This window comes from Nicotiana tabacum, chromosome 3 (assembly GCF_000715075.1).
Source record: "Nicotiana tabacum cultivar K326 chromosome 3, ASM71507v2, whole genome shotgun sequence".
In the NCBI taxonomy this organism is placed as follows: domain Eukaryota; kingdom Viridiplantae; phylum Streptophyta; class Magnoliopsida; order Solanales; family Solanaceae; genus Nicotiana; species Nicotiana tabacum.
In genome coordinates, this window is record NC_134082.1 from 62,425,251 (window position 1) to 62,497,339 (window position 72,089).

Genomic DNA, 72,089 nt, shown 5'->3' on the forward strand with positions numbered 1-72,089 from the left:
GCTACACTTGTTTATATCCAACGCTCTTAGATAACATGCCTATAGGATACAACAATGCAATACCTTTGCTTATCTAGATACCATGATTATAGGGTCTTAACTAATTAATCAATTGCTTCATGCTGCTTTTGTACTACTTCACTTAGATAGCATGCCTATAGGAATAAAGTGTGATAAAATCAACTTAATTGTCAATTGTTAGAACTCCTGCCTATAGGATGTTGTTGTGTATAAGAACTATTTATGAGATCAATGTTGTTAATATTAGACTCTCAAAGTTGTCACTACCTAATCACGCAACTGTTAGGAACCATGCCCATAGGACGTTAATGTCTTCTTGAGGTGCACGCTAATAAAATCAGCATTAGTAATCTGGTCACTCGTATCGCTTTATTACCTCACTAACAGTTAGAAATCATGCATATAGGACTTGTAGTGTTTTAACCTGCCTGTGTGTTGCTTATATAATACTAGAAATCAAAATCACATAGAAATCCTGCCTATAGGACTTAACGATTAACATCATGTGTTGTATAATCTAAAAATCTGTGACTGATCGCGTGCTTTTGTGCTTATATGTGGAGGCTAACTTGAGTATTTCATTGTTATTATGTGTAGTCCTACCTGTTTTGAATGTCGCCTAGTTTTTATCATTTTGAGCACCCTAAGAAAAGTCTAGAACCACCCAAATAGAGGTCCAAAGCCTTCTGGACCATAGGTATGGGACGGGTAGTGCACGCATGGGGTACGACCAAAATTGAATTAGAACGCTTTTAGGTAAACAACTTCAACATAGTAATTGGGTAATATGAGATGATAGTCTGTGCCTGCTGAATAATATAAGCAACACCTACCTAAAGGAAGTTGCAAAGTATTATTTATGTTGCATGGGGTGATCCTTTAGGCTAAAAAACTTAGGACCCTTTTTTTTTATATACTTGATATTCACACTTACTCGTTTAATATAGACTAATGTAGTTGTATCCTTTTAGTCATACTAAGATTTGTACCGATTCTCATATGCTATAATAAGACTTTTCAACTTCTAACCTCTCTTTACTTATTCGATCACTTAGCATAATTACATAATCCACATAGTTTAAAGTTTGGGGTGGACCCATATTTGTGGACCTCGGAGAGTGCCTAACACCTTCTCTTCGAGGTAATTATAGCCTTTACCCAATATTTGGTGGCGTTGACTAGTCAAATAGAGTTATCCACAAATAGGTGCCCGAACGCACCTTAAAATTCGTTAGGTAGTGACTCTTCTCTTTTAATACTCCATTTAAAAGAGTTGTCATACGTCAAAACCCGATTTCGCGAGAAAACGGGATGCGACATCGGTGATAGTTTAAACCCGGTAGGGGCCTTCCCACGTTTGACCCAGCTTTCCAGCATTGATCTCCCAAGTGTTCTGAGTCACTTTCCTCAAAACCAAATCTACCACTTTAAAGTAGCGAATATTGGCCCTCCAGTTATAGTATCTTTCCATCCTTTGTTTTTGAGGCACCATTCTCAGGTGTGCCAAGTCCATGCATTCATCAAGTAGCTCCAGTTTGACCAGTAATGCCTCATTATTTGCTTCTTCATCCGTCCGAAAGTACCATTAGGTTGGTTCTGATTCTTCTACCGGGATTAGGGCTTCTGCACCATATACGAGAGAGAAAGGTATCTCTCCCATGCTTGATTTTTCTATCATCTGGTATGCCTACAGCACGTCTGGTAACTTTTTGGGCCATTTGACCTTGGCTGCTTCCAACCTCTTTTTGATGTTTTGAATAATCACCTTATTGGTTGATTATGCCTGCCCATTTGCACTCGGATGGTATAGTGAAAATGTAATTATTTTAATTTTCAGGTATTCAAGAAATTTTATGACTTTGGAGCCTATGAATTATGGTCCGTTGTCACAGGCAATCTCCTTCCTTATTCCGAACCGAAAAATTATGTTTTCCTGCAAGAAATCGACCATTTCGCGTTCACCGATCTTTTGGTAAGGACATTCTTCAACCTATTTAGTGAAGTAATGAGTTAAAATTAAAAGAAATCTTACATTTTCGGGACCCAGTGGCAGCGGGTCAACTATATCTATCCCCCATTTCATGAATGACCATGGCGACGATACTGAATGCAAGAGTTCTGTTGGTTGGTGCACCAACTATGCATGGCGCTGGCACTTGTTGCATTTTTGAATGAATGTATTTGCGTCTTTTTCCATCCGGGTCCAGTAGTATCCTGGCCTAACAAATTTTATCACCAACTAATCTACGCCGGAGTGGTTCCCATAAATCCCTTCATGTACTTCTCTCATTACGTAGTCTGCCTCCGAGGCTCCTAAACATCGGGCTAATGGGCCTTTGAATGATCTTCTAAATAACTGTCCACCCAAGAGGCTGTAGCGAGCCGCTTTGGTTCGCAGTTCTCGTGATGCCTTTGGGTCTTCGGGCAGTTTTTCGTGCTAAAGGTAATCGATGAGCTCGTTTCTCTAGTCCCAGACTAGGTTGGTTGTATTTACTTCGCAATAGCCGTCCATGTCCAATACCGAATGCATGAGCGTAACGAAGTACCAGAGTCCGCCCCTTTTATTCCATGGACGACCGCAAATTGGCCAATGCGTCTGCTTCTACATTTTCTCCCTCGGGATGTGTGTGATCGACCACTCCTTAAATCATGAGAGCAATGCTTGAACTTTAATCACATATTGTTGAATGCATTCCTTCTTTATGTCAAAGATTCCATATACTTGAGTTACTGCTAGGTTGGAATCACATTTGATTTCGATGACCTCGGAGCCAAGCCCCCAGGCTAGTTCAAGTCCTATAATAAAAGCCTCATACTCGGCTTCATTGTTAGTCCACGGAATATTCTTTATGGCCTGCCTTAAGGTTTGCCCCGAAGGCTTGATCAGGACCACTCTGAGCCCATACCTTTTCACATTGGAAGCTCCTTCCGTGAATAGGTTTCAAACTCCCGATGTTATTTCTCACACCATCATCGCTTCTTTTGCGGCCAAAGGCAGTAACCTGGGACTGAAAACGGCCACAAAATCAGCCAAAACTTGTGATTTGATTGCAGTCCTCGGCTTATATTCATATCAAACTCACTGATTTCAACTGCCCATTTGGCCAACCGACACGACAACTCGAATTTGTGAAGGATATTCAAAGGTTGTCACAATGGCTATCACGTGAAACTGAAAATAAGGCGTAAGCTTTCAAGATGAGACTACAAGAACTACGACCAGTTTTTTGAGGTGTGGATAACGAGTTTCCGCTCCTGACAAAATTTTGCTAACATAATAGACAGGAGATTGTATACCTTCGTCCTCCTGGATTAGAACGACACTTACCTTTACCTCCAAGACTGCTAAGTATATCAACAACTGTTCGCCTTCCCCCAGTTTTGATAGTAGCGGAGGGCTTGATAGATAATGTTGCAAGTCTTTCAAGGCCTGTTAGCATTCTGGAGTCCATTCGGAGTTGTTCTTCATCTTTAGAACTGAGAATAAGTGATGATATTTTTCCGGAGATCGAGAAATAAACCTGCTTATAGCAGCCAATCTCCCGGTTAACCTTTAGACTTCTTCATGCTTGTCAGCTGGTTTGGGATGTCCTCGATGGCTTTGATCTTATCGGGATTTACCTCGATTCCCCTTTGTGAAACCAAGAAACCCAAGAACTTACCGGAGCTAACCTCGAACGCATATTTTTCGGGATTGAGTTTTATGTTATGCTTCCTCAATATATCAAATGTTTCCTGGAGCTGTTTTAAATGGTCATGTGCATTCAAAGACTTGATCAACATGTCATCTATGTAAACCTCCATTGTTTTACCTATTGGTTTTTCGAAAATCTTGTTCATGAGCCTCTGGTAAGTGGCTCCGGCATTTTATGCCCGAAGGGCACCACATTATAACAATATGTGCCAAAGTTCGCTATGAATGAAGTCTTTCCCTGATCCTCCGGGTTCATCTTAATTTGATTGTACCCGGAATAGACATCGAGGAAACTCATCAACTCGTGCCCGGCCATTGCATCAATCATTTGATCAATGTTTGGCAATGGAAACAAGTCTTTCGAGCATGCCTTATTCAAGTTTTTGTAATCTACGCACATTCAAATTTGTTTCTTTTTTGGAACTACAACTACGTTAGCTAGCCAGTTGATATACTTTACCTCTCGCATCGAACCAATGTCAAGTAATTGAGTTACCTCTTTCTTAACAAACCTATTTATGACCTCGGCTATTGGGCGTTTCTTTGCCTCACCGGAGGAATTCTTGGGTCCATGCTTAGCTTATGCATGTCCACCTCTAGCAGGATACATGTCATATCCGCGTTCTACCATGCAAAACAATCAACGTTAATTTTATAGAAATCAATAAACCCTGACCTGAGCTCGAAATTGATTCTTGTTCCTAAGTGAAATTTTCCCTCCAGGAATTCCTCGAACAAAGCTACTTGTTCGAGCTCTTTCGCCGTGGATTTGGTTGCATCCGTCTCTTTCGGTACCTGAAAGTATCTTGGTACCTGGTGGGATTCTGACGTCCCCTCATCTTTATCATCTTCGCTCGACTCAAGAGTAGGCGTCGGTTCCTATAATTACTATTTGTTGGGTTCCTTCCCTTTACTGCTGGAAACTGATATTGCGTTCATTTCTCTTGCTACCGGTTGATCTTCTCTTATTTGCTTAATCCCCTCTAGAGTCGGGAATTTTAGTACTTAATGATAAGTTGATGGTACAACCTTCTTCTCATGCAATTGTGGTTTACTGAGAATTATGTTGTAGCCCTTGTCACCGTCCACTACTCCAACTAAAGTGGTTTTCATGACCCCTTCGGTGTTCGTGGGCAGCACGATCTCCCCTCGAGTTGTCACACTTGCCAGATTGAACCCAGCGATGAGCTTTGTCGCTGGAATGATACTTCTGACTAATTTGGCTTATTCTAGCACTCTCCATTAAATGATATTGGCCGAACATCCTAGGTCAACCAAAACACGTTTAATCTTAAAATCTATAACATTAAGGGAAATTACTAGGGCATCATTGTGCGGAAGGAGAAGTCCATTGGCGTCTTCTTCCGTGAAGGTGATGTCATCTTCAGTGACTTCCCGGAGTCTTTTGCTATGAGTCACTGATACCTTTGTCTTCTTGGCTGCCAAGAAATTTACACCATTAATATCATTCCCCTCGAAAATCATGTTGATTGTTAGTCGATGGGGCTCCTTGAGATGGTTATTCTTCAATAGTGTTGCCACCTCCTCACAAAGATGCCGGCAGTCCCCAATTCGGTGGTCATGAGTCCCATGATATTCGCCTACAAGTTAGGTTCCCTCTGGCTGAGATCAAATCTGATCGACTTTGAGAATCGTGCCAATTTGATATTCCTTATGGCTGATACCAACTCCACGATGCTAACGTTGAAATTATATTCTAATAGCCTAGGATAAGCGGAATCCCGGGAATCCAATACCTTTTTGTCCTGCAACGACCTATTGTTCCGGCTACAGTCAGTTCTTCTATCGGGGGCGAACCTATCCATGAACCAGAACCCTTTACTATCGTGTCCTTTGGTCTCTCGTACATTAAGAATCGGCCCTTAGAAGATCGTCGGTCTGTCTGAAAATCATCTTTGAATTTATCCCTATTCATGTCTCGATCCCAACCCTTGGTTGATATCGGGAAACCGAGTTGATCATCTTCTATTTTTATCCTTGATTCATAACGGTTATAGACGTCTACCCATGTCGTTGCTTGAAATCCGAGCAGGCTTTCTTTCAACTTTCGGGAGGCATCAAAGCTCCTTAGGTTCAAACCCTTAGTGAATGTCTCAACTGCCTATTCATCTGGCACGGCCAGTAACAACATCCTTTCCTTCTGGAACCTAATCACGAACTCATATAGAAATTCAAACTTTCCTTGCAAAATTCTGAATATGTCCGCCTTCCGGGCCTGGACCTTCTTGGCCCCGACATGGGCCTTGATGAAAGAATCTGCGAGCATTTCAAGAGAATCAATTGAATATTTGAGTAAAAGCAAATGCCATGTCAAGGTCCCTCTCGTGAGGGTTTCTCCGAATTTCTTTAGCAGAATTGACTCAATCTCATGTTGGGCCTAGTCATTTCCTTTTACTGTCATTGTATAAGTTGTGACGTGCTCCTGAGGGTCAGAAGTCCTATCGTACTTCAGTATGTCCGACATTTTGGACCATTTCAGAATCAATTCCGGTGATGTGCTCGGTTTAAACGGCAATTAGGTTTACTTCTTCCACTCTGGGCCCTTTAACACTGGTGGTGCGCCTGGAATTTGGTCCATTCGAGTGTGGAACTCTTTCGCGTTCTAATTCATCCGCTCATTAATTTCTCTCATGAATCTCATGAGTTCGGTTTTGAAAGGATCATTGTTGTTGTCGTGACCAGATCCACTACCTATCCCCCCGGCTCCGTCGAAGCCGACCTCACCCCTCGGAGTGTTGTTATCAACTCTTTGAGCCGCTTGATTTGTGGGAACACCGGTAAGAGATGGTCATCTTCCGTTTGCGTTGTTGGAAGTGCGTGATAATGCCTGCTTCAATTTCGGCATGACCTGGTACTGCCTTGAAACAGGGCCCATGATGGCTTTTTGTTGCTCCCTCAAGATCCTTACCGTTTCCGCAACATGCTCGTCCTCAGCGTCATCGGGAGTCATTTCCCTCACATGTCGGGGATATTGTCCCCCATGGGACGGAGTTGCTATGTCCCCCTCATTGGGGGTGTCACTGATTGAATCTTTATGTTGAGACACATTTTCGTGTGCCTCAACGTTGTGCGCGATGTTCACGTTGTTAGCTGCCATTTTTTTAGATTTTTGATATGAAACAAAAAATCAAACAAGTTAGTGATAGATGCAAGTATCAACTCAATTATGCAACTGCCTAAGCCCCACGGTGGGCGCCAAACTGTTTACCCGTAAAATGATACAGTTGAATTTGTTACGTGATTTATAGACAAGCGAACTGATTTGATCCAAAATGATAAACAAATTAAACTAAAGATAAGATTCAGCGTAAAAATCAAAGGAAATAGCAAGTCTGGCTCCGGGAGCAATGTTTCCAAGGACAACGGTATGAGCAATATTAGACAGAAAGTAAAGTTGTATTATTTAGCTTGAGAATAAAATATAGCATAAGTTTTGCTAGAGATTTCGTGTGTTACAAAGGTTGTTGAAATCCCTTTTTATAGCTATATCTAGAGAACAAGATCTTAGGATCAGGCCCCTCTCAAATAACAATAATGTGGGTCATCGATGAATATGTAATAGCAGGCCATGAATGCCAAAATTCTCTGCAACGGCGGCATATTTAATACTGAGGAATATTGTTCATTAAATTGCTTCCATTGACTATGTTCCCTTCGGGATCTACCTGATACCAACTTAAGATATTGTCCTCGGTCTTGGTTTTCATTCCCTTTATCTTCCGTCTGCTTCCATTTTCATGTAGCATGTAATCATTCGAGCATTTAATATAAACCAATTTTACCCCGTATATTTATATAGAAGATCATTTCTAATGTTACCAGGCTGAGTTTCTGTAGAACCGGTGCCTTCTATACCAAATGTTGAACACGTCTATCAGTTTGCCTTTCACGCCTTCATTTTCCGTAGAAACAAGATGCATGGTTCTCTGCTTTTAGCCAATTAACTGATCACTTTTGAGATTACCAGAAAATGCACGTCTTTCTCTCTTTGAGTGCATTTCTTCTCGTTATGCCCTAATGTACCATAGCAGAAACCCAACTAAGGTAAATTTTTGTACTTTAACCTTATCCATTTTGTTTCAAATCCTAATTTAATCGACTTCCCAGTTCCCACGAGATAATGGCTTGTTGATGTTCATCACCCTAAAACACAAACTGAAAGAAATTGGTCTCGAGTTTGTTGACCTTAAAACTAGCTATACGAATTTACCCAAAACCAAGGCCATCGTAATTTTCATACCTACAAAGTTAACCTTTTTATTGGAGATTACCTTACCCAAAAAGAATTTAACATTTCTTGACATCTTGAGTATCTATCTCCACAACGGTTTTTTCTTCGTCAGTCAAAATGAAATTTCACACTGTAGCTGTAGGGCAGTAATCTTTTACAGGAGACGTTTGTTCAAAAAAAAAAAAATTAGATGGATGATAAAGACAATCTGGATTAAACTAGCAGTTGCCTAAGGAACATGCGGCAGCTTTAATGAGAGCGTTGATGAACTAGCTTCAAAATGGCAGTTCAAAAATGTTTAACTTTCCTATGGAAAAGGAAAAAACTAAGACCAAAGAGAAACATCATAACAATTAACAGGTAATTGGTCGCTAGTTGATAAAGGGATGTTCACGATAGAGAATTTGTCTAAAATGTTGAAATAAGCGTCACCAAATGTAACATCGACAGCTGCAGTGTGATGATTGAGATTTCTCTACCCTCAATTAGAGGGTGTTCTGTGTTCTAAGTACTTTGAAAAAATTCAAAAATAATCAGATTTACAAGTGGTCATTCAAAAATAGCCACAATTTCAAAAGTAATCGAAATTTAGCCACTTTTCATGTAAAGATAAATCTGAAGAAAATACTATCTAAAATTCGGAAAACTACTCCAGTATAATATACTAGAATTCCCTGGAGTTTCAGTATAATATACTAGAGTTCCAGTATATTATACCGGTCCACAGTGGCGTACGCAGGATTTTTCATAAGTGGTGTCACTATTTCTAGTAAAAGGGTCGTAACAGTCAAAAAATATTTTGCAGACCAAGGGAGTTCAAACCCAAGACCTCTCACATAATACTTGAAGCTAACACACTACACTACTAAGATGTTTTGTTGCAAGTGGTATCACTTTTAATAGTTTTATCTTGTATTTCTGTTTTACTTATTATTTTTATATATATAAATAGTAAAAAATTTCGACGAAGCGGTGTCCTGTGACACCGCTTGCCACCATATAAATACGCCCCTGCCGGTCCAGCATAATATACTGGAGATTGGAGCACCGGTGCTCAGATCTCCAGTATATTATACTGACACTTTCCGCGTGTTGGAGCTCCAGCATACTATGCTGAAAGTTCATACACAGGTGCACTAATCTCCAGTATATTATGCTGGAACTTTTCGTGTTGCAGCAAAATAGTGGCTATATTTCAATGACTTTGTAAACGCTAGCTATTTTTGAATGACCAGTCCGAAAACTGGCTAGCTCGTGCTATTTTTACTGAAAAACTTCTTCACTGGGTGTTCAGGCCCTCAGAATGAAAAACTTATTAGTGGAGAGATCTTAATCCCGTCAGTGGATCTATCTGGCGCTAATCCGAATTAATAATAGACTATGAATACTCCTTAAATAAGTTTATTAAATACCAATATTTTAAATATTAAAGTTCAATATTTGCGTAAGCATATATAAATTAAGTCTATATAAGTAACTGGAAATACTCCTTAAAAAAGTTTTTCTAAATAGGCGCTTGGACATAAAAATTATAATTTTTGAGAAAAAGTAGTATTCGAAGTTAAGTTGAAAAATTATTTTTGGAATTTGAATTTATGCTTTGGCATACATTTCACATGAAAAGATATTGCTTTTTGTGTGTGGGGAAAAAATTCTGAAAAATTTGAAAAAGTGGTTTTTTTTAAAACTCATTTTCGAAAAATCTCCAATAACTTACAAAATTTCATGGACAAACACGTTTTTGAAAAAAAAATCAGAAAAAAAAAAAGAAAAAATAAATGTATGGACAAACGGGTCTTAAAGTTTAGTATTTGACAAATTATTATTGCAAATACCGAATTTTAACATTTTAAATGGAAATATTATTTGTGAAAGTTAAAGATTTGTTAGGGAAGATTGAAGATTTTATAAGCTCAAGTTAAAATACACCCTCATATCACAAATTTAACTTAAATTTGCCTAAAAATATAGTAATAAAAACTTGTTTTGGAACTTTATTTCCATTTTTACGCAATTTCTTTTTCAACCAACAACAAAAAAAAAAATCAGTTTTTACAAAAAAATATGATTTGATCAGAAAAGGAGTTAAAAAAAAAATTGCCAAAAGTTTTAGGGGTAACTTTTTAAGAGGGAAAAGTGCCGCGCAAGTTTGAGTATTCAACATCAGAATTCCTCGTCCTGTAATATAGGGTTTTGACTATATTTAGCTTCAAAACAATTTACTCATCTGGAGCTGAAAAACCAGCCAGAAGAATCGTTGAGCCTCGTAGCTGATCACGGTTCGTCATTCACTCTTTATAATTGCGAGATCACCAACTGTTTCTGCTTAATCCATAATTTTACACTTGTTTATTATTAAATGATCAACTTGCTTATTTTTTAATAATTATATCGGGTAATATACTATGCACCAAAGTTTAGCAGATAAAAAGACATGTTTCTGTATTGACGCCATAACCCTGCCCAAGGGCGGTCCAAGGGTCAAGTCACTAAAGCTAGAAAAATAGACTTCAATTTAAAATATAAATAAATTTTTTATAAGGTCCAGTTTAAAAATTGGCTTTAGGCCACCAATCTTCTTTAGCCACCTCTGCTTGGGTATGATGACTTTTAACTTGGATTGATCTTTTATAGAATAAGTTTTTTTTGTTTGCATTATCAAACACCAAACAAGCCGGAACACTGTCATTCTCTTCGATGTTGGTTTATGTTCTCTGCGTTTTAATCATTTTTGTTGAGTTACCCTTTTGATTATCACAAATATCTTCTTTCAGTTCCCATGTGAAACTCTTATTTACTATTTATTTTCGTAATGTCTTTTATTTCTTACGTTTTGCTATTGTCTCCTAGTAATATATAGTATATGAGTCATTTCTTGATCGGTATCTTATTCTTTCATTGTTCTCAATTTTCACTGGGTTATTTGCAAAATCAGTACACACATCATTTCTGGATAAGGTAAATAGGAATAGTATGATTCGAAGGCACAATAGAAAATAGTAATGCTTCAAAAAACAGAATATTTAGCATAGTTCTTAAACGACATGTGTTTTTTTTTCTTGTTGAAAAAGGAGTTGAAGATGCATATATTGCTATAGTTTTAATAGCAGTCCGTAGTGCTTTTAAATTGCTTTAATTATTCCTATTTTCCCTATCCAATGTAAAGGATAAGATGCAAATAATATGTTTTGCATATATTAGGGGAATTGAGCCGTGTAAACCCTTGAATTTTGCATACTATAAATTATGCATAATTTAGATGGGTCCTCTGAGATTACTGCATATATACAATCTTTTACTATGACTGTCCTTTTATGCTGTGCCTGGTTTGACTGGTTGAGAGATCAAATTATGAGCTGCTATTATTTCAGAGTTAGGAATTTAACAATGTTTGAACTAAAGCTCTAGTTCATAGTACAAAAAGGTAAAGTAGTTTGTAGGGAAATGCAACTTCGACATAAGAGTGATCCAAGTAGAAAGTTCATATTCGTATGAATTCCTTGGATAAAACAATCAATCAATCAATCAGCTATATGAATCTTCTAAATCAAATTTATTCTATGCTCTTGAATTTCATGCATTACTAACTTTTGAGAACAGTATTTCTGTCAACCTTATTACTGTAAGAATAAAGAATTTCTAGTGATTTTAAACATATCAAGCTACTCTCTGATGCCTTCCTAATCTCTTTTCTTCAACAAGAGATCAGACCGTACCTAAGAGAGAACGGTGCTCCTACTTCAAATTGTTCCCTGTAGTACAATCAATTTTCTTATAACTAGCTGCTTCTGTATCCTTTCTCTAATTCCTGAAATTTGCAACTAATTTATGTATAATTTAGATGGGTCAAGATTCAGCTGAAGATGTATGGTCAATGCCAAATTGGCCTCCACATGTAGAAAAAATATTTGTTGATTCATTGATTGAAGAAATGAAATACCAACTGGATGTGATCCCAACTAGTTTCAATGATCACACATGGAATAAAGTTGTCAGTGACTTCAATCAATGCAGTGGTTTGAATTTTGATAAGGCAGAGTTGAAGAAACATCTGTCTGTTTTGCGAAAACATTATCGGATTGTGAAACCACTTTACAAACATGGTGGATTTGGTTGGGATAATCGGAGAAAGATGGTTGACGTTGATGATCGCGTGTGGGCCGAGTACATTGAGGTTTGATTTTCAGTTCCATTTTATCACTTTCATCCAATATTTTATCAGTTTTGACAAGAGGGGTTGCTCTGATGGTAAGTAACATCCACTTCCAACCAAGAGGTTGTGAGTTCGAGTCACCCAAGAGCAAGGTGGGGAGTTCTTGGAGGGAAGGATGCCGAGGGTCTATTTGGAAACAGCCTCTCTACCCCAGGGTAGGGGTAAGGTCTGCGTACACACTACCCTCCCCAGACCCCACTAGTGGGATTATAATGGGTTGTTGTTGTTGTTTTGTAATGAAATAATCTTTTGTAGGTACATCCTGAGATAATACCATATAGAAAATATGGGTGCCCTATATGTGAGGAGTTGTGTCATATTTTTACCAAACCAAAAGCTACTGGGGAATTTGCTGTTTCTTCTACTGGATACAAGATCCACAACAACAATCCTGGATTAACAGAAACGAGCCACTCTAGTGGGCAAAACAAACGCAAGTCGTCTACAGATCAGCCACCAAAATCAGGTGACAATAAGAGAAATAGTGTTGGTCCTGACAATTCAAAACAAGTCAACACTTCTGATGATGATGAACCATATTCAACAGCTAATTCTGTTGTGGCTCTAAATAACACACCAGGAGTTAATCAGAGTCTATATAAAGCTGCTGTGGACTTGTTCGAAAATCCAACCTGGAGGAAAACTTTTGTGACAATGAAAATGGAGAAAAGGTTGGGCTGGCTGAAGGCCATGATTCCTAGAAAAACATGACTTTAACAGGAACTGGGCAGTGAAAACGAGGATATCAGGTGTTTGAGTCGGTTGAACGCTTTGTACCTTATTGTGGCGGGCATTATAAGTTGCATGATGTTTGGTCCTTTTAGTTTTTTCTAGAAGAAACGGAAAAGAGTTTTAGTTCTATGATCTGACAATAATATATTAGTCAAAGACATTAATTGTATGCCTATGTATTTCTGTGCATTACTAATCCAGCATTATTTATATTTGAATTTCTGCATTGGAGTTATTTATAATCAACTTGTGATGCCCGTGCGTGGATTTGTGGTTGTTTGGATGATCCTACAAGGATTTGGAATGTGAACGAAGACAACAATCTGTATTACTCAAAGGCATTCCTGATGTTATGTGTGTGTGTTTTGAGTTTTAAAAATGATAAAGAGGAGCCTGGAGCTGTATATATCTTGAGAAATTAAGTTCAAAACTTGCGTGCAACAACTTTGAAGATAGTGAAATTAAGGAGCTGAAGCAACAACTTTTGTGATTTGTAGACAAGGTACGTAGTAAGGAGCTGAAGCAACTGTTAGATTATTAAATCGCAGCCATAGAAGAGACGAAGACCCAATCATACAGATATAATATCATAATCTTGAGTTAGAGTCTAAGGAAGCGTACCGTTAAACTCCATGGATTCAGCAGCGATAACAAACGGCGATTAAGCCTGAGACCAACTTCACGATTCACTAGCTACGCGCTCTCACAGCCTGACACCAACTTCACGATCCACTAGCTACGCGCTCTCACAGCCTGGAGAACTTGACTGTTACCACGTATTCAAGAGGCGAATACGCTAGGGTTTTTCTAAATAGCTAGGAAAGGGGGGTTGGCCTCTATTTATAAAGAGTGTCTACCCATCACAGGCCAATAGTTATTGGGCCTCACTTATCCACACACAATTTTTAATATTAGGCCTTTTATTTATCCATCACTTAGGCCACATCACTATCCTTTAAGGCTATAACCAATTAACGTAAGTCCAAATTTCAATAGCAAGAACGTAACTTTGCTAGGTAACTTTGAAGATCGTGAAATTAAAGAGCGCAAACTGCTGCATTAAGAAGCTGAGTACGTTGAGCCTACTATGTACTTACTGGATGTGTTTGCATTTCCTACACTCTCATGCAACTTGTGGATTTGATTCTCCAATTGACAAAACCATCCTAAAATTCATATCCCATTCTATGCTACCCGGTCAACATAATGGCACTGCTCGCTCTATTTTGCTTCTAGAATGGCTCTAAAAACGTTGGATTCCCACTGCAACAACAACTATCCAATAAAATCCCACATAGTGGGGTCTGGGGGTAATATGTACGCAGACCTTACTCCTGCCCTGATCGGGATAGAGAGGCTGTTTCTGATAGACCCTCGGCTCGATAAGACGAAAACAGAGTTAAAAAAAACAAGAGGAGAGAATTCATTAGTAAATCCAGTAGAAATCGAAATAGTAACAGAAACATAAAAATCGAAAGATGAATAACATGCAGTAACAGTAACCATAATCTAAGGCCCGGGTCTAAGACAAACAACAAGAATAGTGTGGGACCAATATAAACTGCAAGCCATCTAAGACCAACCCTAATCCAACCCCGCCTCACCCCCGGAATGAAGTAAGGAAAGCTTTACTACCCCTATCCTACAACCCTAATGTTTGACCTCCAGACCTTCCTATCAAGGGTCATGTCCTCGGAAATGTGCAATCGTGTCATGTCTTGCCTGATCACCTCTCCCCAATACTTCTTAGGTCTCCCTCTACCTCTTCTCGAACCCACCACGGCCAACCGCTCACACCTCCTTACCGGTGCCTCGAGGCTTCTCCTCTGCATGTGCCCGAACCATCTGAGTCTCGCTTCCCGCATCTTGTCATCCACAGGAGCGACGCCCACCTTCTTTCGAATATCTTCATTCCTAATCTTGTCTATCCTAGTGTGTCCGCACATCTACCTTAGCATCCGCATCTCTGCTACTCTTATCCTCTGGATATGGGAGTTCTTAACCGGACAACACTCTGCCCCATACAACATGGCCGGTCTAACTACAGAGTGAGCAGTATTTGTGCCTCTTTTTGGATTCCCACTGCAAAAAGATAAAATAAAATAAAAAGAGTGAGCAGTCAGGGCATGTAAAGCATTTGTGCTACGATTTATACCGGTATTAAATTTATGCCTCCCCTAAGGGATCGTTTGGTATGAGGTATAAGAAGGTATATGGGTGGTATAAAAATTTAATACCACTTTAATACTCTGTTTGGTTGGGATACGATTTATACCGGTATAAGTTATGTCGGTATAACTTATAATGGGATAAGTTATGCTGGGATTAGTTATGTTGGGATTATTGTTTATTCATTGTTTGGTATGTTGTATTAAGAATGACAATTGCATAATTTCTAAGAAGAAGGTATAAGTTATGTCAGTACTAATTATCCCATCTTCTATAAGGTATAAGTTATCCCAGTGTTAAAATTAACACCGGGATAACTTTTACCTGGTTTGCTAACCAAACAAAATATTAAGGTGGTATTAAATTTGTATACCACCCTTGTACCTTCTTATACCTCATACCAAACGACCCCTAAATGTGCATGTTGCACCTGATAATAGGCTAAAGTGTATAGTTTTGCCTACGTTCAGGCTCTAACTTAAGGATACTTTACTGTTGTAAGTGTGTAAATAATGCAAAAATTAGCTTTAATGGTGACTTTTATGTTTCATAGGAGTGCAATAATCAAATGAGGACTTATGATGGTGATCCGGGCAAAAATTGGAGTTAGTGGACAAAAAAAGGGAACAAACCTCGTTGGCAGTGGAAAACCCCACTAGCGCGGGCATTAGCGCGGCCTTAGCGCGCCCGCGCTAGTTCAGCAGTCCAAAACAGAATTAAATCCCACTAGCGCGGGCAGTAGCGCGGCACTAGCGCGCCCGTGCTAGTCCAGATGCGGAAGCCATGTTTTAAAAAGGGCAATTTCGAAAGTCCAAGCAAATCCACATAAACTATAAAAGGTTTAACATGTCCAATAGAGAAGGGGGTTCGAGTTTTTGGCGAAGAGGCAACTTGGAAAACGATTTTTTTATCTCCTTATGTTATTCTTCTATCAATGACTATGAAATCTTTGGTAGTTTTTATCGTTGTTATGAGTAGCTAAATACTTTAATCTAAGGTTTTGGTGAAACCCGTTGGGGATGACTTGGTTGTTATATTAATATACTTTTGAATTGGCTGTTAATCTCTATTTGTTCATCTACGTTTTGATTGTGGTTAATTAAAAGGGCCATCAATTATTCGTCCCTATTTAGTATGTATCTGCTTGAGAAAGAGTGCATATTTAGGTAGTTGTTTGAACAACATCACTCCCGGAGTATAGACGAGAGTCATAACCGAGGGTTTAGAGGTTGGATTAGAGATAACGATACCTCGGGTGCAATCTAAGTGAACTGTAATGCGAATCTAGCTAGCGTAGCTTGAGAGGGTGCGTCTGGTAAACTATCATAAATGCTTGAGAAAGATTTATGATAGTTGGAGAGTTCGTGATTGATAGAGACAACTAAATCGCAGTTATAAGACATATACAACCAGGGGAATCAACAACGGGGGAAACCATTACCTTAGACCTTATTCCAATTGTTTACATATCAAGCATAGTTAATTTTCAGCTGTTAATTATTTTCAGTTTTTAGTTGTTAGAAATACTATCACTTGTTAATCACAAAGTTGGGGAAATTGATTCTGTGAATTTAGTAAGTCCGACAAAAGTAATTGATAGGTTAATTCCCTGTGGTTCGACTCTGGGTAAAATTACTCATATTATATTTGCAACGTTCACGTGTCTTTTTATAAGGCATAGTTGGGCGATATCAAATTTTGGCGTCGTTGCCGGGGAATTAACGGTGTTGTCAATTACAATTGAAAGAAGTAAAAAAAAATTTAGTGTAGTCAGTTTTCTCTATACCCAATCTTTTCATTGAAATTCTAACGTTTGAACTCTTGTGGAATTCAGGTGTATGCCTAGAAATTCTTTGAGGACTGGAGAACTGCTAGAAGGACTCTCAGACCCCGAGAAAATATTCAGGGCATTGAACCGCGCCAACAAGAGAAACCAACAATCCCAACAACAACACCAGCTCGAATTTTACATGGGTGACGCAGAAAACGTCATTGGAAACGTTGGGGATCCGCCGGCAAACCCCAACGTTAGAGTAGTGGCACCTTTTGTACCTGAAGCTGCACTTTATGACTGAGCATAGCCCACAGCTGACAACCTGGCAACTGTCATAGTTGTGCCCGCAATTCAAGCGGAGACATTCCAGATCACCAACAACATGCTGCATCTACTGCAGAATAAGGGACTATTCTCCGGGTCATACATTGAGGACCCTCAACAACATTTGAAAAATTTCCTGTCAATCTGTGTGACTCAAAGGCAGCCAAATGTGACCCCAGAAGCTATCAAGCTATTGTTGTTCCCGTTCTCTGTGACTGGGGAAGCTCAGACCTGGCTGAATTCTCTCCCAATCAATTCCATTGTCACCTGGGAGGAATTAGTAAAGCAGTTCCTGAATAAGTTCTACCCGCCCAACAAGACTGCAAGGCAGATTGATGAAATATTGCAATACAAGCAGCAGCCGACTGAACCTTGCAAGAAACATGGGAGAGATTTAAAGGGATGCTGGTGAAGTGTCCTCATCATGGCATTCCAGACCAGATGCTCGGCCAGAGATTCTACATGGGGTTAGCTGACAATCTAAAGGCAAATGTGGATGCTTCAGCTGGAGGTGCATTTTTGAGTAATACATTCATCGAGTGCAAAGTCCTTCTTGATAAGATGTCACAAAATTCGGGGTGGATGACTAGAGGTACAACATTGGCACCCATAGTGCATTCAGTTCCTCTTGACCCAAATAATTCGCATGCAGAGAACATGGCCACACTCATGACCCAGATGAGCATATTGACAAAGAAGATTGATGAGATGGGTACAAAACAGGTACACATTGTTGATACAACAAATGGAGGACTGTGTACACCTTGTATTAATCAGTATTATATGTGTTAATGGAGCGGAGAAGGTGAAAATCAAGGGACAAGAGAAGATATGAATTATGTCAACAACTTTGGGGGTCAGAGACAATGAGGACAGCAGTGGAGACCGCCACAAAATCAGCAGTACAGGCCAAACATGCAACAGCCTAGGGGTATGCACCCTCAAGGCCAATTAGTGCCAGTACCATATCAGAAACTATAGGGCTATCCTCAGCAAAATCAACAGCAATTAATATATCAACCACCTCCTCAGCAGCAAGATAACAACATGATGGAAATCAGGGGTATGCTTCAGTAACTCATTGGGACAAATAATAAAGTGCAGGAAAAGTTGGCAGTGCATGATTCAGCTATAAAGAACATTGAAACGCAGCTGAGACAACTGTCTATGGCTTTAAACAACCGCCCTCAGGGAACCTTGCATGCAGACACAAACATAAACCCCAAGGAGCAAAACCCGAATCAGCTGATAGCAGTAAGTCTCAGGAATGGGAGATATTTAGACAGAAAGCAGGAGATTATACAAGCCAGTAAGGAGAGCACGCCATTCACTCCAGTTCCATTAGAGGTAGAGGAACCAACAGAACGTACTAAAATGGTGGTTGAACAGAGTCATGAGAAAAAAGGCAAAGATAAGATGAATGAGCAAGCTGCAGAACAGGTGGCACCTCTTGTGCTAGAAAATTCCAACAGAGAGAAGCTAGCAAGCAGTCGCACAAAAGGGTGATACCTGCACCCTTCCCTCAGAGACTGGTAAGACAAAAGAAGTCAGACCAATACAAGAAATTCATGGAGATGTTGCATCAAATTTAGTTAAATATTCCTTTGATGGATGCCTTGAGGGAGATGCCCGGTTATGCAAAGATGATGAAGGATCTAATGTCACGGAAGTTTGATTTTCAGGATATTTCCACTGTGACTCTAACACAAACCTGTAGCGCAGTAGTGACGAGACCGATGGCTCAAAAGATGTCTGATCCAGGTAGCTTCACTATTCCATGCACAACTGGGAGTTATGCCTTTGCAAAGGCATTATGTGATTTGGGAGCCAGCATAAATCTGATGTCGCTGGCTATGTACACCAAACTGGGCATTGATAGAGCTAGGCCGACTTCGATGCTGCTACAGCTGGCTGACCACACGGTGAAAAGGCCAACTGGTATTCTTGATGATGTGTTGGTGCAAGTGGGGAAGTTCGTGTTCCCTGCAGACTTTGTTATTCTGGATTGTCAGGTAGATGAAGAGATACCTCTCATTTTGGGTAGACCATTTTTGGCCACTGGAAGAGCATTGATCGACTGTGAGACTGGGGAATTAAAAATAAGACTGAACGATGAATAAGTCATATTCAATGTTCAGCAATCTATGAGGAGACCCAGCGAATATGCTAATTACTCTCTAATGGAGGCAGTAGATGTGATCCTGCAAGAAGATGATGTGACCCTGACTGTTAAAGATCCATTAGAGGCATGTCTGACAAATTTAGAAGAGATGGATGGTGAAGGGTTAGCTGAATGGGTCATGGCACTTGAGGGCCGAGGATTCTGGACAAGGGAACCTCAGTTCGAGTCCCTTGAGTTAGAAAAAGTGCTACACCTCCAGCAAAGCCATCAATAGAGGAACCACCCAAGCTGGAGTTGAAGCCACTTCTAGATCACCTCAGGTATGTTTTCTTAGGCCCTGATTCTACTTTGCCTATTATTATATCATCCGATTTGCTAGATGTGCAAGTAGAACAGCTCTTACGGGTACTGCAGGAAAGTAAGACTGCCATTGGCTAGACTATGGCAGATATTAAGGGTATCAACCCAGCCTTTTGTATGCATAAGATTCTCTTGGAAGAAGGCCACAAACCTTCCAGAGAACATCAGCGAAGGCTGAACCCGAACATGAAAGAGGTAGTAAAGAAGGAAGTGATCAAATGGTTAGATGCGAGAATCATCTTCCCCATCTCTGATAGCAATTGGGTCAGCCATGTCCAATGTGTGCCGAAAAAGGGGGGAATGACTGTTGTGCATCATGAGAACAATGAGTTGATCTCAACTCGTACAGTTACGGGATGGAGGATTTGGATGGACTACCAAAAATTGAACACAGCCACCCGGAAGGACCACTTCCCCTTGCCTTTTATTGACCAAATGTTGGATAGGTTGGCTGGCCGATCGCACTTCTATTTCTTAGATGGATATTCGGGGTACAATCAAATATCAATAGCCCCCGAAGATAGACAGAAAACATCCTTCACTTATCCGTATGGCATTTTCGCCTTTCGAAGAATGCCTTTTGGGCTTTGCAATGCACCGACGACATTTCAACGGTGCATGTTAGCCATTTTCATAGATATGGTGGAGGATATTATGGAGGTCATCATGGATGATTTCTCCATGGTAGGAGATTCATTCGAAGACTGTCTTCACAATTTAAAAATAGTGCTTAAAAGATGTGTGAAGACAAATTTAGTGCTAAACTGGGAGAAGTGCCATTTTATGGTACAGGAAGGGATAGTCCTGGGACATCGAGTGTCCAGTAAAGGAATTGAAGTCGACCATGCTAAGGTTGACGTGATTGAAAAGTTACCACCGCCCACTTCAGTCAAGGCGGTGAGAAGTTTCCTGGGACACGCCGGGTTCTACCGGCGATTCATAAAAGATTTTTCCAAAATTGCTAACCCATTATGCAAACTCCTTGAAAAGGATCAGCCCTTTGTGTTTTCTAATGATTGGAAGTTGGCATTTGAGGAACTAAAGAAGAGGTTGGTGACTGCACCCATCATTATTGCACCCAACTGGGAGCAACCATTTGAGCTCATGTGTGACGCAGGTGACTATGCCATAGGAGCAGTCTTGGGGCAGCGAAAGGATAAGCTGATGCACCCAATTTACTATGCAAACAGAATGCTAAGTGGTGCACAACTCAATTACACTGTGACAGAGAAGGAGATGTTGGCGGTGGTGTTTTCTTTTGACAAGTTCAGATCATATTTGATTGGCTCCAAGGTAATTGTATACACTGACCATACAGCTCTCAGGTACTTGATTGAGAAGAAGGAGTCTAAGCCACGCCTGTTTCGTTGGGTGCTGCTGTTGCAAGAATTTGACCTCAAAATTCATGATTGTAAGGGCACAGAAAATCAAGTCGCTGATCATCTATCACGACTTGAGGGAGCTAAAAAAGCAGTCGAGGTCGAAGAGATTCTGGAAACCTTTCCAGACGAGCAGCTGCTCATAACTAGTCTTGAGGAAGCACCATGGTATGCAGACTTTGCAAATTACCTGGCATGTGGTATACTTTCCTATGACCTTTCACCTGTCCAAAAGAAAAAGTTTTATCGTGATTGCCGCATGTATTATTGGTACGAGCCTTATTTGTTTAGACTATGTTTTGATAATATGATTCGGAGGTGTGTCCCCGAGATAGAACAATCTTCTCTTTTGCAGGCTTGTCACGCATCAACATATGGAGGACATTTTGGAGGGGTCAGGACAGCTGCAAAAGTGCTAGAGGCCGGATTCTTTTGGCCAACAGTGTTTAGAGATGCACACCTATGGGTGAAGGGTTGTGATGAATGTCAGCGAACCGGGAACATTTCCCGTTGCCATGAGATGCCCATGAACCCGATTCAAGAGGTTGAGGTGTTTGATGTTTAAGGGATTGACTTCATGGGTCCCTTCGTCAGCTCATTTGGCAATAAGTACATACTTATTGTTGTGGATTACGTGTCTAAATGGGTAGAAGCTACAGCGTTGCCCACTAATAATGTAAGAGTGGTGGTAGGATTTTTGAAAATGAACATATTCACCCGATTTAGGACACCAAGAGCGATCATCAGTGATGGAGGCACTCACTTCTGTAACAGAGCCTTCGAGAAATTGCTTGCAAAGTATGATGTACGCCACAAGGTGGCTACCCCTTATCATCCGCAAACTAGTGGGCAGGTTAAAGTGTCCAACAGAGAGATAAAAAGTGTACTAACCAAGACTGTGAACGCCACAAGAACTGATTGGGCGAAGAAGCTTGATGATGCACTTTGGGCCTATAGGACTGCATTCAAAACACCAATAGGTATGTCACCATACAAGTTGGTATTTGGGAAGGCTTGTCACCTGCCTGTGGAGCTAGAACATCGAGCTTGGTGGGCAGTAAAGCAATTGAATATGGACCCCGATGCAGCTGGAGAAAATCGACTAACATAGTTGCATGAGTTGGAGGAATTTAGATATCAAGCCTTTGAAAGCATGAGGCTCTATAAGGAAAGAATGAAGAGGCTGCATGACAAGCACATTGTGGACAGAAATTTCAAACCCGGTGACAAGGTATTATTGTATAATTCAAGGTTGAGATTGTTTCCGGGTAAGTTAAAGTCCCGATGGTCAGGACCATTCAGAGTGGTGCAAATGTTCACAAGTGGAGCTGTAGAGATCGAATCAGAAGATGGGACAAACAAGTTCACAGTAAATGGGCAAAGGTTGAAACATTACTTTGGAATAGTTGAAGAAAAAGGGGATACTGTGGTGATCAATTTGAAAGAACCCCAGTATGAGAATGAGGAGTGATAATCAAATACTTGCGTCGTGCCGCGACGTTAAATCAGGCGCTGCGTGGGAGGTAACCTACGAATGTGTTGTTAAGTGTAGTATGTAACTTCATGTAAAAAATGCCTCAAATTTAACCAACTAGCGCGGCCGCGCTAAGACAGCGCCGCAACCCGTGCTAGTTGGGTTTCACACTGCCTCAGCATTAACCAACACTGCCTCAACATTAACCAACTAGTGCGGCCGCGCTAAGCCAGCGCGCAGCCCGCGCTAGTTGGGTTTCAAACTACCTCGCGTCATTGAACTAGCGCGGCCGCGCTAAGCCAGCACGCTAGTCCAGGTAAGTTCCGCCTAATTTTTTTATTTTATTTTATTTTATTTTTTATTTCTTTAACCCTTTTAACTTACCACATACCCTCCCCGCCCCTCTTAATTCCCCCAATCTCCCCTCCTCTCACACGATAACCTAACAGCTACACCCTCCCTTCTTCTTCTTCATCATCTATTCCTCCACTCCCCCTCCTCCATACCCAACCATTTACAGCATCACTTTCCCTCTCTTCCTCATTCCCTCCACTTTTGCTCTCATTCCCTCTACTGGTATGTAATTCTCCCTTTAATTTTGTTGTAGTTCTCTAATTTCGTTTTGTTTTAGTTCTCTTATTTCTTTTTACTTTGTATAGTAGAATGTAGTCTTATTCTAGGTAGAAACATATGTTAGTAGTTAGGTTGGGCTGAAAATTGAAATTGTGGATGTGTGGTGTGTTTATTGGGTTATTGTGGTGGTGTTCCTTGCGTTGAAGGGATAGTTGGGGCTTACAATTAACCATTGGCCACCATGTGTTTGTTAAAATGCCTCTTTGGAGGAAGTATTGTGACCATTTCATGGTGAAGTCTGAGTAGCCACATTTTGGTCACCCGATTGAATAGAACTGACGTTGGCCTATTTGCAGGTACCATGGCTCCTCGTAAATGCCAAGCAACAGGTTCCTCCTCCAACCACCCGGCTACAGCCAACACTGGGGGAAGGCCTTGAAAGTAGGTTGATACAAGGCCCTTCAATAGTCAAAAGTTCGTGTCCGCCAAGGTGCAGGACAGGTTTAACAAAAAAGAGGCCAAAACAATTGTGCCGAAAACAGGCCATGGATCCTAATGCACTTGGGACTACGTGTCCCAATATACCATTCGAGTTAAGGCGGCGGCACCTGGACATATTCTTTGAGGAGCCTATCATTGCAAATGCCATGTTTGTTAGAGAATTCTATGCAAACCTCCCGGAACATGATGACTACACGGTCACAGTGCACAAGAGACCGGTCAATGCTTCTTTGGAGACTATCCGGACTCTATACAGGCTTCCTCCACTAGATCAGGGGTACGTGGATGTATACCAATCATATAGTGGCAAACATACTTCCTGGTCCACATTCACTGACACCATCTGTCAACCGGGAGCCACTCTACAGTGGTACAAATGTGGAAATAAATTCCACTCCTCGGCCCTCAAGTTTGAGGCCAAACGCTGGTTGTACTTTACCAATAGCAGACTCCTACCCTCCAAGAATCTGTCAGAAGTGAACATCCCTCGAGGGTGCCTAATTTGGTGCTTCATGAATAATGCCCCATTTGACGTGGCCAGAGTCATACACGATGAAATGTTCCAGCAGGTCCGGGTTCAACGCTACGGGTTATACTACCCGTCTCTTGTCACCCGGTTGTGCCTTCAAGCTAATGTGCTGAGAAACCTTGCTTTAGATGGCCGAGTTCCTGTGGTAAATCCTTTCACGGCTGAGAGGGTCACCACAGGCAAGGAAGTGGTAGCAGCTGAGGAATTTATTGGACATGATTCTGAAGATGGTGATGACGTAGAGGAGGAGGAACAACAACAGGTAGCCGATGATGTGGAGATAGTAGGTGATGAGCAACCCGCTCGACTATAGGCTGATGATGCTGCAGGCCCGTCTAGGGCCAGTCAGGGACAGCGGTTAGATTGCATGGAGCAGGAGATAACTGAAATACGAACCTCAGTGACTGACATGGGGACTCGTGTTGATGAGATGGCCACCCAGCAGAAGAAATCAGAAAAATGCATCATGGGTTGGCTCCGTGCATTGGGTCGGGCGTGCAATGTCAACACCGACTCTGTCTCTGACCAGGATTGATCAGTCAGGGAAGTTCCCTTTCCCTTCTTTTGATTTACTTGGCCATGAGGACATGTCCTCAATTTAAGTGTGGGGTGGGGATAGGAATACTTCATTGTATGTTTGTAATTGTAACAATTAACTATTTTTCTTTGATTGTTTTATCTTGCTTTGATTGTGTTGGTGTTAGAACAATAGTCATTAGGTAAGTGAAAATAGTAAATGACATGTCCTGACGACGGATCTCTTTCGACGGAGTTCTTGAGGGACTAAGTCGGAAAAAAAAACAAATTGCACCTAATGTATGAGGATGTTTGAATAAATATGGTGGAGTGTCGGCTGCCAAAATGATGATCTTAAATTTTAAGGTAATTGTATTAAAAGTGCTTAGGGAGGTTAGTCACTATATCCAAATATATCCTACCCGTCCCTTAGCCTACATTACAACCACATAAAGACCTATTGATCTTAGATTGAGTGGGGCTCGATTAGTAGAGTACTACACTACGGGCAAGCCTATGGTGCATCTTTGTGGCATGTGAATGTTCTTTTTGAGAGCGAGCGAATTTTTTTTCTATCTTAGTTCCTAATTGTCCGAAATATCATTGTATATGGAACTACTCTCTTGTGTGATGTAAGGGCATATGATTCACAACGGGAAGGTAAGTCTTGATGCTCGTATAAAGTGGTTTGAGTAAGTGCAAATATTGCATGGTACGAAAGATTTGATTCTTGAGGTAAAGTGCTCACTACTAGTTGCAAATTTTGTAAAATGTTCATGGTGTGAGTCGTTAAAGGAAAAGCTTAGAAAAGAAACCTTGTAGGATGTAGTGGATTGCTCGAGGACTAGCAATGATTTAAGTGTGGGGTGTTGATAATAGGCTAAAGTGTATAGTTTGGCCTACGTTCGGGCTCTAACTTAAGGATGCTTTACTGTTGTAAGTGTGTAAATAATGCAAAAATTGGCTCTAATGGTGACTTTTATGTTTCACAGGAGTGAAATAATCAAATGAGGACTTATGATGGTGATCCGGGCAAAAATTAGAGTTAATGGACAAAAAAGGGAATAAAGCTCGTTGGCAGTGGAAAACCCCACTAGCGCGGGCATTAGCGCGGCCTTAGCGAGCCCGCGCTAGTTCAGCAATCCAAAACAGAATTAAACCCCACTAGCGCAGGCAGTAGCACGCCCGCGCTAGTCTAGATGCGGAAGCCATGCTTTAAAAAGGGCAATTTCGGAAGTCCAAGCAAATCCACATAATCTATAAAAGGTTTAACATGTCCAATAGAGAAGGGGTTCGAGTTTTTGGCGAAGAGGCAAGAGAGGCAACTTGGATAACAATTTTTTTATCTCCTTACGTTATTCTTCTATCAATGACTATGAAATCTTTGGTAGTTTTTATCGTTGTTATGAGTAGCTAAATACTTTAATGTAAGGTTTTGGTGAAACCCATTGGGGATGACTTGGTTGTTATATTAATATAGTTTTGAATTGGTTGTTAATCTCTATTTGTTCATCTATGTTTTGATTGTGGTTAATTGAAACGGCCCTCAATTATCCGTCCCTATTTAGTATGTATCTGCTTGAGAGAGAGTGCATATTTAGGTAGTTGTTTGAACAACATCACTCCCAGAGTATAGACGAGAGTCATAACCGAGGGTTTAGAGGTTGGATTAGAGATAACGATACCTCGGTTGCAATCTAAGTGAACTGTAATGCGAATCTAGCTAGCGTAGCTTGAGAGAGTACGTCTGGTAAACTATCATAAATGCTTGAGAAAGATTTATGATAGCTGGAGAGTTCATGATTGATAGAGACAGCTAAATCACAGTTATAAGACATATACAACCAGGGGAATCAACAACGAGGGAAACTATTACCTTAGACCTTATTCCAATTGTTTACACATCAAGCATAGTTAATTTTCAGCTGTTAATTATTTTCAGTTTTTAGCTGTTAGAAATACTATCACTTGTTAATCACAAAGTTTGGGGAAATTGACTCTGTGAATTTAGTAAGTCCGACAAAAGTAATTGATAGGATAATTCCCTGTGGTTCGACTCTGGGTAGAATTACTCAGATTATATTTGCAACGTTCGCGTGTCTTTTTATAAGGCATAGTTGGGCGATATCAGCACCCTAATTTAAACGGGTATTAGTAGAAGCGCAACATATTGGTGATTCCCTAACTAAGTCGCCACCCAACAGTATGTAGTCTTAATTTCTCGTTAAGTTGGCGAACTGTATAGGATAAAATTGGTTTACATTAAATAATCGAATGCCAACGTGACACGTGAAATAGGAAACAGGTAGAAAGTAAATTGCATAATAACCAGTAACGGGAACAACACCTACAATTGACATCGGATAAATTTCGAAGGGAACACGATCAACGTGAGCAGATCAATTGCTTGTCATCGGATAACATTCAATGAAGAATATTCCTTGGCATCAAATGGGCAGCCATTGCATAGAATATTTGCATTCATGGTCTGCTGTTACATATTCATTAATGGCCCTCTTTATTGTCATTTAAGAGGGGCTTGATCCTAAGATCTTGTTTCCCTAGGTATAGCTATAAATAGTAGACTCAATAGCCATTGTAACACAGAAAATTCTTGGCAAAACTTATGCTACATTCTATTCTGAAGCTAAATCAAAAAACTTTACTTGCTCTTTGTATTATTTTTATTTCTGTCCCCGGAGGCACTGCTCTTAGAGCCAAGCTTGTTATTTTCTTCGATTTTAAATGCTAAGTCTTATTTTTAATCTAGTTTATTTATCATTTTTGGATCAAATCAGTTCGCTTTTCTATAAACCAGGTAACAAATTCAAATGTACTGTTTTAGTCCGGGAAGACGACTGTACACAATCTCCTATCTATTATGCTAGCAAAATTTTGTCAGGAGGAAAGACTCGTTATCTGCACCCCAAAAACTGGTCTTAGCTCTCATAGTCACCTCTCGAAATCTTACGCCTTATTTTCAGTGCCACCTGATAGCCGTTATGACAACCTTCCCCTTGCGGAATGTTCTTCACAAACCTGAGTTGTCAAGTCGGTTGGCCAAATGAGCAATCGAAATTAGTGAGTTCAATATTGAATACAAGCCTATGAATGCGATCAAATTATAAGTTTTGGCCGACTTTGTGGCCGATTTCAGTCCTGGGTTATTACTCCTGGCTACTAAAGTAGCGGTGATGGTATCGGAAACAACATCAGGAACCTGGACCTTGTTCACGGATGAAGCTTTCAATGTGAAAAAGTCCGGGCTAAGGGTGGTTCTAATCACGCCCTCGGGAGAAATCCTGAGGCAAGCCATTAAAATTGTTCCATTAACTAACAATGAAGTTGAGTATAAGGCTTTGATTGCAAGACTCAAATTGGACGGGGGACTTGGCTCTGAGGTCATAGAGATCAACTGTGATTCCTAGTTGGTGGTAAACCAAGTATATAGTATTTTCGACACAAAGGAGGAACGCATGTAGTAGTATGTGAATAAAGTCCAGGCATTGCTTGTACGATTCAGGGAATGGTCAATCATACACATTCCGAGATAAGAGAATGTGGAAGTAGATGCATTGGCTAATTTGGGGTCGTCTAAAAAGATGAAAGGATTCGATTCCGGTACTGTCGTTCAACTTCCGCATTCGGTACTAGATGTGGACGGCTATTTTGAAGTAAATATAACCAACCTAGTCTGGAACTGGAGGAATGAGTTCATCGAGTATCTTCGGTATGGCAAGTTGCCTGAAGACCCGAAGGCGTCTCTTGCACTATGCACCAAACCGGCTCGCTACAGCCTCTTGTGCGGACAATTATATATGAGATCGTACCAAGGCCCATTGGCCCGATATTTAGGAGCCTCGGAGGTGGACTACGTGATGAGAGAGGTCCATGAAGGAATGTGCGGGAACCATTCCGGGTGCAGATTCATTGGTTCTTGATCACGTCCAAAAGCATGCCTCTAACGAGGTATGGCACAGTCGTTTGAAATAATAAAACCCAATAAGGAGTCGGGATCGAATCCACAGGAATCTGAGATGGGAGTTAGTAGTATATATTTGGAGAGAGTAAGTGAAGTATCTAGATTGTACTTTCACAAATAGGGTATTATTTTTACTTCTAAAATTAAGCTAAGGATTGCAAATCTAAAGGTATAAAACTAGAGATGATTTTTTTAGAATATTTTTCAAAGATATAAAAAGGCATAGGATTGTGACCATGACCTAGGTGTTTGCCTAATGGGAAAGATTTTTATGCTGTTTTATTAACTAGGATGTATTATAGCTTACAACACTACGTTGCCCACTCAATACCTCTCGGTCAGAGAGTGGTTTTGCCTAATTTGGATTTCTCAAGACCAATTGGGTATGTACCAAAACAGTTGATAAAAGCTCAAGTCGGGTTGCTCCTATCTCTAGGTTGAATCCTTTAATTGGGTTAATCATTCTCTTAATTGACCCAATTCCTTATTAGCTAATTTAACCTAGACTAGGTCTCTCTTTCTCGAGAAGAGGCTAAGTCAAAATAGGCATAAATCAATATTTGCAACCATTAATTTCACAATTGAAGCATAAACCTAGTTAAATAATAAATACCAATTCAAAAACAAACATAAAATCAATCACCTATAAAGTTTACACACTAGGGTTGGGTCATAACCCTAGTAAAAATCTAGCTACTTATAGTGGGTATAGAAGAAAATAAAGAAGAAAAGATAAAAAAACTCATATTGAAAGATTAAGCTAGAGAAATCAAATGGAAATAATAAGGCAACCAACCTTATGGTTCTCCCGAACAGATGAAGAAGCAAATAATGAGGCATTGCTAGTGAAGTTGGAACCGCTCGATGAACGCAGGGACTTGGCACACATGAGGATGGTGGCCCAGAAGCAAAAGATGAAAAGATACTATAACCGGAGGGCTAATCTCTGCTACTTTAAAGTAGGAAACTTGGTTTTGAGGAAAGTGACTCAGAACACTTGGAAAATCAAAGATGGGAAGTTGGGTCAGACATGAGAAGTCCCCTACTGGATTTTAGTTGTCACCAGTAAAGGATCATACGAGCTGGAGAATCAAGATGGAGTCAAATTGCCCAGTAATTGAAACGTGGCTCACCTCAAAAGGTATTACTACTGATGGATCCTATCTGTACTGAAAGTATGTGCTGCATTCTTTTTCTTTTGAACTAGTTTTTGTCCCAATCGATTTTTTTCTGGCACAATTTTTAACGAGGTAGCAACAAAGACCTTTAAATAACAAGGCATTGAGATTATAAAACACTATAGGAGATAATCTTTGGATCGATGACAAGTTCCTAATAGGAAACAAAACTTATCATCGAACCAAAGACTATCCAACCATTCACAAGTGTTTAACCAACATAGCAATACCTCCAGTGTTCCAATTTGTATACTTCGCATTCTAACACTAAGGGGAATAATATTTGATACGCAGTAAGGATTTCACAAAAATCGGGACTACGAGACCCGGGAACAACAATATCTTATCGGGATCGAGGACTGCATGATCAGCTCCGTAAAAATAAGTTGTACGATTTAGCCACATGTATTGGAAATTTCTTTATTTTAGAAATTGAATACTTATGTACTTTTACAGATGGAAGGAATAAAATAAAGTCCTTTTGTTTTTATTTTATTTCTTGTCCAAATGATGGGTTAGTTTTATCATTTGAAAGTTAACAGAAAACTTCAAATGCTTGTGCCGGAATGAACATGAGACATCCTTTTCAAAAGCACCGTAAATATAAGAAGGTCCTCTCTTATGAAACCCTCATAGTAAAGGTTAGTTCTGGAAGGGTTTATGCTCGGAACCAAAAGCTATCGGACAAAAATATACCCGAAGCCTTATCTAATTCGACACAAAAAGAATAAATTCTGTGCAATACTTAAGAAAAAGTCTTCTTTATTTATCAAATGGCATAAGTACAAAAGTACAAAAGAAAATAGCAAAAGAAAAGAGGAAAAATCTAAACATTATCGCCACTGAAACTCGGGAGGAGAGAGGCATCTACGCCCCTCCCATCCCGGGAAAAGTGGGCGAATCAGCCGTCTGTTCGGGACCTGGGCCTTCATCATCATTCTCTTCAAGCTCATCCTCAGTTCCCGAAGAATCAAAAGGAGAACTTAATCAAGATCCTAGATTGTTAGCCTTATTGAATGAGTTTAAGAAATTATTAACTACCACCCTTTAGAGGGTTATTTGATCATAGAATAATGTTGCAAAATGGAACTGAACCAATAAACAAGAGGCCTTATAGATATTCTTCAGTAAAAAGGATATGATAGAGTCTTTGGTCAAACAAATGTTAGATCAAGGGATAATACAACCAAGCTATAGCCCTTTTGTTGCACCTGTGATTTTAGTTGGGAAGAAATATGGCAGGGACCTAAATAAACACACTGTAAAAAAACAAATTTTCCACACCAGTGGTGGAAGATTTGTTGGATGAACTAGGAGGATCTAAAGTTTTTGCAAAGATAGACCTAAGGTCTGATTACCACCAACTAAGAATGGCAACAAAAGATATACCAAAGACTGCTTTTAGGACTCATTCAGGTCACAATGAATACCTAGTGATGCCCTTTGGATTATCAAATGCTCCAGCTACTTTTCAAGGCTTGATGAACTCAATTTTTCATGTTTTCCTTAAGAAATATGTGTTGGAATTCTTTGATGACATTCTAATCTACAGCAAGAGCATGGAGATCATTTATACCACCTTAGATCAGTGTTCCTTAAAATGGAAGAGCATCAGCTCTTTGCTAAGAAAAGTAAATATTTTTTTGGAGTACAGAATAGAGTACTTGGGCCATTTTATCACTGAGGAAGGAGTATCAACTGATCCTCAAAAGGTAGAAGCTGTAAGAAACTGGCCAACTCCAACTACTGTTAAACAATTAAGCGGATTCATTGGTCTAGCTGGTTATTATAGGAGATTCGTGTCACACCTCCTTTTTCCGGCACAGCGAGGTGCGTAGGGAGTTTTTTCCAATTAAAGGACAGTCGAAACGGGATTGGTTTAATTATTTCAGAGTCGCCACTTGGGAGATTTAGGGTGTCCCAAGTCACCAATTTTAATCCCGAATCGAGGAAAAGAATGACTCTATATTACAGTCTGCGTACCAGAAATCTGGATAAGGAATTCTGTTAACCCGGGAGAAGGTGTTAGGCATTCCCGAGTTCCGTGGTTCTAGCACGGTCGCTCAACTGTTATATTCGGCTTATTTATCTGATTTTTAATACAATTATGAACCATGTGCAAATTTTATCTTTTACCGCTTTATTATTATAATTATTATTTTTTAGGAATGTGAACATCGCTTAAAACATATCTTTGGATTGTGTCACATGAAATGCACCCACAATACGAAACATATTTTATTTGATATTTTAGGATTTAGATTTGGGTCGCATGAAATGCGCATCCGAGTTTAAGAAGGTAAAATTAATTAAATCGCGCCTAAAGAATCTAACGCGTCATTATCTTTTGGGAAGGAAGTGAAATTCACTAAACAATCCATCCCAAATTCTAAGTAATTTTTTTTTAAAATAATTAAATAAATAAATGAGATTGGAGAATCCTATACATTTGTATTATTTACATCTATTTATTTTTAACGAAATCCTTTAAGAATATCCTTTAATGACAACCTTTTTATTATTACTAAGTTTTTTATAAATATAAAATCAATATCTACATTCTTGAAAATGACATATTAAATAGAAGAGAAAAACAAATATTAACAGAAAGTAATAAGATTATAATCATAAATACAACATGGAATTATCGAAAAGTAAAAAAATAAAAAAAACTAGTTATCCCATAGTTGGATTAAAATTCAAATTATTAGTAAGACTTAAGCTTATTGAAACTAATTATTTACAAATACTGAAAATTGAAAGAAAATAAAAATAAAAACTTGAGTACTAAATCATATTTCTAAAAATTTAAACAATTTAACATTAACTAACTTTGTTTTAATTCATCATGTCCTAATACTTGTTTGCAAACTAATTCATGTTATAACTGAAATTGACTACATGATTCGGATTAACTTATCGTTGACGAAAAACCTTATGAATAAGGAACTTAGTTAATTTTTGCCAAACTGATTCAATAACGTCATTTTTACGTTATTTCTTCTATTTTTTTTATTTAAACAATTTTAATTAATAATCAGGTTTAAATATATTTCCTAATAATCTGGTAAAGACGTTATTTAATATGTCGCTATAATATGCCTAGTTATGCCGATGACAGTGATTTACGGAATAATAATACATGAATAACCTAAATACAATACAAAAATTAAATTAAACTAAATTAAAAATTTAACACTCCATTCTTCATTTCAGCTTACAAAATGCCAAAATTACAGTTGTGTACCTGATATTGTCAATATAAGAAGAAGAAAGTCAGCAACGTAATACGTAACACAGCAACAGCAACAATAACCAGCAATAACCAGTCAACGAAAATCCCAGTGACAGCTTTGAAAAATTCAAAATAAAATCCAGGAATGCCGAAAATAACGGACAGAAACCAAGGGAAATTTTCAGATTTTTGAAAGGCTAGTTAATCTTCAACCCTTAATTTCTACACCTGTATACCAGAATATTTATCAGGTGTGTACTACTTTCTCTTCTAATTTTCAATTTTTTTTTCTTTGTATGTTTTTCTTTTCTTGAGAGTTTCAATTTTTTTTTTCGGAATAAATGTTCAGCTTTTTTTTCAATCTCTTTTTTTTTTCTGTCTGTATATCTTCTCTCCTCTTGTGTCCAGACTTCACATATATATATATATCTCATCCCTTTAATCAATTAAAATCAATCTCTTTCTCTACCAAACCCATTATCTTCTCACTCATCCCCATTACATTAAATAAATATATCACACCACCCCATTATATTTTGTCCCCCATGCTTTATTTAAAATAATGCAAGATTCCCTTTAATTTAAATCTTGTCCCCCATTTATATTAAATAATCATATCACAACCCACCCCATTTCATTTTGTCCCCCATGCTTCAAATAAACAATTACAAAATGTACAATTCCTAAACTACCCCTTCCGACCTTACTGAAATTACCAAACTACCCCTGAACGTATTACAAATTTACCAAACTACCCATCAGCTATAACACATCAATTAATCAAACTTAACCAAAATATAGACAATATGATCAATTTCTAACAATGTTCAAACAACAATATGAACACGGATGAACATCATAACAACAATATCATATGAACATGATTTTAACAACATTTCAACAACAAATCACATGAACACAAATTGAACAACCAAGAACAACTAAAATTTGATTGAACAATATTTTAGCAACAAACAATCCTATTTTCGGATTCAAACCAACAACAAACAAAGTATGAAGATTTCTAAATTCAATCATATTGAACTTAAAATCAACTCTAACAACATTATAACAAACAATTCTTATATTAAACTTTAAACAAGATTATGAGACTAATTCAAGAAATAATCACAAATGGTAAACAAGAAATCAAACTATACACATTTCGGATTCAAAATCAAACAAACATAATACGAACATGAATTAAATCTAAAAATAAAAACGACGGATTCAAATGACTAAAACTAACATACTTCCCTTATTGCAACTAAATTCTTTTAGGCAAATGACAAAACAAAACTAAGAAGAAACAATTATGAATTTAAACTTGAACTTTAACAATACTAACAATTTCCGGAAAATACATCAAATACATGAAACAAATTGAAGAAACAATTAATTAAATTTCAATTTGAATCTAACAAACATTAAACTAACAAATTCTTACTTAAACAATACAACAAACATGAAATAAACATGAAAACAACTAATTAAACTTCCATTTTAAAATCTGAAAATTGATTTAACAAATAACACATGAACATGAACTAAAAATTAATTCAAACGATAAACAAAACAAACATTTGTTGATTTTAGATTCGAAAATATCAAAACAAAATATGGACAAAATAAAACTCAAAAACTACTAACCGGATCGAAAGACGAACAACGACCAAACAAACAACGAACTTGACGATGAACTTACGACGTATAGTATCTTCACTTGACGAAAAACCCTCGACCTTTGCCGGACTTTAACCGGACTGTCTTGTGTCGTCAACAACAGTACGAAGCGGCGAGCAGCAACACGACGTCAAGACAGCGGTCACGGTGACAGGCAGTAGCAGTCCGGCGGCGACAGGCAGCAGCACTTCGCGGACAGCCATGGACGACGACATGGTCGACGTCGAAGGTCGTCCATGGCTGTGTTCGTTTGGTTGAGACAGAAGCAGCAACAGCTGGTCGATCTTGGCAGCGGCAGTCCATCGAGAAGGATGACGGGAAGACGACGGGGAGCTGCCATGGCGGACAGCAGTAACTCGGAAATGACGCAGAAAACTGTACGTGCGTGTGGACTGCCGGACTAGTTTGGGTGGTGTCGAAACAGCGGCAGCTACCATGTGAGAACATCGAAGCTCAGCCATGGTTGGGCATGGCGAAAGCTCGAAACGGGGACGATGAAGCTTGGTGAGGGAGGATGTGCTCGTGTGAAGGTGTTGACGCAGCTGTGTGTGCGTCGATGAGGAGCTTGGAGGTGGAGGATGATGAAGCTTGGTGAGGGAAGCAGCCATGGACGTTGGGTTTTTTGAGAGTGTTGGGGAAGATGAAGATGGAGGGGGCGGGTAGGCTAGTTTAGGTTTTTAGGGTTTTCTTACTATTTTTTTTTTGTTTTTCTTTGTTTTATTTTTTGAAATGCAAGATAATAGGGTGTTGGGTTATGGACCGGGTTGACCCAGTTCGAAATGGACTGGGTCGTAGGGAAGATTGGGCCATTTTTTGGGCCTGTAGCTTGAAGTTGAAGAAGAGGCCTAATTCCGACTTTCTTTATATTTTCGCTCTCTTTTCTTCTTTTATTTTTCTAAAACTAAATTATAAAAATACTTAAACTATTATTAAGAACTAAATTAAGCGCAAATTAACTCCCAATAACAATTAACGCACAATTAAGTATTAATTAAGCATAAAATTGTATATTTGGTCATTAAATGCTAAAAATGCAAACGATGCCTATTTTTGTAATTTTTAATTTTTGTAAAACAATTTTAATTACTAACAATTGTAGAATTAAATCCTATATGCAAAATGCGACATATTTTTTGTATTTTTTATTAATTTATCAAATAAACATGCACAAACAAATACAAATAATTATTCAAAATGTCACAAAATATCACAAAAATGGCACACCAAGAAAAATTATTTTATTTTTGAATTTTTTGGGAGTAATTCTCATATAGGGCAAAAATCACGTGCTTACAGCTGCCCCTCTTTGCCCGAAGACACGAAGGGTTTTCGTGCAAAGATAAAGCGAGCGATTTTTGCCCATCCGAGTACTCCGTTGAAGCATTTTTTGAAAAAGATTTGACCGAACCTTTGCTTCAAAGGTTTCCTACATATCCTGGGCTAAACAGGAATCAGGTCAATGTAGTTCGAGAAATTTTGGTAGCTGGGACTACCGTTGGACTGCAATGTTACTGTTGTTGCATGCTATTATTATTGCTTATCGATCTCCTTGTTACACCGTGCTTAAAAAACAAGAAGCTAGGCTAGAGTACAATTTGTTTTTGTTGCCTTGCTTCCTTGTCTGCTTGCATTTCTTTCGGTGCTTTTCTTCCGATGTTTTTCTTCTTTTTGACACATGGACTTGAGTTTATGCTGGGACCTCTTGTTGCAACCTTCTGCTTCCCGATGCTGGGGATTTTATTGTTTACTGCTGGGGATTCCTGTTGTAACCTTCCGCCTTCTGGTGGGGTTACTGATTCCAAACTCTGTAATACAAGACTAAAAAGTTGCTTCAATGCAAAATTATGAAATGTATGCCCGCATTATACTGGTGGACGACCTAGAACTGAAATGTATTCCCGCATTTTACTGGTGGGCGACCTAGAACAGAAAAGTATTCCCGCATTATACTGGTGGGTGACCTAGAACTTAAAAGTATTCCCGCATTATACTGGTGGGCGACCTAGAACCTAAATGTATTCCCGCATTATACTGGTGGGCGACCTAGAACTGAAATGTATTCCCGCATTATACTGGTGGGCGACCTAGAACATGAAATGAAAAGATAAATGCATACCCGCATTATACTGGTGGGCGACCTAGAACATGAAATGAAAACATAAATGTATACCCGCATTATACTGGTGGGTGACCTAGAAATGGAAAACTGAAATGTATGCCCGCATTATACTGGTGGGCGACCTAGAATATGGAATGAACAGACAAAATGTATTCCCTCATTATACTAGTGGGCGACCTAGAACTGAAATGTATTCCCGCATTATACTGGTGGGCGACCTAGAACTTAAATGTATTCCCGCATTATACTGGTGGGCGACCTAGAACTGAAATGTATTCCCGCATTATACTGGTGGGCGACCTAGAACATGAAATGAAAAGATAAATGCATACCCGCATTATACTGGTGGGCGACCTAGAACATGAAATGAAAACATAAATGTATACCCGCATTATACTGGTGGGTGACCTAGAAATGGAAAACTGAAATGTATGCCCGCATTATACTGGTGGGCGACCTAGAATATGGAATGAACAGACAAAATGTATTCCCTCATTATACTAGTGGGCGACCTAGAACTGAAATGTATTCCCGCATTATACTGGTGGGCGACCTAGAACTTAAATGTATTCCCGCATTATACTGGTGGGCGACCTAGAACTTAAATATATTCCCGCATTTTACTGGTGGGCGACCTAGAGCATGAAATGAAAACATAAATGCATACCCGCATTATACTGGTGGGTGACCTAGAGCATGAAATGAAAACATAAATGCATACCTGCATTATACTGGTGGGTGACCTAGAACATGAAATGAAAAGACAGAAATGTATTCCCGCATTATACTGGTGGGCGCCTAATTGGTAAAGAATAATTTGAATTTGTTTCCTCGATTCTCCGAGAAAATTTCCACTTGTGGCAGAAAATTTTATGCCCCAATTCTGGCGATCTTTCTTATGGCGTATCTTTAGGCCATCATCAACACTTTATTTTCCTGTTCAAATCAAAGAAAATTTAGTTAGTTTTTTTTTTTTTTTTTTTTTGAAATATGGCGAATGGTCATGTCACTCCTGATGGGGATGATTGTTCCCTTTCCCTTATTCTTGTTCGGCGTTCTCAAAACTTGTTGGGGATGATGTTATTTGCTGGGGATAACATTCTGCTGGGGATGGTTTTTCCATTTATCCCTTCACCATTTTGTATCTCAAAAATTTCTGGAGGTTATTTTGCCGAAGATGAATTTTCCTTTCTTCCCTTCCCCTTCTGTGTTGTCCGACCACCTCGTAACTTGGTCGATATTCGGTCGGAGTACTCTGGGGATCGTCTTGGAACTTGGCTTACAATTTCCTCAACATGTTTTTTTTTTCGGCTCTTCCCCGTACTTTCCTTGCCATTTTAGGACAGTATTATTCGGCCTAGCAACCAACGTCTTTTGCCTTATTGCCTTGTCTCTTGCCTGCCCTTTTCACTTTTTATGTTGTACCATTTTGGCAACTGGTAGTAAGCTCTGAAAGACCTTCCTTAAAACATAAATTTCTAGAAAATTCTTTTAAACAACGAAATGAAAAGATAGAAAAATGAGAAAATCTTTCTGAACAAAAAAATGAACTTATCTGGGTGATACAACCGATTCCAATGATCATGTTGTGCATTCCGGATTAATCAACCCAGTCTATTTGTGTCGATCAAACTTTCTGATGTCTTCACTTGCTGGGGATAAATAGGTGCCCAATTCTTCGCAAAATACGGATCTTTTCCGTCAATCTATCTTGTCGCCTTATAGTGCCCTTCGCGGGGTTTTCACTAACAAGGCTCTCTCATTTCTCACAACTCCCGTCGCCTTATGGTGCCTGTGAAGGTTTTCACCGATAAGACTCTCTCATTTTGTATTTCTCAGCTTACGTCGCCTTATGGCGCCTGTGAAGGTTTTCGCCAATAAGACTCTCTCATCTTATTTTCTCAGCTTGGGATTGGAGTGTTGCCGATAAGATTTATCTCTGCCGGGAATTCTTTTGGCTATAATTTTTTTCAATTCATGATCCTCATTCAGTCAGGGACCGATGTTTTATTCTTGGTTTTCATTTGCCTATCTTAACACCTCTCGGATACTGATCGGGAGGTCTTTTTTGGATATCAATATAGGTTTTAGAAGAAAAGGATATAAAATTCAAAATAACTTTGATGTGTAAAGTATTACAACTCTTGGAATCAAACTCTTTTTTTTTCTTTTTTTTTTTCAAAATTTAGAAACATAATTTCTGCCCCAGTTTTCTTACTTGGGGATTTTTCTTTTGATTTTTTTTTTCTTTTTTTTTATTACCTTATGACCGAGCCGTGAGGCGCCTACGTATCCTCTTTGAGGAATCAGGTCGAACGTAGTTCACTGACTCCTTTGTTTTCTTGCGACCTTCAAAAAGTTTTTTTTTCATACATTTTTTCATTAATGATTCCAAGAGAGGGGTATAAAAAGATAAGTATGGCTCAAAGGGGTAAAGCAAAGGTTAAAAGTGTTTGGATAGAAGAAAGAATTGCCTCCGTCATTTCATTATCCGATAAGCACTAAGTACAAACAAACAAATAAACAACAAAAGAAATTACACATAATATCTTTTGACTGCATCAGAATTGATAGCCATGTCGACGCATCTTCCTTCAACATCCGTCAGACGTAAAGCGCCATTGGATAATACTCTGGTCACAATATACAGCCCTTGCCAATTCGGGGCGAACTTGCCTTTTGCCTCAATCTGATGTGGGAGGATCCGTTTCAATACTTGTTGCCCTACTTCAAATTTTCTGGGGCGCACCTTCTTATTGTATGCTCTTGCCATTCTCTTTTGATACAACTGGCCATGACATACTGCTGCCAATCTTTTTTCATCCATTAAACTCAGCTGCTCTAGTCGGATTTTGACTCATTCATCATCGTCAATCCCGGCCTCAGCGATAATTCGAAGGGAAGGAATTTCAACTTCCGCTGGTATTACTGCTTCGGTTCCGTATACCAACAAATAAGGAGTCGCACCTATTGAAGTACGAACAGTAGTGCGGTATCCTAACAACGCAAATGGTAGCTTTTCATGCCATTGTCTGGATCCTTCAATCATTTTCCTCAATATCTTCTTTATATTTTTGTTGGCTGCCTCAACTGCTCCATTCGCCTTGGGCCCATACGGGGTGGAATTACGGTGTGTAATCTTAAACTGTTCACATACTTCTCTCATCAAGTTGCTGTTAAGATTAGCACCATTGTCCGTGATTATTATATTTGGGATCCCAAATCTACAAATGATATGGGAATGGACGAAATCCACCACTGCCTTCTTGGTTACAGACTTAAAAGTTTTGGCTTCAACCCACTTAGTGAAATAATCGATGGCTACCAGAATGAACCTGTGACCGTTCGAAGCTGCCGGCTCGATAGGCCCAATGACATCCATGCCCCATGCTACAAATGGCCATGGTGCGGACATTGTGTGCAATTCCATTGGTGGAGAATGAATCAGATCTCCGTGTATCTGACACTGATGGCATTTTCGTACGAAACTGATACAATCATGCTCCATAGTGAGCCAATAATATCCCGCTCGCAGAATCTTCTTTGCTAACACATATCCGCTCATATGGGGCCCACAAACTCCAGCATGTACCTCTGTCATCACTATCGTGGCTTGACCTGCATCAATACATCTCAGCAATCCCAGATCTGGGGTTCTTTTGTACAACATTCCTCCACTGAGGAAAAATCCATTTGTCAGTCGTCGAATGGCTCTCTTTTGATCTCCGGTTGCCTGCTCCGGGTATATCCCCATCCTGAGGTATTCCTTGATATCATAAAACCATGGCTCGCCATCCATTTCTTCTTCTATTATGTTGCAGTAGGCATGCTGATCACGAACCTGAATATACAATGGGTCAACATGGATTTTGTCTGGATGGTGCAACATCGATGCTAAAGTGGCCAAAGCATCGGCAACCTCATTGTGAACTCTCGGGATGTGTCTGAACTCCACTGATCAAAATCGCTTGCTCAGATCGTGCAAACATTGTCGATATGGTATAAGCTTCAAATCCCGTGTTTCCCATTCACCCTGGATCTGATGTACTAGGAGGTCCGAGTCTCCCAAGACCAAGACGTCCTGAACATCCATGTCTGCAGCCAATCGTAGGCCCAAAATACATGCCTCATATTCAGCCATGTTGTTAGTACAATAGAAACGTAGCTGAGCTATAACAGGATAGTGATGTCCTGTTTCTGAAATAAGTACTGCTCCTACTCCAACTCCTTTTGCATTAGCAGCCCCGTCAAAGAAAAGCTTCCACCCTGGCTCCTCATTCAGTTCTAACTCCTCTATATGTATCACTTCTTCATCAGGAAAATACGTCCTCAAAGGCTCGTATTCTTCATCAATAGGATTCTCAGCCAAGTGATCGGCCAATGCTTGAGCTTTCATGGCCGTCCTCGTCACATAGACAATGTCGAACTCTGTGAGTAATATCTGCCATTTTGCCAATCTTCCTGTGGGCATAGGCTTCTGGAAAATATACTTTAATGGATCCAGACGTGAAATAAGGTAAGTAGTATGTGACGACAGATAATGCTTAAACTTCTGTGCTACCCAAGTTAGAGCACAACATGTCTTCTCAAGTTGAGTGTACTTATTCTCATAGACTGTAAACTTCTTGCTGAGATAATAGATGGCTTGCTCTTTTCTTCCTGTGATGTCGTGTTGACCCAACACGCAACCAAACGAATGATCCAGGACCGTTAGATAAAGGATTAATGGCCTCCCCGACTCAGGTGGAACCAATACAGGTGGATTGGATAAATAACCTTTGATCTGGTCAAATGCCTCCTGACATTCTGCCGTTCATTCTATCGCGGCATCTTTCCTCAGCAATCGAAAGATGGGTTCACAAGTTGTTGTGAGCTGAGCGATGAATCTGCTGATATAGTTCAATCTTCCCAACAGACTCATTACTTCTGTTTTGTTCCTTGGTGGCGGCAATTCCTGGATGGATTTGATCTTTGACGGATCCAACTCAATGCCTCGCCGACTGACGATAAATCCTAACAGCTTTCCAGATGGAACACCAAATGCACATTTGGCTGGGTTGAGCTTAATGCCGTACCTTCGAAGTCTTTGGAAAAACTTCCTAAGGTCTGCTACGTGGTCTTCCTGACGCTTGGATTTGATGATCACATCATCTACGTACACTTCGATCTCTTTGTGTATCATATCATGGAACACAGTAGTCATTGCTCTCATGTATGTTGCCCCAGCGTTCTTCAAACCGAATGGCATTACCCGATAACAATAAGTCCCCCATGGCGTAATGAAAGCTGTTTTCTCTGCATCTTCTTCATCCATCAAAATCTGATGATACCCAGCGTAGCAATCCACAAAGGAGCCGATTTCTCGCCTGGCGCAATTGTCGATCAAGATATGGATATTGGGCAATGGAAAGTTATCCTTTGGGCTTGCCCTGTTCAGATTACGGTAGTCGACGCATACCCTGATCTTCCCATCTTTCTTTGGTACTGGCACTACATTAGCCAACCAATCAGGATATCGAGAGACCCGAATAACCTTTGCTTGCAGTTGCTTGGTTACTTCTTCTTTAATCTTCACACTCATATCTGTCTTGAACTTCCTCAGTTTCTGCTTGACGGGGAGGCATGTCGGGTCAATGGGTAATTTGTGAACCACTAGCTTGGTGCTTAAACCCGGCATGTCGTCATACGACCATGCAAAAACATCTTTAAACTCAATGAGTGCTTTGATTAATTCTTCCCTGATGCTAGGATCAATGTGGATGCTGATTTTGGTTTCTCGGACATTATCCGCATCCCCTAGATTTACAGCCTCGGTGTCATTCATATTAGGCTTGGGTTTCTCTTCAAATTGGCATAGTTCTCGGTTTATTTCTTCGAAGGCTTTATCCTCATCATATTCAGAATCATCGTCATAATCGATCTCTTGTATCATTAAATCAGAGTCAGATTGATTTATTAGACTAGGTCGAAGATCCGTCGTGCATGCCATGTCATTAGAACCAGTAAAAAGAGAACTGTTCAGAAAGAGAAAAGAATAAAACAAAATTAAAATGAGACAAGAAAAGAATTTTATTAAAATGCGGGATAACAGGGCTCACACTTTTACAAGATAAAATAAGATTTGGATTACACCCTGAATAATCCGAAAAATGAGAAAGCAAAAATCAAAGCCTACTACCAGGACTCTCCCCGAGTAGGAAGAGGAGTAACCGTCCAATTGTTGGTTTTGGCCTCAGGCCCCATAAACTGTATGTCTGTTCCGCTGGAACTCTCTCCGACTTCTACCATATTGACATCAGTGAACAATCTTTCGAAGCTCTGATTCAGATCCCCGTCAATCCCAATCAATGGCCCGAGAACTTTCGGGACTGGTGACCCCTTGGCGCTTACTCTAACAAAAGATCTTGAGAGACGTGGCACAGGTTTGGGAAGAAACCAAACTTTCTTCTTCATTTTCCGCGCTCGTTTTACATCTGCCGCAGTCGGTTTGAACCCCAACCCAAAGGTCTCCAAATTCTTGGGCAAGGAAACAGGTTGAACAATTCCCTGAAGTTCAGCTCCCAAGCCTTTTCCTGGCATAAACCCATTACCCAGCATTTCTGAAACCATCATAACCGTTGCGGAAGCTATCCTAGGATACTGAATGATTTCACCCTCGGGGATCTTGTTTGCCGACACTGCATCAAAAATCCGGTAGACCCACGGACCTTTGTCATCATTGGTCTCTATGAAGGGTACAATGGCGCCTCCTACGATGCACGCAGTGTCCTCGTCGTGCAACACGACCTCTTGTCTATCCCACTCGAACTTGACCATCTGATGCAAGGTGGATGGCACTGCTTTGGCTGCATGGATCCACGGTCGTCCCAACAGAAAGTTATAAGATACCGTAGCATCTAATACCTGGAATTCCATGGTAAACTGGACTGGACCGATGGTCAACTCAAGTACAATATCCCCCACGGTGGCTGTTCCATTTCCGTCAAATCCTCGGACGCAAATGCTATTCTTTTGGATTCTTCCGTGGTCGATCTTCAATTGGTTCAGGGTGGATAATGGACAAATATTGGCACTTGAGCCGTTATCCACTAATGCCCGAGTAACTGCCGAATCTTCACATTTGACAGTTAGGTAGAGAGCTTTATTATGCTCCGTGCCCTCCACTGGCAGATCATCATCTGAAAATGTTACCCTGTTCACCTCGAAAATTTTGTTGGCAATCGTTTCCAGGTGATTTACAGAAATCTCATTGGGCACATGAGCTTCATTCAGTATCTTCATCAGGGCTCGACGATGTTCATCCGAATGGATTAATAATGATAGCAGTGAGATCTGGGCCGGTGTTTTCTTCAACTGTTCGACCACGGAGTAATCCTGCACTTTCATCTTCTTTAAGAAATCCTCAGCTTCTTCTTCTGACACAGGTTTCTTTATTGCAGCGGGATTGGGTCTTCTCAACTCCGCCGGAGCAAAACATCGTCCTGATCGAGTCAGTCCCTGCGCCTCACAACTATTCTCCTCCACTTGTTGTCCCTTGTACATCACCACTGCCTTCTCATACTTCCAAGGCACAGCCTTGCTATCAATCATTGGTGTTTGGACTACTGGTTTTATGATGACCGGTTCCCTGCAGACCCCTTTCACAACAACCACGGGTGCAGATGATGCTCCCGTTATTACCAACTTGGCTGGTTCTGGTTTCCTTGTAGCGGCAGATGGATTCTTCCCCAATATCACCACTGGCTTGACATCTTCCCCCTTCAACTGTACCCCTGCTTCATCATTGATTGATTTTTCTTTTGGAGTGGCACGGATCATCATCACTGTCTGTGGGGGTTTCTTCGGCTCCCCTCCTTCGTGCACAAGCTCGATCATGTGGGCTTCAGGGTGCTTTGGCAATGGGTTCTGGTTAATGTTGGGTGCCTCCGGTGCTTGTACCTCGATCTTGTTGGTATCAATAAGATCTTGTATTGCATGTTTCAGCCTCCAACATTTCTCGGTATCATGTCCGGGAGCTCCCGAACAATATTCACATCTTACCGAGTGATCCATATTTTGGGGTAAGGGATTTGGTAATCTAGGCTCAACAGGATTTAATAAACCCAACTGCCTCAATTTGTGGAACAAGGCAATATAAGTTTCCCCCAACTCAGTAAAAGTTCTTTGCCTCTGCAATCTTTCATTTCTGGCGGCCGGATTTCCCCTGAAACCCATCCCTGGAGGGTTCCTGTAGGCTCTTGGTGGTGGATAGGTGTTTTGTGGTGGTGGGTATGTGTTATGTGGAGGTGGATATGTATTGTGGGGAACCGGCGCGCGCCATTGTGGGTGAACCGGAGGTTGGGTGTATGTCTGGGCTTGATGGACGGTGAAATGTTGTTCTTGTGGTTGGTAGTAGGGTTGTGGAGGGTAATTTGGAATGTGTGGGTAGTTTAGACGATGGGGTCTGGGTTGGTAATGAGGGGAAGGACCTCTAGATCTGGACCAATTGTCGGCCTCTAATGTCGTGACCTCCTCTCTCCTTTTCTTCCCTAGCGCACCTCCCGTGCCGCTCTGAATGGCCTGAGTTGTTGCCTTAATTGCCGAATAACTCAGGATCTTATTGGACTTAAGTCCCTCTTCTATCATACCTCCCATTTTCACAACTTCATTAAATGATTTGCCAACTGACGTCACCAAGTGACCAAAGTAAGTTGGCTCGAGAGTTTGTAAGAAGTAATCCACCATTTCTCCTTCTCTCATTGGGGGATCAACTCTGGCTGCCTGTTCTCTCCATCGGAACCCAAATTCCCGGAAGCTCTCTCCGGGTTTCTTCTCGAGCTTTAGCAATGTGAGACGGTCTGGGACTATCTCAAGGTTGTATTGGAAATGTCCTGCGAAAGCCTGTGCCAAGTCATCCCAGGTGTACCAGCTGCTCGGATCTTGTCTTGTATACCACTCTAACGCCGACCCGCTCAAACTCTGGCCAAAGTAAGCTATTAATAGCTCATCTTTGCCCCATGCTCCCCTCATTTTGCTACAAAAACCTCGTAGATGTGCCATAGGATCACCATGCCCTTCGTATAAATCGAACTTGGGCATTTTGAACCCTGCTGGTAATTGAACGTCAGGGAAAGGGCATAGATCCTTGTAAGCCACGCTGACTTGGTTACCTAACCCGTGTATGTTCCTGAAGGATTGCTCCAGGCTTTTAAATTTCCGCATCACCTCGTCCTGATCTAGGCTCTTAGCCGGCTTTTCAATCTCCGCAGGGACCTCAAAGTGGGGATTATAGGTATGTGGCTCGGGTGCTTTGAATGTGAGTTCAGGGGGGTAGTATTGTGTATCGTGAGCCTGAAACAGTGGCTCACTAGATGATCTGTGCAATGGGGTTGGGGGAGGTGCCACAAAGACGGGAACATTTGGTGGAGGAGGGTTTTGAGTGGGTGGTGGAGCTTGGGAATCATAAGCCTCTCTTCCCTGATAATAGTGATGGCTTGGGAAACTTGTTGAAGGACCGGGAGAGGGGTATTCCGGCGTGTGTGTTGGTTGGAGGGTAGGAGTAACGGGTAATTCTTGCCCCTTCTGGGCTCTAGCTAAGACTATCTGCATTTCATTCATTTCTAGCCTCATTTTTTCCATTTTCTCCAGGGCTTCTTTCAGCATCTGATTGGCCGTTTTTTCTGACTCAACGCTGTTGTCTGACCCAGTCATGCTTTCTGGTATAGGACCTTTTGATCTTGTCTGATAATGGTACGGTGCCAGTACGCTCTAACAACTAACTGATATTGATTGGAAAAACAACAAACTTGTCAGTGTTAGAGTCTTAACAGATATTGTAATTGCACGTTAGGGGGATGCAATGCTCCTAGGCAGTTAATCATTTCTAACATGCTTTTGCTCCGACCGCATGCATCATCCCGGCTTATTTTTGCTCTGACAAATATATATTCTTCCTCTTTTTTTTTCTTTTTTTTTTTTTTCTTTTTAATTACGGTCGAATCCTATAGAGATTGCCTACGTATCGTGACCCCGCACGAATCAGACCAAGCGTAGTTCGTGCCATAAGACCAAATATTTTTTTTTATTACTCAAAATAATGCTATTACAAGCCATCACAAAAAAAACAAAAAATACAGACTTTATATATATATATTTTTTTTTATATATATTTTTTTTTTTTTTGAGAATGTTTGAAGAAAAGGAAAAAAAACATATGGGTAGACAACAGACTCGAAAAACAAACAAGTGCAAGATTGAACTAGGGATACATTAAAGCTTTGAATTTTGGTGCCCGCGAGGCATCATTCGGCCTTTCCGCGGGCTTGGGGGCCAGGCTTCTTTGCAAGCTTTTTAGTTCCTCCATGATCTGATGGACATAACCCATGATTGAGGCAAATAGGACATCACGAGGCATCTCTTCACATGTTAGGCACTTTGTGGTGATATAGCGCCCTATATCATTGATCCTACCCCTGATTCTATCCCTCTCTATGCACAACTGTTCTATCCGTTGATTCTTTAGTCCCAATATTCGAGTATTGTCAATGAGCTGCTCTTGGAACCTCTCCATTTGTTCTTCCATCCGGGCTATCGACTCATGGTAGTGTTCTCTATATGTTCTAGCATCCTGGGCTTGTTTGAGGACCCGATTATTGAGAATGGAGTTTATCTCTCTCAATGTCGCAACACTCATTTCGTAGTCCCTTTTTACTTGCCATAGGTGCTCTCTCCGTGATGTTGTAACTGTAGCCCACCTGACCCGCATTCTTGTTATACAAGCCTGGGATCTCTCCAAGTCTTCTCGGCTTTGGCTGACTTGATTTCTCAATTCCGCTATCAACCTTTCATCAGAGCGACGTTTCTGTCGGTCGCTATCACTCTTACTGACTTGGCAAATTCGGGCTTTCAGTGCCTGGTTTTCTTTGGCTAATTTGTTCTTCTCACCCTGCTCTGAGGCTACTTGAACGTTGTTTTCAAACATAAGCCTTTCAATTTGTCGCTTCAGCTTCCCGATTTCAACCCGGTAGCCTTCCTCTCTCACTAACCAGCCCCACTGTTCCTGCGAATCATCCGTAAATTGTTGGACATGAGCTCTTTTGGCAGGCCTCTGACGAATCTGGAACCTTTTCCCGAACCAAACATCGTATTTTGGGTCTACCTCACCCTTAGCCAGCTCTCGAACCATAGTCTTGGGTTCAAGGAATCTACATTCGTGCCACAGCTTTCTAATTTTTCCTTCGGGGAACACGACTCCTGGACTCAACTCAATGGCGTGCTTGCTTAGATCCTCATCAGTGGGAATTACCTGAAATCTTCCTAGTTGGCGCAGTACCCGATGAGGAGCATATGGTTGGATGCTACGAAGTCCCATCAAAAGAACATGACATTCCTCGGCCGCCATGTATATTACCTCAGTATCATTCAACCACCCAAATGCCCATTCAACTTGGTCGGCTGTTGTTGACCTCAATTGTGCAAGCCATGCTTCGACGCCTTCGGGAAATATGACGCCTGTCATTCGTTTCTCAAAGCCGCTAATGCAGTTTCTCTCAGTCAACCTGTGGTTCATGTATCCCACTCGGTGATGGAGGTGTTCTTGCATCCACAGCTCGAGTAACAGATTGCATCCCTGAAAGAACTTGCCTCCTTCTCGGCATATAGTTAAAGCTCGGTAGATTTCGGACAAAATCAAAGGAACCACAGTACTGTCGGTTCTTTTGATTGCAACATCGGCCATCCCTACAAGGCCTATCTCTATTTTTTTATCTTTGCGGGGACATACCACAACTCCCAGAAATGCTGTGATAAATGCCAAAGTACGTCTTGCTTCCCACTTGATTCTGTTCCCAGTGTGAATTAATCCGAGGTTTGGTTCTTCCAAACCCTGAGGAATTCCGTACCGTTGATACAAGAATTGGAGAGTACAACATCCCTTCGACAAATCATCATTCTGTACCTTCCGACTAATGCTTAGCAAATCCAAGAACGCGTGCGGAGATACTGGTCTTGGTGAAAGTAAATACTGCCCTCTTAGTTTCCCATTCAACCCCGCATATCCGGCGACTTCCTCTAGTGTAGGTGAAAGTTCAAAGTCAGCAAAACGAAACACGTTGCGGGTTGGGTCCCAGAACGGTATTAGAGCCTCGATGATATCTGTCCTTGGCTTGATATTCAACAGATCGACAAAACCTCTCAAAACTCTTTCCACTATCTTTATACTATCCTTTCCCATATCATTCCACCACATGTGGAGTTGTGAAGAGACCTCGCTACACACTGAGAATGATTCATTTTGACTTGTGCTCATCCTGCACATTTATTATAGTGATTAAAGAAGGAAAAACTTTTATTTGACTTAAAAAACTATCTATATTCTAAAGAAATATTTTTTGGACTTAAAATTTTTTTTATTTTTTTTTTTTTGAAAAAAAAACTTTTAAGGAGAAAGGAAATATTTTTGAACTAATATTCTGAATTTATGAAAGAAATACTACAGAAAAAAAATATTTTTTGAATTTTATTTTGAATATCTTTTAAACAAATAAATGGGATTTTGAAATTAAAAGGAAATATATTTTTTTTAAAAAAAAAAATTGAGGTCTAAAAGAAAAACTTTCTAAAGAAGTGAGTAATGTTAAATATTTTTGGATTTTTTTTTTTGAATACAGTGAGCCGAAACCAAAGAGGTTTGCCTCTGATCTCACATCCGGTGAGAATGACCCGCGTAGTTCAGGCTATAAACTAACTAATTTTTGAAAACAAACAAATTTTTCCTTTTTCTTTTATAGCAAAAAAAAACTATTTTTTTTTTAAAATAAAGTAAATTAAAATAAAAAACTTATTCCTACACACTTTCTGCTTTCTAAGCAAACAAACAATTAAAAGCAAAAATATATATGTTTTTTTAAAAAAATTCGGCAGCATTTCGACAGTACTTGGACACTGATTTTTTCTAAATTAATCAAATAACTTTCCACTTGCTATTTTTATTTTATTTTATTTTTTACACTCCCGGGACTCAGAAGCCGGTCAACATGCAAGACCGAGCAAATAAATGCACATAAAACAAATAAGATGCATCAGGATGGTCATTTTCATTTTTGGTGCACCTGTCCTAGACAGACCCAACCCCTGTGTTGAGCCTCCAAAGTCAGATGCACGTGATGCAAACAAACGTTCCTACTAGGGATCCGACATGTGGTTTTGTTATACTAGGTTCAGAACCTGGGTGTTTGTTCTAGACCTGGCTTACCCGAGCGGACAGCTCGAGCCGAGGGGGGGTAGCGTACCGGGAATACAGAAGCTTCACAGGCTTAGCAACTTGTCCGAACCTCGTTCTAAATTGGGATTTTATACTATACAGAAAAGAAGTCGTACGAAGTACACCCTTCTTCATGATTTAGAAGACTCAGAGAGGAGATGGGTTTCGGCACAGTTTATACACAGTTCACGTAATATCAAAGCGGTAAAAGCAGCATTTAGCACATTAGGCTCAAACATGTAAAAATCAGATAAAACCAAATATGACAATTTATATGAGCTCGAATTTCTAACCCTGAACCACTGGTTCTGGGTCATGTCCCCAGCAGAGTCGCCAGAGCTGTCACACCTCCTTTTTCCGGCACCGCGAGGTGCGTAGGGAGTTTTTTCCAATTAAAGGACAGTCGAAACGGGATTGGTTTAATTATTTCAGAGTCGCCACTTGGGAGATTTAGGGTGTCCCAAGTCACCAATTTTAATCCCGAATCGAGGAAAAGAATGACTCTATATTACAGTCTGCGTACCAGAAATCTGGATAAGGAATTCTGTTAACCCGGGAGAAGGTGTTAGGCATTCCCGAGTTCCGTGGTTCTAGCACGGTCGCTCAACTGTTATATTCGGCTTATTTATCTGATTTTTAATACAATTATGAACCATGTGCAAATTTTATCTTTTACCGCTTTATTATTATAATTATTATTTTTTAGGAATGTGAACATCGCTTAAAACATATCTTTGGATTGTGTCACATGAAATGCACCCACAATACGAAACATATTTTATTTGATGTTTTAGGATTTAGATTTGGGTCGCATGAAATGCGCATCCGAGTTTAAGAAGGTAAAATTAATTAAATTGCGCCTAAAGAGTCTAACGCGTCATTATCTTTTGGGAAGGAAGTGAAATTCACTAAACAATCCATCCCAAATTCTAAGTAATTTTTTTAAAATAATTAAATAAATAAATGAGATTGGAGAATCCTATACATTTGTATTATTTACATCTATTTATTTTTAGCGAAATCCTTTAAGAATATCCTTTAATGGCAACCTTTTTATTATTACTAAGTTTTTTATAAATATAAAATCAATATCTACATTCTTGAAAATGACATATTAAATAGAAGAGAAAAACAAATATTAACAGAAAGTAATAAGATTATAATCATAAATACAACATGGAATTATCGAAAAGTAAAAAAATAAAAAAAACTAATTATCCCATAGTTGGATTAAAATTCAAATTATTAGTAAGACTTAAGCTTATTGAAACTAATTATTTACAAATACTGAAAATTGAAAGAAAATAAAAACAAAAACTTGAGTACTAAATCATATTTCTAAAAATTTAAACAATTTAACATTAACTAACTTTGTTTTAATTCATCATGTCCTAATACTTGTTTGCAAACTAATTCATGTTATAACTGAAATTGACTACATGATTCGGATTAACTTATCGTTGACGAAAAACCTTATGAATAAGGAACTTAGTTAATTTTTGCCAAACTGATTCAATAACGCCATTTTTACGTTATTTCTTCTATTTTTTTTATTTAAACAATTTTAATTAATAATCAGGTTTAAATATATTTCCTAATAATCTGGTAAAGACGTTATTAATATGTCGCTATAATATGCCTAGTTATGCCGATGACAGTGATTTACGGAATAATAATACATGAATAACCTAAATACAATACAAAAATTAAATTAAACTAAATTAAAAATTTAACACTCCATTCTTCATTTCAGCTTACAAAATGCCAAAATTACAGTTGTGTACCTGATATTGTCAATATAAGAAGAAGAAAGTCAGCAACGTAATACGTAACACAGCAACAGCAACAATAACCAGCAATAACCAGTCAACGAAAATCCCAGTGACAGCTTTGAAAAATTCAAAATAAAATCCAGGAATGCCGAAAATAACGGACAGAAACCAAGGGAAATTTTCAGATTTTTGAAAGGCTAGTTAATCTTCAACCCTTAATTTCTACACCTGTATACCAGAATATTTATCAGGTGTGTACTACTTTCTCTTCTAATTTTCAATTTTTTTTTTCTTTGTATGTTTTTCTTTTCTTGAGAGTTTCAATTTTTTTTCGGAATAAATGTTCAGCTTTTTTTTCAATCTCTTTTTTTTTTCTATCTGTCTTTTTTTTCCTCCTCTGTTGTGTTCAAGACTTCACATATATATATATCCCATCCCTTTAATCAATTAAAATTAATCTCTTTCTCTACCAAACTCATTATCTTCCCACTCATCCCCATTACATTAAATAAATATATCACACCGCCCCATTATATTTTGTCCCCCATGCATTATTTAAAATAATGCAAGATTCCCCTTTAATTTAAATCTTGTCCCCCCTTTATATTAAATAATCATATCACAACCCACCCCATTTCATTTTGTCCCCCATGCTTCAAATAAACAATTACAAAATGTACAATTCCTAAACTACCCCTTCCGACCTTACTGAAATTACCAAACTACCCCTGAACATATTACAAATTTACCAAACTACCCATCAGCTATAACACATCAATTAATCAAACTTAACCAAAATATAGACAATATGATCAATTTCTAACAATGTTCAAACAACAATATGAACACGGATGAACATCATAACAACAATATCATATGAACATGATTTTAACAACATTTCAACAACAAATCACATGAACACAAATTGAACAACCAAGAACAACTAAAATTTGATTGAACAATATTTTAGCAACAAACAATCCTATTTTCGGATTCAAACCAACAACAAACAAAGTATGAAGATTTCTAAATTCAATCATATTGAACTTAAAATCAACTCTAACAACATTATAACAAACAATTCTTATATTAAACTTTAAACAAGATTATGAGACTAATTCAAGAAATAATCACAAATGGTAAACAAGAAATCAAACTATACACATTTCGGATTCAAAATCAAACAAACATAATATGAACATGAATTAAATCTAAAAATAAAAACGACGGATTCAAATGACTAAAACTAACATACTTCCCTTATTGCAACTAAATTCTTTTAGGCAAATGACAAAACAAAACTAAGAAGAAACAACTATGAATTTAAACTTGAACTTTAACAATACTAACAATTTCCGGAAAATACATCAAATACATGAAACAAATTGAAGAAACAATTAATTAAATTTCAATTTGAATCTAACAAACATTAAACTAACAAATTCTTACTTAAACAATACAACAAACATGAAATAAACATGAAAACAACTAATTAAACTTCCATTTTAAAATCTGAAAATTGATTTAACAAATAACACATGAACATGAACTAAAAATTAATTCAAACGATAAACAAAACAAACACTTGTTGATTTTAGATTCGAAAATATCAAAACAAAATATGGACAAAATAAAACTCAAAAACTACTAACCGGATCGAAAGACGAACAACGACCAAACAAACAACGAACTTGACGATGAACTTACAACGTATAGTATCTTCACTTGACGAAAAACCCTCGACCTTTGCCGGACTTTAACCGGACTGTCTTGTGTCGTCAACAACAGTACGAAGCAGCGAGCAGCAACACGACGTCAAGACAGCGGTCACGGCGACAGGCAGTAGCAGTCCGGCGGCGACAGGCAGCAGCACATCGCGGACAGCCATGGACGACGACATGGTCGACGTCGAAGGTCGTCCATGGCTGTGTTCGTTTGGTTGAGACAGAAGCAGCAACAGCTGGTCGATCTTGGCAGCGGCAGTCCATCGAGGAGGATGACGGGAAGACGACGGGGAGCTGCCATGGCGGACAGCAGTAACTCGGAAATGACGCAGAAAACTGTACGTGCGTGTGGACTGCCGGACTAGTTTGGGTGGTGTCGAAACAGCGGCAGCTACCATGTGAGAACATCGAAGCTCAGCCATGGTTGGGCATGGCGAAAGCTCGAAACGGGGACGATGAAGCTTGGTGAGGGAGGATGTGCTCGTGTGAAGGTGTTGACGCAGCTGTGTGTGCGTCGATGAGGAGCTTGGAGGTGGAGGATGATGAAGCTTGGTGAGGGAAGCAGCCATGGACGTTAGGTTTTTTGAGAGTGTTGGGGAAGATGAAGATGGAGGGGGCGGGTAGGCTAGTTTAGGTTTTTAGGGTTTTCTTACTATTTTTTTTTTGTTTTTCTTTGTTTTATTTTTTGAAATGCAAGATAATAGGGTGTTGGGTTATGGACCGGGTTGACCCAGTTCGAAATGGACTGGGTCATAGGGAAGATTGGGCCATTTTTTGGGCCTGTAGCTTGAAGTTGAAGAAGAGGCCTAATTCCGACTTTCTTTATATTTTCGCTCTCTTTTCTTCTTTTATTTTTCTAAAACTAAATTATAAAAATACTTAAATTATTATTAAGAACTAAATTAAGCGCAAATTAACTCCCAATAACAATTAATGCACAATTAATTATTAATTAAGCATAAAATTGTATATTTGGTCATTAAATGCTAAAAATGCAAACGATGCCTATTTTTGTAATTTTTAATTTTTGTAAAACAATTTTAATTACTAACAATTGTAGAATTAAATCCTATATGCAAAATGCAACATATTTTTTGTATTTTTTTATTAATTTAGCAAATAAACATGCACAAACAAATACAAATAATTATTCAAAATGTCACAAAATATCACAAAAATGGCACACCAAGAAAAATTATTTTATTTTTGAATTTTTTGGGAGTAATTCTCATATAGGGCAAAAATCACGTGCTTACAATTCGTACAAGGATTTGCCATCATAAGCAAATCCCTAACAGTCCTTCTGAAGAAAGATGGATTCGAGTGGTCATCTACAACCTCTGTTGGTACAATACATCTTATCATTCTGCTATTAAAACCATCCCTTATGAGGCACTCTATGGAAGGCCACCTCTTCTATATCTGCCTTACTTTCCAGGTGAATATGCATCAGCTGATGTTGGTAACACATTTCTGAATAGAGAATTCAAATTGCAACTATTGAACATCACCTAATGAGAGCCTAACTCAGAATGAAGCAGCAAGCTGACTCTCATAGGAGTGACATGCAATTTAAAATAGGAGATTGGGTATATTTGAAAGTCCAACCTTACAACAGATTACCCTATCAACACAATCATTTCACAAACTAGCTGCTAAGTATTATGACCCTTTTCAGATCATAAGGAGGGTGAGGTATGTGGCCTACACTATTCTTTTTCCTTCTTCAGTAAAGATACATATACATGTGTCTTTATTGAAGAAGTGTTATGAGGTGTCTGCTCAGATTTCATACCCTCCTATCACTGATGTTGCTAGCCTCATTGCCCCGACCTTGAATTTATTTTGCAAAGAAGGATGATGGAGAAGGGTAATAAAGCAGTTGCACAGGTCTTGGTCAAGTGGTCAGGCCTATCATCAGATCATGCTACTTGGGAATACTTTAATATGCTCGAGACAGGATTTCCAGCCTTTGATCCTTGTGGTCAAGGATCTTCTGCAACGGGAGTGTTGATACACAAATATAGTTCTTTCGGAAATTAGTTAGTGTTAGTTCATAAGAATGCCACGCCAACAGAGTTAGTTAAAAGTTAGTTGGAGTTAGTAATTACGTAGTCAACTTGATAGCTGAGAGTGGAGAGAATCAAGACTGAATTGTGTGAGCTTGTATTCTCTATAAATTAATGTACTTTACATATCACAGTCATCAATATACCGATATTATAATTTCTCTCTCAATCCTTTCATGCCTCTTAATTTCATCATCTTCTTCTATCGCCATTGTTGATCCTCTCGAGCTTCTCTGTAAAGCTCTTGATTTAGCTGCTAAGTCCTCGAATTCTCCATTGAATTCCTACAATTTATCTAACATTATTCTTTATAGCTAATCTTACATATAGGGTGAGGTACATTGAACAGTCATATGTATGGTTCAATTGTAAAGATATTTTTTTCATTCTGAAATAAAACACACTTACCTTCCTTGTAATATTTGATGCAATTAAACCAATAATATAAATCAGGGTACAATTAAGATTTAGTAAAGAATTGAATAAATTAAGAAAACTAAGATTAAATATCCAAGTCTTTCAATTTTAAGTGGAAAAAATATAAAAACTCAAGAGAAACTCTCATTGGCCATTGCCCTTTAGTCGAGGTACGAAAATCAATGTCGGGGTGTGCTTCGAACCTCAACTGCCACTGTTTTCTAACATGAACCGACAATTCTACCCTTTTCGAGTTAAACTTACTCTCCAATCTAGTTCTTTTTTGAGTAGTAGTATACTTCCTCCGTTCCAATTTATCTGAACCTGTTTGACTGGACACGTAGTTTAAGAAAAAATAAAAACTTTTTGAATTTGTAATCCTAAACAAGTCAAAATGGGGTCCAGAATATTTGTGAGGTTATAAAAACTTCTTATTAAGGATAGAATTGGAAGTTTAAGCTAAATTGTTTTCAAATTTAAAATGGGTCATTCTTTTTAGAACGGACCAAAAAGAAAATAGGTTCACATAAACTGGAACGGAGAGAGTAATATTTTACTGTCTATATTAAGCTGAAACAATTATTTTAAGAAAGAATTACAAGAAAATATTCGTAACTTCATATCTTTAAGTTTTACCTGACCTAGCCCATATTGTACATATTTTGAAAGCACTAGCAAATTCAAAATCTTTATTTTTACAAACATTGCTTCTAAAACCTATGGAGTTAAATCTGTATTCTCACAACCATTGCTTTCACTCTCTTTTCTTCTCACATCTTCTACATATGCTTCAAGGCGTTGTCCGCTATTACTGTTTCTCCTCCTGTGTCACCTGGTTGCAATGTAAGAAAATTGAAGAGTAGAAGTCCATAATTGAAGGTCATTCAAAGCTTTGCTTTAGAAAATAGGATTTTTTGAGTTTGTTAGATGTTTGGATTAGGTGTTGTTCCAATTTATTAAAAATATCAAAAGAAGTTCAAAATTTAAATCTGAAGTGATTTGGAGTAGATTTTGAGCATGATTTGAGTTAAATTTCATAACAGACGCAAGGAAGAAGACGAAGTTAATTTTTTGTATAATTATGTATAATAGTGTATAAACACATCTTATACACTGTTATACACCTTTATACAATTTTCAGTTGCAATTCTTGTTCAAAACCAGTCCAAATCTCCATTAAATGACTGCAAATTTTATATACAACCTCCTTATACTATTTCTAACAAGTCTAAATAACACCCACTCCAAATTTCTCACAAAATCAAATTCAAAATTTAAACCCACATATTTAAGCTTGTTAAAAATCTAATTTTTACCACCCAAATGTGTTTGATTTGTTCAACTAATATTTGAGTCATAATTATTTATTCAAAAATTAACGTAAAAGCTCTGAGCAATCTTTTTAAAAAATTAAATAGTAATTTCGAGAACCTATTGGAATTGTATGTTGAATCTTAGCTTATTATTTTTAGGCTAGTTGGTTGTAAATTGAAATATAAGCTATAAAATTAAAAAGCAGGGAGCCGAGTAGTTGTTATTATGTGAAAATTTCCTTTATTTTAAATAAATAATTTGCATTACTTGCAATTCCATACTCATTGACTCGACCACCCCAATTCACTGAGTCAACTTGCCGCCATGTCCGATCACCAACGAAGCCGAAAAATCGACCCTTTTCTCCTCAGTTACACCGCCGACGAACTCCTAATTGCCTCTGAGTTTCTATCTAATTGGTTCCCCTTTCTCTCTCGTGGCCTCTGCCAAAGCTGTACGCTCACACTCTCCCGTTGCATTCGATCCCTCGACCTCGGTAACTCTCTCTTCTTATCCCTTTTAAAATTTTGTAATAATGTTGTAACATGTTTAAGGAATTGGTAATTTTCGTACCTTGTGTAAGTAATAATACTCACATTATGCATATAATAAATTCCCCAGCTTTTTGTGCATTACCTCAATACACTTACACACAATGCTCACCATATGCATAAATTCTCCAGCTTTTAGGTTTTCCTCCTTATTGTGATTTTTTTTTTTGAAACCCCATTATGGGTTTTCTGGCTTTTGATACGTTGGTGAACCAGCCAACTTGGGAGGGCGGAGCTATGTAGAGCCATTGGGGTTCAATTGAATCCCCTCCGTCGAAAAATTATATTGTGCAAATAGGGCAAAAATGAGTTTTTTTTTTGGTTATATGTAAACTGTTTGAATCCCCTTGACATTAGGTAAGATTTTAGATTCTAGTGTAGTGGCAAAGGGTGTTAAAAAATTGCATTAGGTCACAACTTCAAATTCCATGTGTGACATTCTAGCTTTTTTCTTTCCTTTTAAATCTCCTTGCATAAATTCCTGACTCTGTCTTGGGCCTGTTACCACAAGCACGGGAGCAAGAATCTTGTCCACCAAGGTTTGAGCATATGAGCTCACACTGAATGTGGTGGTTGGGATTTGAACTTGGGATCTCCACACTGTTACAACTACCCAAGAGTACCAAAATCCAGCCAAGATTCATGTAGTGTTAATGATTTGATAAGTATCTTTGTAGCCCTAGAGCATTTTAGTCAATGGGTGAAGTAGTTCAAGATCTTTGTAAATTCATCTAAGTGTCTTTAAATACCAATGTGAGATTTGATATTATATACCAGTTTCCTGCAAGTATAACTCGACCTAGTTTCAAGTATGGACTTTAATGGGGACTTAAGGGTGTAAAAGCATGAATAACAAAAGTTGACTATGATACTATATGAAAGAACCTGAGCATCCAATGGAAGAGCTTAAAGCACAATATGTTGAGTAACCAAGACTTTTATGAACCCACTTGGATGTCCTTATAAATCTAGTGTGGAACATAACATTAGATGGCTCAACATGTTGGTTCAACATAGTATGCATATAGTTTGTAGATAAGTTGTGAAAGCTTGAAATTTCTTAGGTGGATAATGATGTGGTGTAGCAAACTGTTTTTTTTTTTATCTTTTCATTCTTATGTTGTGGATTCTGATAAAGAAGAAATTATAGATTAGTGAGTTCTCTGATCAGAGAGTTTGTTGCTATGACTGCAGAGGCTGCTGGTGATGCAGAACGATTAAAGCAACAAGAGGATTTTACAGTTTTGACTCCTGAACTTCCTGATTCGAACTACTGTAACGGAAATCTTGACAATTGTGTCAACAATTCACTTAGGAGTTGGAAAGAGTGTGCTGACTTATATGATACCGCTGATACAAATTCATTGGGTAGTTGGAAAGACGGTGTAGATCGTGCAGAACGTTTGAAGCAACAAAAGAATTTCACAGTTTTTACTCCAGAACTTCCTGATTCGAATGACTATAGCGTAAATCTTCACAATTGTGTCAACAATTCACTTGGGAGTCGGAAAGAGTGTGCTGACTTATATGATACTGCAGATACAAACTCATTGGGTAGTTGGAAAGGCGGCGCAGATAGTGCAGAACATTTTAAGCAACAAGAGAATTTCACAGTTTTTACTCCAGAACTTCCTGATTCCAATGATTGTAACGGAAAACTTGACAATTGTGACAACAATTCACTTGGGAGTTGGAAAGAGTGTGCTGACTTTTATGATACTGCAGATACAAACTCATTGGGTAGTTGGAAAGACGGTGCAGACGGGCCTGAGCGTTTTGATGAGGCATCGGTGCGTAGGAATAGATCAGATAGTTATGTAGGTGGTGCAGATCGCTCATCACGACCTGTTGAAGAGGCCTCGAGAAGTAAAACATTCAGCTCACCCATACCTGCAGCAAGCCTGAGGATGAAAATGTCATGGGCAGATATGGCTCAGGAGGATGAGCTTGATGCTGAGGATATTAGTGAGTCGACTAGCTGGAGTAGTCAGTTAGGTAATGGCAATGGTGTGAATGAAGAGGAAACTTCTATTCAGGAGACTAAGTGAAAAATGGAACTGTCAAGGGAGGAAAGAGAGCACATTCGGTTTTGTAATGTAAAGAGGAAAAAGGATTTCATATGCTTGGAAAGAGTTAATGGGGAAGTTGTGAATATACTTGATGGCTTGGAGCTACATACTGGTGTCTTTAGCATGGCTGAGCAAAATAGGATTGTTAAATTTGTAGAGAAGCTTGAGGAGATGGGGAAGAATGGGCAATTAAAAGGTCAGTTTTTTCTTTATTAACTTTGCGAACCCTTTTTTCTTTCTTTTCCAGATGAAAGTTACTGTTGTACTCAGGAATTTATGATGAGGCCTTAGCCCTTGCTAAATCTAACAGAGAAAACTTGTTCATGTTTCGTTTGGATGAAGTAGATTACACAATTAGTTACTCATTTCCTGTTAAAACTTAGAAATTGTTCCCTGATTGAAAAAATACTAGATAAGGTATTCCAGAATTCTATTGAGCATGGAATATGGGAAGCAAAGCCAAAATCAAAGACTGAGGCATCAATTTAGAGTTGCTCTACGGGGATTTTAAGTTAATTGTGCAAAGTGTGTCAGTTACTTTGTTAAGGCATGTGCATTTTGCACAAATGTTTTATGCTTGTCTTCAAATTTCAGTTTTGAATCTTAATTCCACTTCTGGTGGTCATCATAATGATTTAAGGATTTTTTCCGTCTCCACTCACATCTTCAAATCAATTTGATGTGGTTTTACCTTTTCCTTGATGATTGTGGGACGAAGGTAAAATTTTCTATCTACTTCCTCCTTATGTTTCAATACCTATTTGTTTTGTACTTCAGTTATTAATTCCGTGCGTTAGCGTGCTCTGACCTGCTCTATTTTGATTGTTTTAGAGCGAACTTATACAGCGCCACGGAAGTGGATGAGGGGTAAAGGACGTGTGACAATCCAATTTGGTTGTTGCTACAACTATGCTAAGGTAAGTCTTTGACTTGAAATTATCCTAATCTCTCCTTCCCCCCAAGCTCCAAGTGGGAGGGGGCCAGGGAAGAAGAAAAGAGGAGGCTCAGAATCATCGCCTGTATGCTTTAGATTTTAGTCCATCTCTGGAGAAAACTTTTTTCGCTTTATTTCTGACTTTATTCAATTAGGTTGTGACAGATATGGGTAGATCACTTAAAAAAGGGAATGTAGATATCTATAACTGAATTTTCTTTATGGCAGGATAAGCAAGGCAACCCCCCAGGGATTCTCAAGACTGAAACTGTTGATCCATTGCCTAATCTTCTTAAGGTCATGATTAGAAGGCTCGTAAGATGGCATGTTATGCCACCAAATTGTGTTCCAGACAGCTGTATAGTCAATATTTATGAAGAGGGGGATTGCATACCACCTCATATCGACAATCATGAGTTTGTTCGTCCATTTTGTACTGTCTCATTCCTTAGCGAGTGCAATATAGTGTTTGGATCAAACTTGAAAACAGTGGCTCCTGGTGAGTTTGCCGGTGCAATTGCAATTCCCTTGCCAGTGGGGTAAGTATTCTGGGTTTTAGCTTTGTCCTTGCAAGATTTCGACTACTATCAATTGCATAACCTTCCTACAGGTCTGCTCTTGTCTTGAATGGAAATGGAGCTGATGTGGCTAAACATTGTGTGCCAGCTGTTCCTACTAAAAGGTTTATGCTGAAAGTGGAACTTTAGTTTCCTGTTGGTGAATCTTCTGTCAAACATTTGCTTTAGACATAACATCTCATTAACCTTTTACAATGTGCAGGATTTCAATTACATTTAGGAGAATGGATGAATCTAAACGGCCAATTGGATATGTTCCCGAGCAGGATTTACAAGGTCTTCAGCCATTATCCTACGAAGCAGATAGATATGAGAATTCAAACACGTTTAAACCAAGGCATTCTACCAGAAAACAATTGGGAACACGAGAAGCGAATAAGGAAACAGTAAAGATATCAATTGAGAGGAATTTCAAGCCACATTACTTTGGTCGAAATCGACAAGGACCTGTAGATACGCGAAAAGTCTGGGTGGCTGTAGATAAGTGAATGCATGTTGTGACTATTTTGATTGCTTGGGGGGAAAGGCCAATCTTGATTGTTTATTATTGACGCTTATATGTGTTCAATTCATATGATGTAGATAAAAAGTATATTCATAAGAGTCGATTTCTACTTATGGAAAAGAAAAAGAAGTTATTGGTTTCCTCAAGAAAAAGAAGTTTTGATTTCTACTTACTACTGTGATATTTTTTGCTATGCAAAATTTGTCTTGTTTGATATTTTTGCTCTTTTCTCAAGCATGATTACCACAAAATTTACTTGTTCGTATCCACTTCATCAGAATCTGCTTAAGTGAGCTTGGTTGTTTCACCATAATTTTTTTTTCTTGCACTACACAGCTTGATACTTACCTAGATTAATTTATTCACTATATTATATTGATAAACTGTCATGGGAGAGAGAGAGAGAGAGAGAGAGATTGGGAAAGAGATAATTTTTGAATTATTTCAGTTAGCAGCAAATTCTCAATGGTCCAAATCAAATATGGACCAGAAGTTAGAGAAAGTAAATAATAAAACACCTCAGATGTTGGTGTAAAAAGAAGAAAGCTTTTCATTCGGTATCCTCGGGGAAATGCAAGTGCTTTCCTCTAGGAGTAGGCAATCCTTTCAAATGCAAAATCAGCACACTCTTCTACTCCTTCAAACTCATCATACACAAACCGAGTGTGCTTTCCACCTATTTTTCCATTAACATTGATCTTCTTCATTGTCTCACATACTTCATCAACTACTCCTTCATCCTCTTCTTCTGACTTTTCAGTAAAATCCAGTAGTAGAGATCTTGTAATATTACTACTACTCTCTTCTTTCTTCACTTCAAACATCTCATTCATTATCTAACATACAATATATACAAACAATTCAAAATCTTTAATATCTCATATCAAACACCAATCGAGGTAAATGAAGAAAAACCTTCTTTTTTTGTCGTGCATGGGGTCAGTCAAATCATTGAGTTTTATACCATCTTTTATATATATTTTGAAACAACATAAAATGCCTTATAAATAAAATATTATTATAACTGAATTTTTAAAATATAGTATACAAAGATATTAGTCAAAAAATGATATGACTTATTTGAGAGTAACTTATTTGTTGACTCGCATTTATTTAACTTATAGACATTGAATGCAGAGAATCCTTACACTATTGGTTTAATTTTAACTTGTTCTAGCAGGTTGCTTTTCTTATTTCGAGGTTACAAATTCTAATATTATAGATATATCGTTGTAGTCAATAACTTGTTATACATTATCAATCAATGTATAGAAGCTAAATTGTTGTGAAAGCTGATATAATATACCCGAGAGATGACAAAGTTGTCGTGTACAGGAGATGCAGTGACAGGTGGCAGCAACTCATTACCAGATAGATCCACAAGTGGTGTATTTGCAGGAGCAATAACAAAATGACCTTTTACATGAAAAAGAGGCTGCCTTTTTGCCAATGATATTTCAGCTTCTTCCTCAACCATTTGTAACAAGTTCTTCACTTGACACCTCAATATTGCCTCCCCTGACCCTGGAGTACAACACTCTCTTCCTTTTGCAGATGATGGGGTCTCCAAATTCCCACTTGCTAGCCCAACAATGGGTGAATTTGTTAAATCAATGAGAGCTGATCTTGATTTGGTGGTCACTTGTTTGTTTTCAGATTCTTTATTCATCTCTGAACAAAAAAGATAGTATTAGTATAGGCACAAACAAGTTAAAGAAATTTTGCTATAAAAAGCTGAATCTTCATTACTATTGGAAGCAGAAAGGACTTGTGATCTTGTTGCTCTTCTTGTTGATGATGGAGTCTCCATTAGAAAAATGGCAGATTATTGGCTTTCCTAATGCGCTGGCTGTATTCAGATTAAGAGAAATTAAAGGACTCAAATGGTGGAAAGAGATAAGAGTATTTTTATAGGAGTAGTGGAATAATGGTTGGAGAGTGGGCAACAAAATGCGACCGTTAGAAGCATGCTATACTAACTAGCCGTTGGGATTTAGAGATGGGTTTCCTGCTATTGGGTCTACAGGCCTTTTAGGCCCAAAGTTCTTTATGGGCTTTTGCATAATCTGGGTAATTTTTCTGGTCCAGTTGATTGGCCTACTTAATGCAAGTCTTTGCCTTAGGGGTGTACGGTGGGGCATTTGCATCTATACCTGCTTTTTGAGTTACGTTTTAACTTGTGTCCGCTTTGCAAAAAAAAATTGCAAGTGTACTTACTTTTTCGCGTAACTTCAGCATACGGGGCTGAAGTAGCAAAGGCAATCACGCAAAACTTTAGCATTCTAGTAGACGGGACTGAAATAGCAAGTGTGCCGAACCAAATGTGCTAAAGTTTTTGTTTGTAATTACTGAACTTAAGCATAGTAGCTGAAGTTTTGTTATCTATTTGCTGAAGTTTTAATTTGTAATTGCTGAAGTTTTTGTTTTTGTAACTGGCGAACTTCAGCTCTAGAGCTGAAGTTTTTGTTTTGTAACTGTCGAAATTTTTGTTTGTAACTGACGAACTTCAGCCTTCTTAGAGTTGAAGTTTTAACTGACTTTCCATATGATTCGATGTCAATTTGGTTTGATTGGATTGCCTCCTTCAAATGGTGTCCTGCCACAATCACCTATGCATACTAAAAGCTTGGCTGTTCTTCAGAAATAGGTAAATATGATTAAATTTGTCGATGACTGTTAAGATACTTCTTGTTAAAAAATTTGGCGTGAATTCCATTTTTTGGAAACTTAGAAGGCAGAACATTGCCTTGGGGAAGGGCATTTAGTAGCAGATTGGCTTCTAAAGAAGGATGATTAGGATCAGTCTTCTTCTTTTCCATGTTGTTCAAGAGTACTTTTCTTGCTTCATAACTGTGTGCACAATAGACTAGTAAAAAAACCAAAACAATGAAACACATGATAAATCGAGCCATTATATTGTTACATCAATGTTAAATTCCGGAGGGATATAGAGATCACTGGGAGAAGGAAGAGGAGAAAGGGGGCTGAAGATGTTTAAAAAGTAGGTACAAGTTAAAACTTTTTAAAAAAATAGGTATAGGTTAAATGGGGGAGACTAAATAGGGCGCCCCGTACAATTTTTACGTGTACGGTTCGGGAAAATGGCATGGTATGACAACGGGAGAAATTCGAAAATAGTCAGATTTACAAGTGGTCATTCAAAAATAGCCACAGTTTCAAAAGTAATCGAAATTTAACCATTTTCATGTAAAGATAAATTTGAACAAAACACTGTTCAAAATCCAGAAAATATTCCAGCATAATATATTGGAGTTCCAGTATAATATATCAGTCCAACATAATATGCTGGAAGTCCATACATAGGTGCTCCAATCTCCAGTATATTATGCTGGAACTTTCCGTGTGTTGGAGTTCTAGCATAATATGCTGGAAGTTCATACATAGGTGCATCGATCTCCGGTATATTATGTTGAAACTTTCCGTGTTGAAGCAAAATAGTGGCTATTTTTGAATAACCTTGCAAACGCTGGCTATTTTTGAATGACAAATCCGAAAACTGGCTAACCCGTGCTATTTTTACTATGACAACGCATCAGAGAAAGGGTAATATTTTGGGGCATTTTCATCTATACCTGCTTTTTGTGTCACGTTTTAACTTGTACCCGCTTTGCCAAAAAAATGGTAAAGGTACCCACTTTTTCGCGTAACTTCAACATACGGGCCTGAAGTAGCAAAAGCAATCACGCAAGCTTCAGCATTCTAGTAGACGGGCCTAAAGTAGCAAAAATTGTTGAACCAAGTGTGCTGAAGTTTTTGTTTGTAATTGCTAAACTTAAGCATTCTAGTAGCTGAAGTTTTGTTCTCTATTTGCTGAAGTTTTTTATTTGTAATTGCTGAACTTAAGCATTCTAGTAGCTGAAGTTTTGTTCTCTATTTGCTGAAGTTTTTGTTTGTAATTGTTGAAATTAAACATTCTAGTAGCTGAAGTTTTGTTCTCTATTTGCTGAACTTCAGCATGTTTTAGCTGAAGTTTTGTTCTATATTTGTTGAACTTCAGCATGTTTAATGCTATCATGTAATTGATGTTTTGTACAGATAATAAGTTTATCATTAGTAGAATTAGTAATTTAAAAAACTAGATAAATGATTTAGCATAACAGGTTAAAATGCATTGATAATGTACAAAGCTAAATCCAATAAGTTACTATTATAACACCCTACACATTCGGATTAGATATGAATGAGTTAAAGAAGTAGTAAGGTTATATTTTGGACATATGAAGTACTATCGGGATGATTATGGGTGAAAATAGTTGTTTAAAAATCAAGATGGAAAGTGAGGTGCATAAGATTTGACAAAATCGACTAAGTTTGCAGAAGGTTCGCGTTCCATCAGGTTTTAGTGAAAATGTGTAAGGAATTTGGAAAACTCAAAGCATGAAAGTTGTAGACCTTTGAAATAGCTTTCCAACGATATATTGTGGAGCCCAAACGGAGCTCTGTGCAAAAGGTTATACCTGTTTTACAGAATTGTGTGCGACCACCGTGGTCCTGCCGCGTTTTTACCGCGACCGCGGTGGTGAGGCAGTGTCCCAGCGTTTACCGCGGTCGGGACCGCGGTAGTGCCAACTGGGACGCGATGGACGATTGGGAAGTCATTTTTTTAGACTTATTTCTTCTCCCACAGCCCCAAAACATAAAAACTTGCCCTATAAAGGAAAGTTCTCAAAAACCCAACTCCTTAAGGGTCCCTCCACCACCCAAGGTAAGTTTTAATGGTGATTCTAAGTTAATTTCAATTTTCCAACATCTTATTAACATGGGCAAACCCTCCATATCATAAGATATTCGATTGGGACACCATTGTTGAGAGAAGAAATCCTAGAACTTGAATTCAAAAAGATAGAACGTCACAAAGGTAATATCTTCACCTTCTAATTGATTCTAGCATTGGATTAATGATTATAGACTCTAGTTCATGAGATATGAGTTTGATGGGTTTGATAGAAAAGTATGAACAATTATAGGTTTGGCTTGTTGATTGTTGATTATTGGTTAAGGGTGTTGTTTACCTTATGGGTGATAAAGAATAATGTTGATTATAACCATTTGAGACTTTAGAATTTATTTAGGAGCAAGAGAATGGGTTATTGGGTGTAGAAACACCATTAATAAGGACTATGAAGCTTTATGCCACCAAGTGTTTGCGAAAATGCCTAAGCGAACAAAACATGAGTATTATTGATAATATGGAATCTCTTTGACTTGTATTGATATAGATTGAAGTTGAAAGGGTTGGTGAATGTTATATTACGCTCAAGAGCGGGAAGTTAAGGTATGTCAGACTAACTCTCTATGTTTGGGAATGTTAATGATTCTCCCTGCACTATGTTTCTTTTACGACGTATCGATTGCCTCAGAAATATAGTTAAGCCTAGTTCCTTGAATAGTTGTAGAGCTCCTATTCTCTAGCTTTATAACTCGTTCATGACTTTCATTCTGAACGTTGTGAGCTCAGTTCGTATTCAATATAGACTTGGGTTCGATGTCCCTAAGTCTCAGTATAGTTTACTCAGCATATCATAAACAGTTGAAGTTTCAGTGTTAATAATCTGTTCAAGAATACATGCCTCATTCTAGTCCTATTCAATATTCCAGTATTATGTAACTCAGTATGATTCAGTATTCCAATATTATGTAAATCAATGTGATCCAGTATTCCTGTATCATGTAACTCAGCGTGATTCAGTATTTCACTATTATGTATTGCAGTATGATTCTCAATTCCTAATTTTAAATCCCTGAATGTCGAACACCTATATTTGGGCCTGAGGCCGCAGTTAATGCTTTATGCATCTTTGGGCCTAAGGCCGCAGTTTATGCTTTATGCAATCTTTGGGCCCGAGGCCGCAGTTGTGTGTGTATATATATATATATATATATATATATATATATATATATATATATATATATTGGGCCTGAGACCGCAGTTTAATATTCAGATAAACAGGTTGTTCATCATTCAGAAGAGGGAGTATTCATAACCTTACTTCCTTTGTTCAGTTCAGTTATCAGTTATCATTTCAGTTATCAGTTATCAGTTAACATTTAAGTTATTAGTTACCAGTTATCATTTCAGTTACCAGTTATTAGTTCAGTTATTCGTTATCAGTCATCAGTTATCATTTCAGTTTCAGTTTCAATAGTTATCATTTCAGTTATAAATTATCAATTCTTAGTTATCAGCTTAGTTTCAGTTTCAGCATTTATAATTCTTTATTTCAGTTGCTTTACATACCAGTGCAATTCAAATGTACTGATATCCCTTTTGCCCGAAGCCTGCATCTCACAATGCAGGTAATGATTTACAGGTTGACGATTCAGAGCACTAGGACTCTCGTATCAGCTATTAGGTGATCCCCAGTTCTTTCGAGGCATTATCATTACTTTACAGCCTTTCAGTATTTACAGATAGTTAGTGTTTTTCAGTACTTCAATAGAGGCTTCATAGACTACAGTAACAGTGAGACAGAGTCTCATGTTTTTCATGTTAAGCTATATTTGCTACAAATATATTTCAGAAATTGTATTAGTATTTTCGTACTTTGATTTATATCATTCAGACTTTCAGTATATCAGCATGTGTTAGTTTATCTTTCGCATTCAGTATGTTATGATATCACATGTTGATTCAGCCAGCCAGTTGGTTCGCTCGGTCACATGTAGTCAGGCACTGAGTGACGTGTTACGTCCAGGCCCAGGTTCGGGGCATGACAATTTTGGTCTTCTTCAAAACTTACTTTAGAAAGTTATTTATAATTTTGTTTTTAAATAATCTGATAAACATACTTATAGAAATCATCCCCATAAACTGAAGTTTTATAACATCTTGATAATAGGCTATAATTACGTATTTTAGTCGCTTATTACACTCAAATTTACTGCACTTTAATTGAGTTTGAGCTTTAATCGCTAGTGCCTTGCACTAATTATGTGTTTTATGCCTTGTAGGAGTGATTCCGAGCTATGTAGATATTATGGAATAAATTCAAGTAGTTTGGAGCTTTGAAATCTGAGTAAAAGCCCAAGGAATTAAGTCGGGATCGTATTCGGAGATCAACGGATGATAGAGCAACAAAATGAAGAAAAGAGTAAGTATATTGTGCACTGTCTAGTAAAATATACATAACGTTTTGCTCAGAACTCCATTTGGGCTCCACAATATATAGTTGGAAAGCTAACACAAAGGGTTACAACATTCATGTTTTACGTTTGTCCAAATTCCAAACAGAACAGAGTGAAAAATGCAGTCGAAATCGCGACCGCGGACCTGAGGCGGGCTGAGGCAGTATACTTGCCAAATACCGCGTCTGTGCCGCGCCTTGACTGCGGTCGCGACTATCCAGGCCTGAAAACTTGTCCTTTTTCACGTAGGAGAAGGTATAATAGTTTGGACCCGACCCTACTTGGTATATATACATGGAAAAATAGTATTTTGAGGGGAGGAGACCAATTTTTGACACAGATTCGACCTAAGGAGGCAGAGACACAATAGGAGCAAGGAGGAGAATTCTTCTACGAGTTTTTCCTTTCTCTTCCTATTTTTTTCATTGTTGGTTATAACTTTTAGTATTGTAGTTTTATATACTATTATGAATAACTAATTTGTTATCTAGGGTTTTGATAGAACCTTTTGTAGGATAAATTCTTGTTATGTTTTCATATAATTGAGCCGTTGGATTTCTCTACTTGTTCAACTACGTGTTTATTGTTGTTGATTGAATGACCATCGATTGATTGTGCCTATTTATTATGTGCTGCTTGAGAGAGAGTACATATTTAGGTATTTGTTGAACAACGTCACTCCTAACGTATGTGAGAAATCAATACAGTGGGTTTAAAGGCAGGTTTAGAAATAACAAAGCCTTGACGTGGTCATAATGAGCGATTAGATAAAGCCAACTAGCGTAGTTCGAGAGAATATATCTAGTAAATTATTGTAGTTGCTCGAGAGAGAATTACGACATCTAAAGTGCTCATAATCAGTAGAGAATACATTGGCAAAATTGTAGGGAACATAGCTAGAAGGATTCCGACAATTGGAGAAATCATAACTGTAGACGTCCTTAATTTAGTCTCCAACCCTTTGTCTCGTTAGTTGATAATTTTACCATTTTCTAGTATTTGCTAGTTAATTAGTTAGAAATATAAATCTCAATCTTTATAATTTAGAAAATTGTTCAAACTGTCTTCTAGTGATATTAAACAGATATAGCTAAGTCTTAGTTCTCTGTGGAATTCGACTCCGGACTTTTACACCGGATTGTATTTTCAGCGACAGCTTATCCTTTTTAGGACTAGGGTTGGGCGTGACCACAACACCAATATCAACAAAAGAAAGAAGAAGAAGAAGAAGAAGAAGAAGAAGAAGAAAACGAAGGAGGAGGCGAAAGTGGGCTGAAGTTGTTTAAAAAGTGGGTACAAGTTAAAACTTTTTTTAAAAAAAGGTATATGTTAAATGGGGCCGACCAAGTAGAGCGTCACGTGCAATTTTTACTAATATTTTAGCCTTACATTATATTTGTCAAAGCCAGCCCCAATAAATTGAAACTATACAGTCAAATTCTAAAAAATCGTATTTCCTTATTTACTCTCTCTTATTTTTTTCTTACTCTCTTTTCTTCTTTCACTCCCTGTATTTCAATCTTCTTCTTCAATCTGGCAATTTTTTTTCTCTTTCCCCCTACATTTCTTGTTCCCTCCCCAAATCTCCCTTTTTTCCTGTATTTCTTCTTCAATCTTTTCTTCCTTCCATATTTCTTCTTCAATTTTTATGCTAACTAGTTTCACATTATTAATCTATTTAAACTTCATTAATTTTTTTGCCCAAATAAATCCATTATCAACTGGTAAGTCAACACCCCTTGAACATTTTTTCCCTAAACCTCTCGAACGAAGCTTGAGTTGATGGGTGTAAGTGTTATAACATCATATTCACCTCTTAAATCCTTCAATTTTGAGAAGTAGGTGGAAACTGGTGCTAAGTCCTTGCTTTAAAGTAATAATTCCCTTATGCAAATTGTAGATTTGTGAAATGTTTCTCTTATCAAACCTCTCCTTTAAGTCATTCCACACATTATATGTTGAACATGCATAAACAACACTACTATAAAGCTCATTTAATTTGTCACAACATTCATGATCCACGAGAGAACAAAAGTGTTGTATCTATCCCATTGATCATGTAATTCCTTCTTAAACTTGTTCTTCTCACATGTTCCATCAATAAAACCAGCCTTGTTCTTGTCAAAGAGTGCAATCATCATAAATCGACATCACAAATTGTAGTTTTCAGTACCTAGAAGTTTGAATTCGATCAAATGCTCGCTTGGCGAATAAGAGGGTCGCAAATACATAAGTTGATTATGATTGATTGCAGTCTCGTCCTTTTCCAATCGCCATCGCAGCTCTGAATCGCAAACCCTAGCATCTAGATTGAGTTGATAGAGAATGTAAACAGCAAATTGAAGAAAACAAAGTCAATATCAACACTCGATCATAGGCTCTGATACCATATTGAGATTCTAAGATCGAGATGAGATGAGAAGAATCTAGAAGAAGAGAGCAAATTTCTTCTTTATTTCATTGTAGAATGAATGCTTACATACATTTATCACTAACTAATCATTTTTTATACATATCTAACTAACTCCATACTCTACGTATACACACCTAATTAACCGACTAACAATGTTTTTCACTAAGTTAGTTATAACTTTGGATTCTGTACACTTTGGCCCCTAAAGTTCTTATTATATATATATAAGTTATAGTAAATCGACTCACGTAATTTTAGAAATAGTTGAATTTCAGCTATTTAAAAGCGCAAAATTACGTGCATATATGGTTTAGAAAAGATCGTACAAAATGATATTTTGATGAAAGCCTTGAAGACAAAATCGCGCATGCTAATATAATGAGTGAACTGATCCTCTACTTTTCACGTTTTGATCCTACCGCTAGTTATGGTGAAAACTTACGTTCTATATTTACTTTAGTAATAAAAAGTGGGTGTTCGTGGATAGGTTCGGTATGATTTTTTGATATTATGGTTCGGTATTTGAT

General features: G+C 38.6%; 3 protein-coding genes, 1 non-coding gene and 1 pseudogene across 4 annotated transcripts; 3 read left to right on the forward strand and 2 right to left on the reverse strand.

The window, feature by feature from the left end:
• The first annotated feature begins 10,114 nt into the window (after positions 1 to 10,114).
• Positions 10,115 to 13,094, forward strand: LOC107778864 (uncharacterized). Its single transcript, XM_016599190.2, has 3 exons — positions 10,115 to 10,246; positions 11,809 to 12,141; positions 12,436 to 13,094. Exons 2-3 carry the CDS (start codon positions 11,809 to 11,811, stop codon positions 12,889 to 12,891), a joined length of 789 nt encoding a protein of 262 aa, XP_016454676.1. The 5' UTR covers positions 10,115 to 10,246; the 3' UTR covers positions 12,892 to 13,094.
• A 4,410-nt stretch (positions 13,095 to 17,504) lies between these two features.
• On the reverse strand, positions 17,505 to 17,610 carry LOC142179652 (small nucleolar RNA R71). Its single transcript, XR_012708197.1, has one exon. It is a non-coding gene; the product is annotated as a small nucleolar RNA R71 (small nucleolar RNA).
• Positions 17,611 to 18,786: 1,176 nt separating this feature from the next.
• On the forward strand, positions 18,787 to 22,151 carry LOC107778863 (uncharacterized). Its single transcript, XM_016599189.2, has 6 exons — positions 18,787 to 19,191; positions 19,318 to 19,463; positions 19,561 to 19,621; positions 20,454 to 20,558; positions 20,658 to 21,240; positions 21,691 to 22,151. Exons 1-6 carry the CDS (start codon positions 18,787 to 18,789, stop codon positions 22,149 to 22,151), a joined length of 1,761 nt encoding a protein of 586 aa, XP_016454675.2.
• Positions 22,152 to 57,613: 35,462 nt separating this feature from the next.
• On the forward strand, positions 57,614 to 62,175 carry LOC107778862 (RNA demethylase ALKBH9B-like; annotated as a pseudogene).
• A 197-nt stretch (positions 62,176 to 62,372) lies between these two features.
• Positions 62,373 to 63,911, reverse strand: LOC107778866 (uncharacterized). The gene is made up of 3 exons (XM_016599192.2): positions 63,753 to 63,911; positions 63,310 to 63,674; positions 62,373 to 62,839 (listed from the first exon to the last, which is right to left on the reverse strand). Exons 1-3 carry the CDS (start codon positions 63,811 to 63,813, stop codon positions 62,591 to 62,593), a joined length of 675 nt encoding a protein of 224 aa, XP_016454678.1. The 5' UTR covers positions 63,814 to 63,911; the 3' UTR covers positions 62,373 to 62,590.
• Positions 63,912 to 72,089: the final 8,178 nt, after the last annotated feature.

Bases quoted from the DNA above. Each gene is read 5' to 3' on its own strand.
- LOC107778863 (XM_016599189.2), top strand. From the start codon at position 18,787: ATGGATGCCTTGAGGGAGATGCCCGGTTATGCAAAGATGATGAAGGAT. The intron at 19,464-19,560 runs GTTAGCTGAATG...CTACACCTCCAG, and splicing joins GAAGAGATGGATGGTGAAGG to CAAAGCCATCAATAGAGGAA. The intron at 21,241-21,690 runs GTATACTTTCCT...CTAAATGGGTAG, and splicing joins TGCAAATTACCTGGCATGTG to AAGCTACAGCGTTGCCCACT.
- LOC107778864 (XM_016599190.2), top strand. From the start codon at position 11,809: ATGGGTCAAGATTCAGCTGAAGATGTATGGTCAATGCCAAATTGGCCT. The intron at 12,142-12,435 runs GTTTGATTTTCA...AATCTTTTGTAG, and splicing joins TGTGGGCCGAGTACATTGAG to GTACATCCTGAGATAATACC.
- LOC107778866 (XM_016599192.2), bottom strand. From the start codon at position 63,813: ATGGAGACTCCATCATCAACAAGAAGAGCAACAAGATCACAAGTCCTT. The intron at 63,675-63,752 runs GTAATGAAGATT...TTTTTTGTTCAG, and splicing joins AGTCCTTTCTGCTTCCAATA to AGATGAATAAAGAATCTGAA. The intron at 62,840-63,309 runs GTATATTATATC...ATTGTATGTTAG, and splicing joins ACAACTTTGTCATCTCTCGG to ATAATGAATGAGATGTTTGA.